The sequence below is a fragment of the Trichosurus vulpecula genome, chromosome 9 (assembly GCF_011100635.1).
Source record: "Trichosurus vulpecula isolate mTriVul1 chromosome 9, mTriVul1.pri, whole genome shotgun sequence".
Taxonomy (NCBI): Eukaryota; Metazoa; Chordata; class Mammalia; order Diprotodontia; family Phalangeridae; genus Trichosurus; species Trichosurus vulpecula.
Genome location: NC_050581.1, coordinates 16,473,339 through 16,545,427, shown reverse-complemented (window position 1 = coordinate 16,545,427; position 72,089 = coordinate 16,473,339).

Sequence of the window (72,089 nt, the reverse complement as noted above, 5' to 3'; positions counted from 1 at the left end):
TCAAATTATAAAGGTGGAAATGAAATGCTACAAAAGCATAAGAATGAACATGCTTTAATTAACAGATATTAATGAAGCCATCACCATATCAATTGACTAGTAGAGGGTCGTTCTGAGTGGGAGCCCCTCTAACTCTCAGCATTGACAACCTCAGGCACTGACAGCCCCACTAGACCAAAGGCAAGTTACAAACACAAATGGTGCTTTTAAATTGCTCAAAAACAACTTTTTCTTGTAAATGCCAGCTTTAGTGTTAATAATGTGCTGTCTTGGCCAGTCCCTGGTAGTGGATAGGAGAACACAAGTGAAATGGCACCCTAGAAGATGCTAGCTACATTCTATTAACAAACACCTCTGGAAGGGAAGAAAGGTAAGTAAAAAATACCAAGCAAAGAGCAGCCAGGGGTATAACTATTAGAAAAGCAAGGTCTTAGAGAGTTACTGGAATGAAGAACAATGCCATGGGACTGCCGGCGATAGGCTTCATGCTTTAGGGTGTTAGACTTGGAGTTGGAAAGATCTGGGTTCATTTTCTGCCTGAGAGACTTACTACCTCAAATACTATGAACGATAAGATTCCACAACCACCTGCTTAATTTGCACAGTTTTTCTGAGATAGTTAAACACATCCTTTCTGTTAGCATTGAACCAGGTATAGAACCATCTACCACTGTAGATGCCTAGTCATTTCTTTAAATATATTGGTTACAATCAAATTCTGTGAACAAAGATGTTCTGCCTACACAGTGTCACTATATCATGAAATACTTATTAATGATTTTCCCCCTAAATCTCATGATGGATGGATTTAAATAGTATTACGGTGGCCTCTATTTGTGAAACCTGAATCCTAGAACTGGTCCTTAACTGAAGTTCTGTTCTGATGTTTCATTGTGGCATAGAGATGGAAGGTTAGGGAAGCTAGGTGGCACAGTGTACAAGGCCTGGAATCAGGAAGACCTGAGTTCAAATCTGTCTTAAGACACTTATTAACCATGTGACCTTTGGCCTCAGTTTCTTCATCTGTAGAATGAACTGCAGAAGGCAATAGCAAAGCCACTCTAGTCCCTTTGTTTAAGAAAACCTCAAATGGAGCCATGGAGAGTCAGACATGACTGAACAACAATTATGACAGTGAATGAATAATACCTGGTATATCCCACCAAAATCAAGGACTTTGGATATGGGCCCAGGGATAGTCTTTATGTGGGTTATTTAAAGGAACAGTCTGACTAACTTTAGAGAAATCTACCACCACACTAAATGCATGATGATGAATTTAAAACTACTGTAGCTCTCTGTGATAAGCTGTTATGCAGTAGCATGATTGTAACTGGCACCAGTGGAGAGAGAATGCACATAATAAAGAAATTAAAGCTTCTTGAATTATTGAGGAAAAGCCCGGAACAATTACAATTGTGTATCTAGATTTTGATTGTGGCTACAAATTCATTGGATCTAAACCTAGAATCTTTAATTTTGAATACCAACCTTTAAATTAAGAACTTAATATGAAAATAAATTGTGTCATTTAAATGAAATATCAATTTAAACTAATGTAATATTTATCCTGCTTTTTTCATCTCAGTTATTCAGTTTCATCCATAAATGTTAATTATGTCTCCTAAATTAAGTTATACTAACAGCTAATATGCCTTTAATGACATTTTTTTAACCTGGAGTAAGAAGGGGGAGGAAGTTGCAGGCCATTTGGGAGCTATCTATTTTAACCAATTATTCTTGCTAATTAGTTGCTAAACTTACTGGCTCCTATTTTCAGAAAGAACACAAATGCTTTCAGAACCTTCCAAATTTTAAGATTCTGGAGGAAATTCCATTTTGCCCCAATCTAGTTACAGTTCTAGGCAGGGATAACTTAGAGACAGCCCTAATTAGCTCGTGAGGGTCTATTGTAAATTTTTCATTGTGAGCATTTACACCTCTGAAATCCAAAATCTCTACAGACCAAGGCTTGACTTATTGTTTTGTTGATTGCCTAGACATAAGAAATTGTTAGTAATACAGATTAAATTTAGAAGTGTATATAAATATATTTTCCGCCCAGAGAGCCTGGTTCTTTGGAGACCTTGTGACTGCAGGTTAATAATAATGACGATGATAACAACCATGACAATATAATAACAATAACAGGCATTAATACAGGGCTTCAAGTTTATAAAGTATTTTATATTCGTTGGCTCATTTAAGCCTCATGACACCCCTGTTTAGAATCCTCTCTATTTTAATATCCTGGGACAACTATGCACTTACTTTATGGGGTAGTCATGAGGGAACAGCTACACTTCAAAGCATCATAAGTTAATAGATAACTGGAAGGTCCCACAAAGGCCATTTGGCTCAACACCCTACATTTTACTGATTTGAACCACTGTCATCAGTCCTCACCTGTTCTCTGAGGTGCAGACCCTCATACTCAACTCACCTGAAGTTTTCACTGATAACTCAAGCTCGACATAACTCAATTTGAGCTCATTATCCTTCTCTTTAAATTTCCTCTTCCTGAATTTATTAATTCTGTCTGGGAATCACTCTTCAAATAGACAATAATGGTAAATAAACATTTATTAAGCATATATTATGTGCCAAGCAAGTGCTAAGTCTTGAGGATAAAAAGACAAAATGCATTCCCTACCCTCAAGAAAGTCACAATCTAATGGGAGAAACAATATATAAAAAGAACCTAAGAAATGGAAGAAAGGAACACTCAGTTTGAGGTGGGAGGTGGAGGAGAGGGAGGGACTTCACTGTATGAAGTCCAGAAGATCAAGCTGTGTGGGAAATTTTAACTGGGGCCGGGGCACGCTTTTTAAATGGAGGAACTAGAAGGAGCTTCATGCTTCCTACTCTTCATCTTCAAAAAGAGGCGAGGGGGTATGGATAAAGTGTGTTCTAGGGATGATGTGGTAATGCAGGAAGCTAAGGTTCTTTCCAGGGCACATGATGAAGTGGAGTGGAGTGCATCTGGTCTCTTGTATCTATAACAATGCACTTAATTAACTTTTCTTTTCCCTCACTAGCTAGGGGTGTAATGGAGCCAGTTTGAACCACTTTGGAAGAGCTAATTGTTAAATGTTCAGTGTAAGTATTCGCACTTTGAAAATAGGCAAATGCCTACTTGCTATTAGCTTGTTTTTGTTGTTTTGTTAATTGTCTAGTCTCAAGAAAGTGATTGAAAAAAATGTTAATGAAGAATAAACTTAAAAATGTGTCCTGAGTGAACTTTCTTATTTCAGAAAGCTGGCTAAACATGTACCAGCACAGCACTGCCTCAACCTCACCTCATACTTTCAATCAGTTATCAGATCCTGTTGCTCCTTGTTCCTGAGGCTAAACTTTCCTATTCCTTCAACTGATTTTTGCGTGCCATGCTTTCCTATTATCTTGCCATCATGTTCCCCTTTTCTAAATTTTTTTTAGCTTATTTGTGTCTTTCTTAAAATGTAGTACCTCAGATGGAAGACAGTGGAGCAAATGTAGCCTGATCAGGGCACAGTATACCGGAAATATTGACCCCTACTGCCCCTGCCTCACCCTGGACAATGTTGCTGTCTTCGTGTAGCCTGAGATAGCATTATATTTTTTACTGCCTCATCATACTAATTTATAATGGGTTTTCAGACTGCACATATATATATGTGTGTATATATATATATATATATATATATATATATATATATATATATATATATATTTCCCCGGTCCCCCAAAAAGAACTATTATGGTATAAGGAATAGAGTGCTGAATCTGGAATCAAGAAGATCTCAGTTTGAATCCTGGCACAAAAACTTTCTAGACTGTGACTCAGGGCATATCACTTTCACTGCTATCCATTCCATTTTCTCATCTATAAAATAATAATATTATCTACTTAATAGTGTTGTTGTGAGGGTAAAATGAGACACTATAGGAGAAAGTTTTTCAAATATTAAAAATAATATAAATGTTAGCTAGTATTAGTTATAGCTTTACCATTCTGTCTTTTGAAGTGGATTTTTTAAAGCATAAATATAGAATGTTACATTGGCCCATATTAAATATCCTTGAGTTCAAACTCAGCTCACAATTTGTCTATCTGAAATACAATACTTTAGATCTGAAAGTGCTGAGTAACCCTACAAGTTGTTTTTTTTTTCCCACAGATTTGAGAAGCATGTCATCTACACATTTGTCTAAGTTATCTATGCTTCCATCATCTATGAAACAATTATCTTCTTGTATCTTTTTAAAATCTTAGTCAGCAACCTTTCTGTGCAACCATTTCTATTTCTTTTTAAAATTCCTTGTTCTTGGATGACTTTCTGCTTATGTTCTCAGTATTACCTTATTTTAAAAAAATTATTCCTACTTTATGTCATGTCATACAAATCTTCCCTTATTTCTCTGAATTCTCAATATTCCTCATTTTATGTCACGGCAATATTCCATTACATTAATCTCCCATTTTTTAGTCATTCTTCAATCAATGGATATCTACTTTGCTTCCAGTTCTTCACTACCATATAAAGTGTAAGTGCTGCTATGAATATTTTGATACATCTGAGCCCTATCCAATGGTGTTTTAACAGCCTTGAAGTATATGCCAACAGTGAGAACTCTGGTTCAATGAGTATAAACATTTTATTCTCTTTTTTTACACAAATAGTAATTGTTTTCCAGATGATTGAACCAATTCACAACTTAACTTGCTGTGTTTAAATGTGCTTGTTTTCTATAGTCCATCAAGGTTTGAATGTATCGGACATTTATCATATTTGCCAAATTTGCCAAGGGTGAGGTGAAATTTTAGGGTTGCCTGGATTTGTATATCTCTTATTTTTAGTGATGTGGAACAGTCTTTCATAAGGTTGTTAATAATTTATAATTTTTCTTTTGAGACAAATACATATTTGTGTATATGTGTATATACGTGTGTACATATGTATATACATACATATATACACACACATATACATACATTCATTGTGTATATGTATATGTGCATGAAACATATACATACATACATACATATATGTATGTATAATTGGACCAAATGCTATTCATCATACATATTTATGTGATTTTGATGTCTTGATATCTGACCTTTATTAGAAATAGTCAATGCAAAGATAAGTTCCCCCAAACAAGTGTTTCTCTTTTTATCCTAGTTATAATGATTGTGATAGTTTAAGTGCTATTCAATTTCATGTAAATCAAATTGTTTATTTCATCTTCTAAGATCTCTATCTGATGTTTGGTTGAAAATTCTTTTCCTATCAACAGTTGTGAAATTTCTAGTTGTGAAATTCAAATAGAATCCTTGTATAAGGAGGTTTTTGAAATTTCTTTTTTTCTGAGAGTAAGTTATTTAAATTATTTCTTGTTTGGCTATTTTGAAAAAAAATATGTATTTTTATAAACCTTTATTTTATTCAAATTATCAAGTTTGTTGAGGTGTAATGGGATAAAACAGTTAATACAACTTACCTTCCTTTTCATCTATAATTCTTCCTTTCCATTGTTTTTATATTTGCATTGTGTTTTTCCTCTCTGTTTTGATAAATTAAATTAACCAATGGTTTCTCTTTATAAAACTCATTTTACTAATCAGCTTATTTATTTTCTTCACTTTTGTTATCTCGTCCATGATTTTTTTTAAATCTCTGTTCTTGGGTGTATTCGGGTCTTTTGAAGATTTTTGGTTTTGCTTTTCTAGGTTGTTGGTGTTATTTAATTTTAGTTTCATGCCCAATTCATTGATCTTTTGGGTCTCTTTGTTGATGAAAATTTTAAAGGAATTAATCTATCCCAAATTTAAAAAGACCATAAGCGAGTTTCTATATGATTAGTCTCATTCAACTTGTCTCTTATACATATAATAACAATGCCTCACAAGTATAGAGCATTTTAAAGTTTAAAAAGCACTTTGCTTGTAGACACCCTATGAAGTAGCTAGGACAAGTATTATCATCCTCATATTGCAGATGAGGAAACAGCAGATGAGGTTAACAGACTCATCTAAGTGACAGAGCTAGTATACATCAGAGCAGAGATGCAAGCCCAGGCCTTCTGATTCCTGGTCCAGTGATGATTAAGGCAGTAGCAGTAGGAAAAGTTATTTTTATTGGCAAGGACTTTTGACAACTATGATCCTTTAGTACCCGTAAGTAAATATTTTATGAGACCATTCTGCCGTGTTTCCAATGTGATTAAAGTTACATTTTAACTAGAGAGCTCCCTAAGTCTCCAAGTAAAAATGATTTTCAGTTCTTGGAATTGAAAAGGCTTATTCATAACTCTGTTTTCAATCCCACAGAAGAGTATTTCACCTCACTATGCACAGTGATTTTCTGTGGCATGATTTTTGACAGCATAAAAACTTCAAACCATATATGTAAACATCTAACTTAACTAAAAGTGTGACAGCATAGCAACACTATAAAACACTTATCCTCATGTTCTTTGCAGGTTTTACAGGAAGACTGAGATCTCATCTATATAAAGAGCTGTGGTACACAAACCATGATTTGAAAATTCAATGCCTGCTGAGAGGGGAAAGATTTCAAAGACCTGACATCTATCAATTTAGAATGCTAATTTTGTTTTTTTGCCCTCATTTTTTTATCAGATTAGTAATGGCTCATCTATTTCATTAGTCCTTTCAAAAATATACCAGTTCCAAGTCTTATCAATTTGTTTTATTTACATTTTGTCTATTTCTTCTTTGAGTTTCAGAAGTTCTATTTTTGTGTTTATTTGTTATTTTTCTAATCATTTTAGTCACATGCTAAATTACTTTAGGAATCCTTTTTTCAAAAATGGTAGTTGTCCTTTCTTTATTTTTCTTTTTTGCATATTTTATTATTTAATATTTTTAGTTTTCAACATTGATTTCCACAAGATTTTGAGTTACAAATTTTCTCCCCATTTCTAACCTCCTCCCAACTCCAAGATGGCATATATTCTGATTGCACCATTCCCCAGTCAGTCCTCCCTTCGGTCACCCCCCATGCCCTTTCCCCTTAGTTTCTTGTAGGTGAAGATAGATTTCTATACCCCATTGCCTGTATATATTATTTCCCAGCTGCATGCAAAAACTTTTTTTCAGAATCTGCTTTTAGAACTTTGAGTTCCAAATTCTGTCCCCTCTTCCATCTCCACCCACCCTCCCTAACAAGGCAAGCAATTCAACATAGGTCACACATGTATCAATATGCTCTTGTATATCAGGTCAGTTTTCCTTCATAATTTCTTGAAAGATGATGCCTAGGCTCTTTTTTTGATCATGGCCTTCAGATAGTCCAATAAGTTTTAAATTATCTCTCCTGGAGCTATTCTCCAGGTCAGTGGTTTTTCCAATGAGATATTTCACATTATCTTCCATTTTTTCATTCCTTTGGTTCTGTTTTATAATGTCTTGATTTCTCATAAAGTCACTAGGTTCCACTTGCTCTAATCTAATTTTTAAGGTCGTATTTTCTTCAGTAGTCTTTTGGACCTCCTTTTCCATTTGGCTAATTCTGCCTTTCAAGGCATTTTTCTCCTCATTGGCTTTCTGGAGCTCTTTTGACATTTGGGTTAATCTATTTTTAAGGTGTTATTTTCTTCAGTATTTTTGGGTCTCCTTTAGCAAGTCATTGCCTTGTTTTTCATGATTTTCTTGCATCACTCTCATTTCTCTTCCCAAGTTTTCCTCTACTTCTCTGACTTGCTTTTCCAAATCCTTTTTAAGCTCTTCCATGTCCTAAGACCAATTCATACTTTTCTTGGAGGCTTTTGATGTAGGCTCTTTGACTTTATTGACTTCTCACTGTATGTTTTGATCTTCTTTGTCACAAAAAAGATTCTATAGTCTAAGTCTGAGTCTGAGTCTTTTTGCACTGCCTGTTTGTGTTCCCAGACAACTACTTGACCTTTGAGCTTTTTGTCAGGGTATGACTACTTTTAGAGTAGAGAGTACTTTGTCCCAAGCTTTAGGGGCTGTACTGCTGTTTTCAGAGCTACTTCTACTCCATCGTCACCATAAGCTTTGCAACAGCAGCATCCTCCTCCCCCAAGAACCACCAACCAGGACCCCAACCTGTATCCAAGCTGCCATGGGAGACACCGCCCCCAGGGCTGGGGATGGACCACTCTCACCCCATCCAGAAGTTTTCCCACTAACCTGCTCCATGATCTTTGGTGTTTCTGGATTGAGAAGTGTGGTAACTGCTTCAGTTCAGTGATTCATGACCCTATGGCCTGCTCTGGCCAACTCCCAGTCTGGTCTGTCTTGACACAGCCCACGCTGGGCTATGCTTGGCTCCTAGCGCTGTCTGATAGACCCTTCCCAATGACCATCCAGGCAATCCTGAGCTGGAGATGTGCTTCCCTCTGCTATTTTGTGGGTTCTGCAGCACTAGAATTTGTTCAGAGCAATTTTTACAGGTGTTTGGGAGGATTTGGGGGAGAGCTTAGGCCAGTCCCTGCTTTCCAGCCACCATGTTGCCTCCACTCACCCATAGTTGTCAGATCTAGGGAAAATTACTGGAACAAAATGGGGCAGAGCCAAGACGGCACTGTGAAAGGAAGGAACTACTGGAGTTCTCTCACAAATTCTGTCAGATAAGTCTAAAAAAGTGAATCTGAGCAGATTTGAGAGAGTTAGAAGTTGCTAATAGATTGAGAGGGGCAGGAGCACCAGTTACGTGCAAGGACACTAGACCAAACCAAGATGGAACAGCAGGAGTCCAGTCAGTGAACCGGTCTGGGAGAGTGCTGGGCAAGCAAAACACCTGAGCAGGAACAGGCCCAGGGCAGAAGTAATGGTTAAGACTGTGATCAAGCCCCAGGCTTCTCAGCCCAGGACAGGAGTCTGTTGGAGCGGTGGGAGACACCAGTGTAGAGCCTGTGGCTGTGGGAGCAGCTACCCAGAGGCCTCCAACCCACTGTCTAAAGGTTTGAAACTCACCTTCTTGAACTTTCGGGAACAATGATGGCCAGGAGAAATTGGAATATGATATTCCAAAAGGCAAAGGTGCCTGGGCTGCACCCAAGGATCAACTACCCAGCAAAATTGAGCATAATTTTCCAGGCATGGAGATGGATATTCAATGAAATAAGGGAATTCTAGACCTTCCTGATGAAAAGGCAAGAGGTCAATGGAAAATTTGATCTTCAAATACAAAACTAAAGAGAAACATAGAAAGGTAAATGGGGGAAAAAACCCTAGTTAATCAATAAGGCAAATTAGTTATATTCCTACATAGGATTATTTTGTTTTATATATGTTTTATACATATGTCAATCTTGAGAATAGTTTAGTTATTATGACAATTGAAAGGGATATACATAGACTGTGGATGTCTGTATAAAATAACTGATATAATAATAAATAATATAATTAAGAGATATAAAGATATACTTCTGGGAGAAAGGGTAAGGAGGTAGTAGAAAAGGGTAAACTATATCACATGAAGAGGCACAAAAACGTATTATAGTAGAGGGTAAGAAGGGTGGGAGAAGAGCATTATTTAAGCTTACTCTCATCAGATTTGGTTCAAGAAGGGAATAACATACTCTGATAAGTACAGAAATCAAACTTGTCCTACACGCAGTAAGAGGGGAAAGAGGAAAGAAAAAGGAGGGGAGGTGGTCTAAAGGGAGGATAGAAGTAGCAAGGGGAAAAAGATAAGGTTAAGGGAAGGGAATCAAGAGGGAAGGTAAACTGAGGAAAGTGGTGGTCAAAGGCAAAACTCTGTTGAGGAGTGGAAGGGAGAAAGGAGAAATATAAGTATAAACAGGGGGGAAAGGATGGAGTAAAAGATACAGTTAGTAATTGTAACTGTGAATGTGAATGGGATAAACTCTCCCATAAAACAGAAGCAGTAGCAGAATGGATTAAAAACCATAATCCTACAATACGCTGTTTACAAGAAACACATTTGAAACAGGGGGATACACACAGAGTAAAAGGTTGCAGTAGAACATATAGTGGTTCAATTAAAGTGAAAAAAGGAGAGGTAGCAATCCTAATCTCAGACAAAGCACAAGCAAATACAGATCTAATTAAAAGAGATAAGAAAAAGACACTGCATCCTGCTAAAAGGCACCATAAACAATGAAGCAATATCATTACTTAATATATATGCACCAAGTGGTATAGCATGCAAATTCTTAGAGAGGTTAAGGGAGTTACAGGAAGAAATAGACAGCAAAACTGTAATATTGGGAGCCCTCAAACTTCCCCTCTCCAAACTTGACAAACATAACCTCAAAATAAATAAGAAAGAGGTTAAGGAGGTGAATATAATTTTAGAGAAGGCAGATATGATAGACCTCTGGAGAAAACTGAATGGGGATAAAAAGGAATATACTTTTTTTTCTCAGCATTACATGGCACATACTCAAAAACTGACCATGTACTAGGGCATAAAAACCTCACAATCTAATGCAGAAAGGCAGAAATAGTCAAAGCATACTTTTAAGATCATAATGCCAGAAAAAATTATTTGTAATAAAGAAACATGGAAAAATAAACTAACAATTAATTGGAAACTAAATAATCTAATTCTAAATAATGGATGAATCAAAGAACAAAACATAGAAGCAATTAATAACTTCATTAAAGAGAATGACAATAATGAGACAACTTACCAAAACTAATGGGATGCAGCAAAAGCAGTTCTTAGGGGAAATTTTATGTCTGTAAATGCTTATATGAATAAAATAGAGAAAAAGGAGATCAAGGAATTGGGAATGCAACTAAAAAGCTAGAAACAGAACAAATTGAAAATCCCAAATTAAATACCAAATTAGAAATGCTGAAAATCAAAGGAGAGATTAATAAAATTGAAATCAAGAAAACTATTAAATTAATAAATAAAACAAAGAGCTGGTTTATGAAAAAGAACAATAAAATTAATAAAACTTTGGTCAATTTGATTAAAAAAAGAAAGAAGAAAACCAAATTACCAGTATCAAAAATGAAAAGGGTGAATTCACCTCCAATGAAGAGGAAATTAAAACAATAATTAGAAATTATTCTGCCCAATTGTATGCCCATAAATTTGACAACCTGAGGGAAACAGATGAATATTTAGAAAGATATAAACTGCCCAGGTTAACAGAAAAGGAGGTTAAAAATAACCCCATCTCAGAAAAAGAAATTGAGCAAGCCATAAATGAACTCTCTATGGAAAAAGTCTCCAGGGTCAGATGGTTTTACATGTGAATTCTACCAAATATTTAAAGAATAATTAATTCCTATACTTTATAGACTATTTGAGAAAATAGGTGAAGAAAGAGTTCTACCAAATTCTTTTTATGACACAAATATGGTATTAATAACCAAACCAGGAAGAGTCAAAACAGAGAAAGAAAATTATAGACCAACTTCCTTAATGAATATTGATGCAAAAATTGTAAATAAAATATTAGAAAAAAGATTGCTGCAACTTATCACTATGACCAGGTAGGATTTATTCCAGGAATGCAAGGCTGCTTCAATATTAGGAAAACTATGAGCATAATTGGTCATATCAACAATAAAACTAGAAGAAACCATATTACCATCTCAATAGATGCACAAAAAAGCCTTTGACAAAATACAACACCCATTCCTAATAAAAGCACGAGAAAGTACAGGAATAAATGGAGCCTTCCTTAAAATTATAAATGGCATCTACACCTAAAACCTTTAATAAGCATTATTTGTAATGGGGATAAGGGGTGAAATAAGGATGTCCATTATCACCCCTATTGTTCAAGTTGGTACTAGAAACGTTAGCTGTAGCAAGAAAAGAAGAAAAAGAAATTAAACAATTAGAGTAGGCAAAGAAGAAACCAAATTATCAATTTTTTCAGATGACATGATGATTTTCTTAGAGGATCTTAGAGAATCAAGTAAAAAACTACTTGAAATACTAAACAACTTTAGCAAAGTTGCAGGATATAAAATAAACCCATATAAATCCTCAGCAATTCTGTACATTACTAACAAAGCCCAAGAGCAAGAGATAGAAAGAGAAATTCCATTCAAAGTTACTGTAGACACTAAAAATTATTTAGGAGTCTACCTGCCAAGACAAACCCAGGGCCTATACGAACATAATTATGAAACACTTTTCACACAAATAAAGCCAGATCTAAATAAATGGAAAAACAACAGTTGCTCATGGTTAGGTAGAGCTAATATAATAAAAATGACAATCTTACCTAAATTAATTTTCTTATTCAGTGCCATACCTGTTGAACTACCAAAGAATTATTTTACAGAGCTGGATAAAATAATAACAAAATTCATCTGGAAGAACAAGAGGTCTAGAATATTTAGGGAATTAATGAAAAGAAATGCTAGGGAAGGTGGCCTAGTCATACCAGATATTAAGCTGTACTATAAAGCAGCAGTCATGAAAACTACCTGGTACTTGCTAAGAAACAGACTCCTGGATCAGTGGAATAGGTTAGTTACACAAGACGCAGTAGTCAACGACTGTAGCAATCTACTCTTTGATAAACCCAAAGAATACAGCTTCTGGGCTAAGAATTCACTGTTTCACAGAAACTGCTGGGAAAATTGGAAAATGGTAGGGCAGAAACTGGGCATAGACCAATATCTAGCCTGTATACCAAAATGAAATCAAAATGTGGTCATGATTTAGGAATAAAGGCAGATACTATAAGCACATCAGGAGAGCAAGGAATAGTTTACCTATCAGCTTTATGGGAAAGGAAAGAATGCATGACACAACAAGAAATAGAGTGCATTACAGAATGCAAAATGGATAATTTTGATTGTGTTAAATTGAAAAGGTTTTGTATAAACAAAGCCAATGCAACAAAGATTAGGAAAGAAGTGGAATACTGGGAGAAAGTCTTTACAACTACTGTCTCTGATAAAGGCCTCATCTCTAAAATATCCAGGGAACTAAGGTAAATTTATAGGAATACAAGTAATTCCCCAAATGAGACATGGTCAAAAGATAGGAACAGGCAGTTTTCAGAGGATGGAATTAAAGATATCTATAAGCATATGAAAAAATGCTCTGAATCGCTACTCATTAGAGAAATTGAAATCAAAACAACTCTTAGGTACCATATCTCTCCTGTCAGATTGCTAACACGACAAAACAGGAAAATTATAAATGCTGGAGAAGATGTAGGAAAATTGGAACACTGTGGAAAAATTGGAACAATGTGGAAAAATTGGAACACCAGCTTCATTGCTGGTGGAGCTGTGAAGTGATCCAGCCATTCTGGAGAGCAATTTGGAACTATACCCAAAGGGCTATAAAAATGTGCATACCCTTTGACTCAGCATTATCACTTCTAGGGCTGTATCCTAAAGAGACCACACAAATGGGAAAGGGTTACATATGTACAAAAATATTTATAGCAGCTCTTTTTGTGGGAGCAAAGAATTGGAAATCACAGGGATGCCCATCAATTGGGGAATGACTAAACAAGTTGTGGGATATGAATATAATGTTATAATGTTTCCTATTGTGCTATAAGAAATAGGGAAGATATGGACTTCATAATAACCTGGAAAAACCTACATGATATAATGCTGAGTGAGCAGAGCAGAACCAGGAGAACATTATCCACAACCACAGATACGTTGATCCTGTGATGACTAACTTTGATAGACCTCGCTCATCTCAGAAATACAAGATTCAAAGACAACTCCAGAGGACTCATGATGGAGGGAGCTATCTATAGCCAGAAAAGGAACTATGAAGTCTGAATGCAGACTGAGGTACACTATTTGCTCTCCCTTTATTTTCTTCTTTTTTTTTCTCTTTTGTTTTCTTTTTTTTTGGTTTTGTTTCTTCTTTCTCATGATTCATTCATTTAGTCATAATTCTTCTTTACAACTTGACTATTGTGTAAATAAGTCTAATGCAAAGTTATATGTAGAAGATATATGGGATTCCATGCTGACTTGGGGAGGTGGGGGGTGCCATGGTTGGGGCAAATCTGGAACTCAAAAACATGTGGAACTCAGTGTTGTAAACTAAAAATAAAAAATCTTAATTAAAAAATAAAAAAAACAATTGTAACTAAACTGTCATTCCATAACAGGTTTTTAACACACCCAAATTAAACAATATTTTTCCAAACTGATCAGTCAAAAATAAATTCAATTCATCTATTTATCTACAGAACTTTTATTACACTGCCTTATTATGGCATGAAGGCTGCTTGGTTTCTTATAAACTGTACTACTGAGCACAAACTGGTAAGATATCTTGTACAGTCATAGTAACATACTCTAAGTATAAAAAGATTAAGTATAAAGATACTCATCATCAATAGGCAGTCATAAGATGATAAATTCTTTGACAATAGTGACCCATAATGAAGACACTGTGGATAATTACAACAAATCCAACTGGACCAAATGAACTACTGACACCCAAAATTAGGCAAATTTAAAAGAAAAGATACTATCACCATTTCTTATAGAACATTGTCCAATGGAAACAATTGCCATAACATAAAGCCCTTGGAGCTACCTGAGACAACAAACTTGATCTTCTTGCCAAGCAAAGAGTCATGGCAGTTAAATGCTACATCAATATAGAAGATAAATTCATCTGGAAAACATTACAGATGAGGAGGATGGAAGATAATGAGCATACTACTTCACAAAACAGTCAAGAGTAGCAGAGGAGAGAGAAAAAAAATGTTTGTTGAAAGCTTGACATGAAAACACAGATCATTCGAAAAGGACTTATACATGAGCCTGGAGCAAGGATAATGACTATTTGAAAATATACCAATCCTTTCAGGCTTTCTATAAAGGTATATTGTCATTATCAATGATAATGGAACCACCACATTTGTTGTCTAACACCTCAGTCCCTGATGTGATATATGAGGAAATAAAAATAACAATAAAGAAAATGAATGCAGGAAAGACAGAGGTTTATCCTGGGGTTGACATAATTTTGAAAACATTGAGGGATCCATTTTAAATTATCTGAAAGAAGGAGTAATACCAAGCAAATTGGAAATAAAAAGTACTGATATTATTATTTCCAAAAAAATAATCATTAAAAATAACTAACTGTTCCATATGCTTACTTTCTTACATCTATAAAAATCCTTATGTTAATTATCTACTAAGGGTATCAAGGGTTTCCTTAATTAAAATAGAAGGGAATAAAAGAATAAAGTCATTTTTAAATGTTTTATTGATATTTTTAAATGCTATCAATATTTTCAGATAGGCTTCCCACCCTAACCTTTTCCTTGCTACTTGAGTCTAAAAATTCTTTGACTATTTGATGATCTAGTCATTTCAGTAAAATAATCAAATTATATGAATGTGCATTTAAAAAAGAGGTTAGTTGTATAGCTAACTGGGATAAGCAAAATAGCATCATGTGAGAAACCCCTCTATGTTTTCAGTGTAGCTCCTTCTAACTACTTCAGAGGATGACTGAATTGTTATCAGCCCACAGACTATAACCCTGACTCCTTATGAACAGCTTCTCAGGAAATGTTCTGTCACTCCAAACATCCATTTTACTCATGGGCAATCAGACAAAATGGTGTTCCTTTCTGGTGTTTAAAGTGGCAGCTTCCAAACTCTGGCAAAACATCTCCCAAATAGTCTCACTCTCCAGGCAAAATTAAAATTACCACTAAAGCCCTGTAGCTGCAGTGCAGAAACATTTTTGGCAAGAACAGTTTACCCTGGGAAGTTCTGAGATCTCTCCATTTATTTATTTTTATTACTGCAGACTTCTATTCCATTCCCAGAAAGGGAGCAGTTGTAATATTAAAAATTGCTTTTCTTCTTCAATGCTGCCTAAACTATGAATAAAACAAAATGGCCCCAAGCAACAAACACCAATACCATACATAACAAATAGGGAGGCCTTCTTGTCAGCTTATTAAAGTTGTTTCCTAACTTTGAGCCTGTTCCTGTTGTAATTAAGGCCTCAGCACAGTCTAATGTTTGCCATCTGATGCTGTGCAATCTTGAGACACAGAAGTCTATGAGGCAGTCTTTCACTCAGAGTGCATAGTGTTTGGTCGGTTTACTGGGTCTAGAAGAAGAAAAAAAGAATATAGTGCAACCCAGACCTTCCACTAACTGTATATGATAAGGGCTTTGCATGGGCAAGATACAAGGAGGAAATAACAGAGTAATATGCCTAAAACAAAGAGGAAACTGAAAACAGGGACTTCTAACTTATTTATGATCTCTTTGGATTGTGTAAACTATCCAAGTAACTTTGATGTAGTATCCATAGTACAATTTCTGTTGCCCTAAAGATTCATATCCCAGGCTCTATTTCCTATTTTATTTCATTAGGATTCAAGGAGGAAATAGAGAACCTGTACATGGAGGAAAAGAGGAATATAGCTGGATGGAAGAACAGAAAGCGAACCAAGATGTCTAGAAACCATGGGGGGAGAGGGGCGGGGATAATAACAATAGCTTTAATAAGCAGAGGCTAGTAACAGAAATGTTTAATGTAGAGTTTTCACCTCATTTGATCTTTACAATAACCATGAGATGTAAGTGCTACTATGATTCCCATTTTACATTTGTGGAAACTGAGGCAAACAGAGAATAGGCTATTTGCCAAGGATCACAAAGATAGTAAGTATCTGAGGCCATATTTAAACTGGGGTCCTCCTGACTCCAGGCCTAGAGTTCCATCTAAGGTGCTACTTCAGTAGAGTAGTACTCGGTACATAATAGGTACTTAATATATGGTTTTTTTTCATTTTTTCATTCATTCAGTCAGTCAGTCATTCAGTCATATGTAACAATATTCAGACAAACTTTTCCTGCATACAGGGAAGAGCTCCTGGATTTGGCATTACTTCTTAATTAACAATGTGAGTTTTCTCCCTTCCTTCTCCCCCTTTCCCCACTCTTTCCCCGCTTCTTCCATCAAAGACTCCAGGAGGCTGATGCTGTACCAGGAAACCTAAGCATGAGATTCAGAAAAGAGGAAAGAGCCATGACAATGTACAAATGGGCTGCATTCTGAAGTTGGAGAAGATAGATATGTTGTAGTAGACACTATGACTGGAGTCTACAACTGGAGGTATGGATATGGCTACAGCTTTCTCCTGTTCACCACTTTTACTATTGAAAATCCTGAGAAGAGGTCTGTGACTAAAACAGGCTGAATCATCTGTCTTTTGTTATTCCTTGAGAGTAGCGAAAGGACGATAAAGGTTTAACTTTCCTTCCCTTTTCCCTGTGCTTGTAGTTAATTGGCCCTAATTCTTGCTAAACCTATTATCAGCCATAGCTAGCATATGGGTTATGCCTGCTATTAATTGTGTTGAGGGGATATTTGAATGGAGAGAGAGCCAGTGAATGGCTTGTGGTACACACTACTAAACAGAAAAGAGGTCTGAATCTCAGTCTAGAATACTAGGTTGTTTGTCGTTGCTTTTTCCTTACCTGGGGACTGAGCCACATGAGAAAGGATGTCAAGATTTTAATTTATTAATTAGCAGTGTCATAATTCCTTCATTGTTGTTTTATAAATTTATTTATTTATTTTTTGTCTTCAACATTCACTTCCATAAGATTATGAGTTCTACATCCCCCCCTCCAAGATAGAATACAATCTGATCTAGGATATACATATATATTCATATTAAATATATTTTCACATTGTAAAGAAGAATTAGAAACAATGGAAGGAACCATAAGTGAGAAGAGAGAGAGGGAGAGAGAGAGCACAAATAGTATGCTTCAATCTGCATTGACTCCATAGTTATTTTTAGGGATGTGAATAGTATTTTTCATCATGAATCTTTTGGAGTTATCTTAGATCTTTACATTGCTGAAAAGAGCTGAGTCTATCAAAGTTAGTCATAAATAAAAGTTCTCAAAAAATCTGACAGGTAAACTATTCTTCCTTCTTCTCCTAGTTTGCTTGCATTTATATCTAAATCATGTTCCCATTTTGACTTCACCTTGGTACATGTTGTAAGATTTTAGTCTATGCCTAGTTTCTGCCATACTATTTTCCAATTTTCCCAGCAGTTTTTGTTAAATAGTAGGTTCTTACCCCAGAAACTGAAGTCTTTGGGTTAATCAAAGAGTAGATTACTATAGTCATTGACTACTGTGTTTTATGTACCTAACCTATTCCACTTATTCTCCACTCTAATTTTTAGCCAGTAACATGTAGTTTTGATGTTTGCTGCTTTATAATATAGTTTTAGATCTGGTCTGGATGGGCCACCTTCCCTTCCATTTCTTTTCATTAATTCCCTTGATATTTTGTATATTTTGTTCTTTTATATGATGTTGGTTATTTTTTTTCTAGCTCTATAAAAATTTTTTGGTAGTTTGATTGGTATGGCATTGAATAAGTAAATTAGGTAGAATTTAGGTAGAATTTCCATTTTTATTATATTAGCTCAGCCTACCCATGAACTGATGTTTTTTCACCTATTTGGATCTGACTTTATTTGTGCGAAAAATGTTTTGTAATAGTGTTCATATAAGTCCTGGGTTTGTCTTGGCAGGTAGACTGCCAGAAATTTTATACTGTCTACAGTAACTTTAAATTGAATTTCTCTTTCTATCTCTTGCTATTGGATTTGTTAGTAATATATAGAAATGCCAATGATTTATGTGGGTTTATTTCATATCCTCTGCTAAAATTGTTTATTATTTCAAGTAGTTTTTTACTTGATTCTCTAGGATTCAAAAACTCCCATAAAAATGCCGAAAATACATGAAGTTATAGTGGCCTACAACTAAGCTATTGTGTTAGTAAACAAAATGGGCTCTTAGCACTCAGTTCAACCAAGTGCCCTTGAAGAGTTTGGCCTTTGTTTCCTTGATTAGATTTGGGAGTCCTTGGTGATGTCCTTGCCTCAGGGGAGGGCCCACTTTACACATGAGTTTGAGTGACATGTTTGGGACATCAGAGGCTTTTAGACCACGTGGGTTTAAGTCGCCTCTTTGCGATGATTTTAGGTCATGTGGGTGAGTCACATGTGTGACTCACCCTTGACCCTGAAAAAGATATAAAACCGGGGGGGTTGGCTTTCTCTTTTTTGGAGCTCTTACCCACAGCAGTGATGGCGTGAGTGACTCTGGGCCAGCCCTTGTTATGAGCTCCCAGGCTGAACCTAGATGTTGGTAACTATGAACTGTATTTGGTCTGTCTGTCGATGTTTGTAATTTGTTTGTATTTATTCCAAAATTCAGGGTGCTGATTTTTTTCCCCTGAACCAAGTGAATGGTATTTGTATGCTGAATTAAAGTCAGCTTGTCAACCCCTTAAAGTTGCTTTCCTTACTAAAGCAGATCAAAAGAACCTGGGCTTTTGCAGCATGCTGGTAGAATTCTTGCTGTTGGGCTTGTGTTGGTCTTTCACTCCCACAACAGCTGCTAGTCAGATTGTTGAAACACCTATACAATTCTCTACCCACTCCAATAATCTCAAATTTACACAGGAACACATACAATTCTCAATGTTTGGATTACTCTCAGAAAGGAAACAAAATTGAGGAATCTAAGTAATCATTCTTGTGAGTCCTACTTACCTTACACAAAAACACTCATATGTATTTCATTCTCTTGGAAGAGAATCATTTGGAGTTTTCCATACAGGAAGACACTGGGAATAGAAATCTTGACTGTACTATTTGTCAGGTTTATTAGCCTCCCCTCAGTGATCATGTGGTCAGATTTCATCAGGCCTCCCCTGTATGGAGCCACTTTGGCATTGCTGAAATAATGAAGATAAGAGTAAATTATATTATATAAATTATATTTTGGGTGAAATATGATATTCTCCTTATTGATATGGTGAGTTTGAGATAATGGCAAAATGCCTTAGTGGAGATATTCTATGAACAGAAAGAGGCCTAGGAACTTAGGTGAGACCTCTGAGGATACCAGAAATATTAGTATTGTAGGAATCCCAAGAGCTGGACTTATGAATTACTTGGACAGTACAGATTCAAAACAAATGTTAAATATCTACTTTTCAGCAGTCCCACAAAATATTGCATTTAAGTATTTATTAATGGATGCTTATGAATCTTCTGTTTTCTTAAACATTCTTTTTGTGATGGAGTAAATAAATATCTACATCATATCCAAAACTTATTCTGTACAGTAAGGATGATACAATAAATATTCATTAAGTCATTTAGTGCCTACTATGTGCCAAGCACTATGCTAAGTGCTGGAGACGCAAATGAGGGAAAAAAAAGCAGTCATCATTCTCAAGGAACTTACAATCTACTAGGAGAATATGATACACTAAAGGAAGCTAGAAAGCAAGGTGGGGGTTGTACCAGATGATACCCAGGTGGGGACATGATGGCAGCATCAAGCCAAACAGAGCAACTAGTAGCAAATAAAGTACCTCTTTCTGCAAGAGACTTAATTAGCAAATTTGGTGGGGGGGAGCACTTTCCTGTGGACATGAGCCATACTTAGACTCTGTAAAGAAATTTTCCCTGGCAGCATAGTGAGCCAAGGAATTCAAGAAACATCTGATTCTCTGTCTCTGTCTCTGTCTCTGTCTCTCTCTCTCCCTCTCTCTCTCTCTCTCTCTCTCTCTCTCTCTCTCTCTCTCTCCCCCTGCTTCTCTGTGTGTGTGTGTGTGTGTGTATGTGTGTGTGTGTGTGTGTGTGTGTAGTCACATTACTTCAGGATTGAACTCATATATAAGAGGGATGCCTGCTGAAATATGACAATTCAGATCACATCACCATCTAGATATGGCTGTTGCTTTAGTTTTTAGTTATAGAATCTTTCCAGTAATGGTTCTCTTCTCCTACTGTGAGAAGCTGTGTAGTTGTAGACATCATCTTCCACTGGGCAACCATCACCCAACTTTGGAAAATTCAAGCTCAATCATTGTTTGGTCATCTATGCTCAGATCAAGAAACAAAGCTGAAAGGGCTTTCAAAGACTTAAGATCTGGGCTCAGGTTTACCTAGGCAAGCATACATGTTCAGGTTGTTATGTATTTGAGGCTATCGTAATTGTCAGGAGTTGGGGAAAGGTAGAGAAAATTTCACCTAACCCTTTCTAGAAGTCCAAGGAAGACTTGCCATTGTCTGTGTCCTAACAAAGAGTTTGCTTTTGAAAGATTCCAGAAGTCATCTCCCCTTGCTCCTTAAAACCCACAGAGTGGCTTCTCCTGGCTTAGTCACCAATCCTCTTTGACACAATGCCCCATCTTCCACTATGATGGAGAGCTTCTAGTGGCACACATCCTTTAAAAAGGCCAGGCCCATCCCTAAGAATGGTGATGAAATCAACCCCACTCCACTGATTTTGGAATCATTTTCATAGAGGTTGTATAGTGGGAAGATCACAGGAACAGTAGTTAGGAGGACAGGCTTTTAATTGCAACTTGTTACCTAACCAGCAGTGAGATTTGGGCAATTCACTTTGCTTCTGAAGATCCTTTGGTTTTATTAGATCATTTGTAGATTCTAACAGCCTATGAATTTATGAACCTGTGAATCCATAGCTGAAGCTAGGAAAGTGAATCCTTTTGTGGATGGAAAGACTATTAAGGGAAAAGACAGAGCAAGCAGCCAAGGACTGAATTTTCTGGAATGTGGTCAATAGCCTTCAACTTAATAACTTTTTTCCTACATGTAGGACCTAACACAAACATTTATAACACCTGCTATTTTTTGTTTAATGTACTAATATCCATCAAAATATCTGCAATAAGAGAGAACGGCTAATGATTCCAAGTTTCACGCTGAATTAGAAATTGGGGCAGGAGATGGGAAGAGCTTCCCCAGAAAAAATGGACAGGCTGAGAACAGAGGCATGTTGTTATTCTTATTTAGTCATTTCAGCTGTGTATGAATCTTCATGACCCCATCTGGGGTTTTCTTGGCAAAGATATGGGAGTGGTTTGTCATTTTCTTCTCCAGCTTATTTTAGAGGTGGGGAAACTGAGGCAAACAGGGTTAAATGACTTGCCTAGGGGTCACACAGTTAGCAAGTGTCTGAGGCTGGATTTGAACTCACGTCTTCCTCATTCCAGCCTTGGCACTCTCTATCCACTGTGCTAGCTAGTTTCCCATGAGAGCAAAGGCATAGAAGTGGGGGAAAAAAGGAATGTGATGAACAACCAAACCAAGTGACTTTGTGTCTCTATTAATGGTTCATGGTTGTTACTAGAGATTATCTATGAACATGAAAGAAATCTTCTGTCCACTGGCAACAGTATTTGAGATATAAGACCACATGGTGAATAGAATCATGTTTACTTACTTTTTCAACGGCAGGGATAGGGTGGGGTCTATCATGAAAATCCCCCAGAATAAATAATATCTTGTTTCAAGGCTCTTTTCATTTACTACTTGTTATTCATGAACCTTGAGTTCAGGTAATTCCTTCAGGTGATCTCCAAGTGACCTTATATATCAGCAGGAATAAAGCTGAGGTGAATATAAATAATTTACTCTGTCTTTTGAATGTGTTTATAAATCCATTATGGATGGTAAATCATGTGAAGTTTTAGGAAAATAATGTTAATGTCATGTAAAGTGAGGTTCATCTTAATAGATGAATTGGAATTAAATTTGAGTGTGCAGGGAAATGATTTTTCATAATGTTTCTGACAGGTCAATCACTTATCCAAGCTCAGTCATTTAGTTATTACCTATGTCATCACTCTATTACCATATTGTACTATCTTTCTGTACAATTACAGGGCTATGGTATTTCTGCTGATATTTCATTTGTGTAATTTGCAATGATTAACTACCAGATTTATTTTGAAATAACTCAGCCCTTTCTCTACAATTTCTTGGACCATTAAAGTACCAGAAAGAGGTGATGGGATCTGGGAAGGGCTCTGGACAATTAATGTAAACAAAGTGCCTGATTCTAGCATCACATAGTGCAGGAATGTTTGTAAGAGAAACGTTATATTTTATAAGGAAGATACCAATCAGGCAATAAGCTATTATTAAGAACACAGGACAGCTAGAAGGACCACAACAGCATGGACCCACATACAGGTGCCCCTTCCTAGAGTCCTACTCAGAGAATTACTGTAAACAACTAAGTTTGTTCAGACCTCTAGGGAGAAGATTGTTCATGTATATATATATGTGTGTGTGTGTGTGTGTGTGTGTGTGTGTGTGTATGTATATATATGTATGTGTGTGTACATATATATTATTGTTTTCTATGAGTACATGAGAATGCTACTGCATTAACTCCTAAATAAATCTGTTCATTTTGGGGGGGGGGGCAATTATTAAGTATTCACTAACTGTCGTTAGAGAGATACTAGATACAAAAGCAGGAATACAGAAATGGATACTCTTTTGGTTTGAAAGGGGACCATTCCCCTGAGTCCAACAGGAACATCAAAAGACTGTAGGAACACAGGAAGCTTACAGGAGAAGAATGAAGGACATACATTCTATCGTGCTGAGCTGGGGCTAAAGGCTAATAATGGGGGACATGTTGGAGACCTATGGGAGAAAGCATGAAAAAAGCAGCTGACCTCAAAACCAAAAGTGCCTAGCCAACTTGAGTATCAGACCATAGATTTTGCCTGGTAAGGAGCCAAGGAAGTGAATGCTGGCCCTATAGGGGTTGATGGGGGTGACAGTCACCAGCAATAGAGTGAGATGGGGTAAATGAGAAATATGATATTTGTTAGATAACAGCCTCTTCCTTTCTCAGTTTGACCTGAAACTAAGCGTTCTTATAATTTTCTCTCTCTCTCTCTCTCTCTCTCTCTCTCTCTCTCTCTCTCTTCATCCTTTCCTACTTCCCTCTCCCTCTATACCTCCTCCTTGTTGCCCCTCCTCCTTATCTCCTTCCTATGATACAGAAGAGGGTGGGAAACTTAGATTTAAAACATCATTAGTAATGGTGGGATGTCTACTAATCAGAAGATTCAAACTTGGCATTGTTATTTTCATTTCTGAAATAAAAAGTCCATTTCACCTATGTGTAAATATGTAATATTTTAAGATAATGAAAATTTGGGAAAGTTGGGAATCTATAGTTAGAAGGGCCTCTAGAGGTCATCTAGTCTAAACCCCTCATTTGCAATACGGTTTTCATGGCTTGTTCAAGGTCACATGGGTAGCTAGCATCAGAAATAGTATTTGAACTCAGGCCAGTCTCTTTACTCCAGGGCCAGTGCTCTTTGCCATGTAACATCTGGCTTCAATATTAAAATTCTCCAAGAATGAAGACTAGAGCCATTATATAGGTTATTAATTACTGTCAGAAATATAAATACTCTATACATAAATGTGAGTAAGACAATGTAATGGTAATCAGGGTCAGACTTTTTTATTGTTTTCTTTTTTGGAATGCTAAGGCAATCAAGTGTCTTTAATGAGTATTGCCTTTGTTTGAATTGGACAGGTAAAGTGGGAGCTTTTGTTGTCTTTTGTTTTGGAGTGTTTCTTAGCACTGAGGTAATCAAATATCTTTGAAGAGTCTTGCCTTTCAAATGTAATGGCAAGCAAAGTGGGACATTTTTGCTGTTTGTTGTTCGAGTGCTTCTGCTTAAGTCACAGGAAGGTCTTAGGTCACATGGGTTTGAATCACATGGTTGTGATGCCCTCTGACCCTGAACAGGGTATATGAGCTCTGAGGCTGGCATTTTGTTTTTGGGGCTCTCACTCACTGAACTAACTAGGTAGAATAGGCAGAGGAAGTATAACATTTATTTAGACACCAGAGAATCCAATCCTAGAACCAGTAATTCCAACTCAATATAGCAGTAATTATATTCCAAAACCAGTAAGCCCACCTCAATGTAGCAACAAGGAAATTATAACACAGCATTATAGCAAAGAACCAGTCCATGCTGTAACCTTCCCCCCTGCTAGGATCTTCCCTGTAAACACTCATGAATCCTGTCTGCTTGCCAACATTCTCTCCCTCCCACAATGCTCTGGTCTCTGCAGTTCCCTGATTTTCTCTCTCTGCTCTGTGCTCTCTCTGCAGCTCTGTTGACTCTGAATTCCTACTCCTTCTCTTCAGACCGAATTCCAACCTCTGCAGCTCTCTGCAGATTATGAGTTCTATGACTACCTTCTGGGTATTTACTCTCTTTTTAGGACCCAAGGGCTTCATGCCCAATCATCAAAAGTGTTTGGGCTTGAGGTTTAATGCCTAGTAAGTAAAGGGAGTAGGCATGCTTCTAATCAAGTCTCCCTTTGTTGGCCCCACCTGAGGTCTATTGAGTGGGTGGAAAAGGTCTTTAATCACTTATTGGCATCACAAAAGTGTGGGCCTTCCTCTAATCGAGCCTCCCTTTGTTGGACCCACCTGAGGCCTATTGAATGGGCAGGAAAGATCTTTCACTTACCGACTGGCCTCACATAGGAACAACTGGGTTAGAGGAAATGGTCCAAGCATGAAAATTTGGAAGTGAATGAATTGCTCAAGGCTAGAATATAGGATCTATTCCTAGAGGAGTAGAAGGAGCAACCTAATCCAATTCCAGCCCAGAGTACCACACACTGACTTACGCAGATACTACACTTGTCCTTTCTGGCCAGAAGGAGGCACATGAAACACTGATTGCCCTGGAGGATGGGTAATGTGCTTTGCATGCCATTTAAACATGTTATGCTCTTCCTTTCTCATCCTTATCCGACTGTGAAAATTGTTTTGTAAAAAATAAACTGTCCCCTTTATATCTGTATTAAGGGTGTTGATCAAGCAATCACTCACTAAATGAGCTCTCCCCAACCTACTAGATAAAATTATAGTATAAAATGGATAAATAACTGAGACAACAAAGTGTTAAGGTCTAATGAAGTGTTTTTCCCTTTAGGAGATGTGAAGAAGTTTTTCAGTCAAACCAGATGGGATCATCGGGTAGCTAACCATTTACAGGCTAAGTGTGTTGGTAAGCAAAATACCCTTTGTTTTCTTTGAGTAACTCAGAGTATTTCATTGAGCCTTGCTAGGTGCTGGGCCCCAGGCCCAGAGCCCTATTAGGTGTGGAACCTATGTGGGTGTGGATTGGTGACTGGGGTGGGGTCCAAGATGGGGCTGGCTGAGGGGAGGTGTTAACTCCAGAGCCATGCCCTATTAGGTGTCAACCTAATCTATGTGGATGTGAGCCTCCCAGGGTCTTAAGGGGAGGGGCCAACTCAAGAACCAATCACCAGAGCCTGGGCTCTGGTTATTCAGACGAGGCTTGATGATGTCAAAAACTCTATAAGAGGAGAGAAGACAGCTTGAAGATCTCTTTTCTGTTGGAGCTCTTTGCGGCAGCAATGGTGGCGCATGACTCTGGGCCAGTTCCTGTTCTGAGCCCCCGGGCTGAACCTAGATGTTGGTAACTATGAATTGTATTGGGTCTGTCTGTTGATATTTGTAATTTGTTTGTATTTTGTTCTGAAGTTCAGGGTGCTGGCTTTTTCCCCTGAACTAAGTGAATGATATTTGTATGCTGAATTAAAGTAAGCTTGTCAGACCCTTCACCTTGCTTTCTTTATTAAAGCAGATCAAAAGAACCTGTGCTTTCCCAGCATGCCGGCAGCTTTCTGGGTGCTGGCTGTGGGTGGATCTTACACCCCCACAGAAACTGCTAGCTGGATTGTGGAAACACTAAGTCATACACCTAGTGACCTTTTCAAATCAAGGTACTCTCTGAGGAATCAGTCAAGAAAGGGGCAGCTTTGTTAGTAGAAGGATTCATCCCTGTCAGTTGGAAAGGAAGAGCTATGGAAGAAGAACCCAGCTCTTCAGAGGGAATCATTCTGCATTTTCTCTTATTGCATTGTCAGAGGCATTAAGAGTCGGGGTCTGAATGGGGTGCATGAGATGGTTTCTATCCCTTTGTTGTTTATGAAGAAGAGTTTGGCTGCATAAGGGAAGTGCTAAGGAGAACATTATCTAGTGAGACTGAAAAGACAGGTTGTCAGGGTCTTTAAAAGCTAAACACAAGCTCTTATTTTTTTTTATTCCAGAGGCAATAGGGAGCCACCAGAGTTATTTAAGTAGAGGATCAACATAGTTACACTTGTGGTTTAGGAAAAAATCACTTTGGCTATAGTGTGTACAACAGTTTTTGGTGGAGATAGGTAAGACAGGTAGGCTGATTAGGAGGCCATTTGCCTAATTTGTGTAAGAACTGATAAAGTCCTGAACTTAGGTGATGGCTGAATGAGTAGGGAGAAGGGGTTAGATTCAATATGTTGTAGAGGTAAGAATGGCAAGTTTTGGTCACTGATTGTATATGTGGAGTGAAGGAGATTGAGGAATTGAAAATAATTACAAGGTTATGAACTGGGATGACTGGAAGGATAGTGTTGCCTTTAAGAGAAACAGGGAAGTTTAGAAGAAAGGTTTCTAGGAACAGAAAATGAATTCAGCATAGGACATGTTCAGTTTGAGGTGTCTCTGAAACATTCAGTTGAAATGTCCAATGGGCAATCACAGATATAGGACTGAAGTCAGATGAAAGGCCAAAGGCTGTATATGTAGATCTCAGAGTTATCTGTCTAGAAATGAACACTAAATCCATGGAAACGGATGAGATTTCCTAAAGAAAAAGTATAGAGAGAGAAGAAAAGAGGGCCCAGGTCAAAACGTTCAAGAATGCTCAGTGTCAGGTGGCATGGTATGGATGATGAACTAACAAAAAAGATGGAGGACTGATCAAACAAATAGGAAGAGAGCTATGATAAAATAGTGTCACAAAATCACATCAAGTTGAGAGAGTATTCAGGTGGAAAGGGTTAGTTAGCAGTGTCAAACAGGCTGAGATGGTCCAGTATGGAGAAAAGACCATAAGAACTGGCAGGATTACAGGATTAATGGTAACCTTGGAGAAAGCAATGGCAGTTGTGTGCTAATGTTGGAAATCAAATAGATTAAGGAATGATGGTACAGAAAGTAGAGACAGTAAATGGTCATAACCACTACTCAACTGAATTAAACTTCTGTCTCTAGGGTATCATAGGGTAGGAGGAGAGGGTGATAACAGCTTAACAAATGAATACAAATCAATGTCATTTGTAAATAGAAAGTTTGGGGAATAATGGGATGAAAGAAAATTCAGTACTAATACTGTTGATAATAATAATAATAATAATGATAATGATAATAATACTTATATAACACTTTATGGTTTACAATGCCCTTTACAAATATTATCTCATTTTATAATCATAACAACCCTGAGAGGCAGGTGATATTATTTTCTCTATTTTACAGATGAAGAAACTGAAGTAAATAGATGTCAAGTGACTTGCCCAGGACCACACAGATAACAAGTATCTGAGATCAGACTTGAAACCAGGGCTTCCTGACTCCAGTTCTAGCAGTCTATTGTGCCACCTAGCTGCCTCAAGGGGGATAGAATGGTAATGTTCTGGAACATTGACCACTGCTGGGAGGCCCACTATAATATTGGGCATTGAATTGCCAGAGATGTAACAAGAGGATCATGGGGCAGGAAAATATCAAAGATTAGCTTACCTCCTTTAGAATTGTTCCCAAGCCCAGCCTTGGTAAGAGAATTCTTAGTGACTAAAAAGTAGAATACATATGGTATCATCTTTGTTATCTCAAATGCCTAGATTAACATGTTGAAGAGAGATGAAAAATGAGACAGTACAGGAAAAATGTTCAGTACAGGTGTCCTATGACTATCTCTTTTGAAAATTTTAGCTAGTTTTGTTGAAGTACCTTGTTCCTGAGGGATTGTCCACATTTTATTTTGGGTTGACCACCATTTATCTACCAGCTGGTTACCAGCTGAGATCCTGTGATACAAATTCTGATAGTTTATATGTGTAATAGGCCAATGACGTCCCCATCCTCAGACGTATTAATAGCATGCTCAGCTTGATGCCATATCTATGTGGGTGTTTGAGGAGCCTTTCTTGAGGTTTTTAGGTATATACTTTCCACTTCAGAATATGGGAAGGTACTTTTTTAACTGCTTCTGGTATAATTACTGTATAAGTATGGAGAGAAATGATTATTAATAATCAATTATTAGTATCAGGAGGCAAAGGTACTAAGTTTATTTTTCCCTTTCTATTTCCTCATTCAAAGCCCAATTTTTGTGAAGAGCAAGGCTAACAATTAGGCATCCTCTTCAATCTTAAGATCACACCCAAGTGGCAACTTATTTCTGATTAAAGGGTAAAGAGAAAGAGTAAAAGAGAAAAGGGTAGGTGAATTCCAACCCATTGTGTTCAACCTAAGTAGTCTGGGTAGAGATACATCCTTTAGATTGCCCCAAGGTGGGAGTGGTCTGGCTTGAGAGGAGTATCTTTGTCCAAGAATAATATGACTAGAGTCATGTTCCCCACCCCCTCATTAGAATAAGTTTACCTCCTCCTTATAATATTCATTTTCTCATTAATTGTTAATCAATCAGAATTGATTTCCACCTATAAAGGACAACCCTTTTTCCAAATCTTTTGTTGAATCAGAAGTCTTTGATGACCTGCTTAAGTCATGGGAAGGCCTAGGTCACAAGGGTTTGAGTCCCACGGTTGTGATGTCCTCTGACACTGAAGAAATGTATATTATACTCTGAGGTTAGCATTTTGCTGGGGGCTCACTCACTGGAAGAGTTCCATGTGATTTGACGCATCAAGACTCTAGGTAGCTGTTGGAGCCCCTTGGCTTTGAAAAACCCAGATGTTGGTGCTTCTCTCTCTGATAACTATGTATGTAATGTCTTGGGCAGACAGCTAGAAGCATATCTGCTGATTTGTGTTATTTTTCTCTGTTTATATAATTTTTGCTTGTAATTTCTGTTTGTGTTTTCTCTGAAGTTTAGGGTGTGGGCTTTTCCCCCTGAACTAAGAGAATGATATATGTATGTTTAATTAAAGTAAGAATGAAAAACCTTTAAAGTTGCTTTCCTTAGAAAAGCAGATCAAAGAACCTGTGCTAGCAGCCTTCCTGCATGCTGGTGTTGTTGGTCTTACATGGCCACAGTAGTGGCAAGTAGCATTTTTGTTACACTGGTGTGTGTGTGTGTGTGTGTGTGTGTGTGTGTGTGCATATGAGAGAGACAGACAGACAGCGACAGAGAGACACAGAGAGACAGAGAGAGAGAGAGAGAAACAGAGAGAAACAGAAAGAGACAGAGAGACGGGGGGGGAGGGAGAGAGAGAGAGAGAGAGAGAGAGAGAGAGAGAAGAGACAGAGAAAGAAAGAAATTGGATAAAGATCCCCAAAATTCTTATAAAAGCTACAGAGCTAATAGATGTAATCAGAGAAACCATTCCTCCTTAAATTATACATATATATATATATATATATATATATATAATATGTACACACGCACATACACACACACTCACACACTCACACACACACACACACACACACACACATATATATATATATATATATATATATATATCCCTTTAGGTAACCTTCCCCATAAAAGAAAATTCTTCAGAAAAAGATATTTTTGTATAGCTTATGAGAGATATGGTGTGGTATCGTGGAAAGAAGCCCTGACTTTGATGTCAGAGAAATTTCATTCAAATCCTGCCTTTCTCATTACCAGTGCTACCTTGGTCAAATCATTAAGCTTTCCCAGGATTCAGTTTTTTCATCTGTCAAATGAAGATGTTGGACTAGATGACCTCTACAATCCCTTCTATCTCTAATCTAAATCTAAATCCCATCATCTCAAATGGATTCATCTAACACTATAATAAAGAGGGCTTTACACTCTGAGTGTTTGATGTCACTGTCACAGTTCATGTCATCTGCCTCATTATCTACCCTGTCATATCAAAATTTCAACTAAACAAAGCAAATTAATATTTTCTATAGTTTAATTTACACATGTGAAATATGTAAACGTAAAGTTCCTGACTAAAAGACACTACTTCAATTTCACTCACATTTGGCAATAAGTATTATGAACTCTGGAGTTGAAACCAGCTACAATCCAAGATTGAATTACAGTGATTGAGGATCAGAATTTTGGGGTGAGTTCCCCAGGAAAGTGTAAAGAAAAATCAAAGAAAAAATTGAAATATTGAACCTTGATATACAAAATGTTCCTGTAAACCCTTTGTTAGTCAATAAGCATATAAATGCTTACTATATGAAAGGCATTATGCATACAAATAAACGCAAAACATGATCCTTCTTTCAAGGAATTCACATTCAAATGGGTGATACAAAATACAAACAACAAAGTCCAATCGATTTCACTAAAATGTTTGTTTTGAAATCTCTAATTTGATCCAGCAACTGACATTTTGTTGTTCAGTCCAAATTTGTTGTGTCTGAATCTTTGTAATATCATTTTGGGTTTTCTTGTCAAAACCACTGCAGTGGTTTCTCATTTATTCTCTAGCTCATTTTATAGGTGAGGAAAGTAAGGCAAACAGGGTTAAGTGACTTGCCCAGGATTACACAGCTATATCAGAAGCTAGATTTGGGGGGCCAAGCCAAGATGGTGCTGTGAAAGCAGGGACCTACCGGAGCTCTCCTACAAATTCTGTCAGATACCTCTAAAAGTGAATCTGAGGAGATTTGAGAGTTAGAAGTAACTAGTAGACTGAGTGTGGCAAATTTCCAAACCAGGAGAGACCACAGGATTGACAGAACAGATCTGTGGGCTGGGAGAGCACCCAGTGTGCAGAACTGCACCAGACCACACCAGAATGGGAGCAGCAGTGGAACCCAGCCAGCAAACCAGGCTGTGAGACTGCTGTGCATGCAAAACTGGTGACAATCCTCAGGCTTCTCAACCCAGGATGGGAGTCTGTCCAAGCTAGAGGAGAAAGCAATGTAGCCTCTGTGGCAAGAGCAACTACTCCTGAGGCTCCCAGCCCACAGTCTAAACTTTTGAAATTCCCCTTCTTGAACATCTGGGAGCCACAATGACCGGGTAAAATAGCTCTCATCCTTCCCTTGCTCACCCAGATAACAGTCCCTTGGGAAAAATCCTGAAATAGAGAAGTCAGAAGTGGGGTTTCAGTAGCCAAGCAAGGACAGTTCCTGAGCATCAGGAGGGTGAAGCCAGCAAGCTTCAACACCAGGACCCCAGATGTGCATTTGCACAGCCAGGGGAAGTGGCACAAACGCACGTAGACAACTACTGAGACCTCTGTATTAGGAGGGCAGAGTTTATAATCTCAAAGAGGATCATAAACATGTCTGAAAGGTTCGGAACCGCCGGATATAAGAAACTCTCAAAGTAGAAGGCAGAAGAATCAAAACATATATTTAGGCTCCACAGTAACCAACCCATGAACCAGCATCCCCATTTTGACATATTAATGAAAAGTTTCCAGGCCCAATAAGTACGCCTTACAAGAGTAACCAGGAGGCTACAGAGAAGCATGATTGCGTAAAGCAAAATCATGCTTCCCCCTCTATGGTAAAAAGATTACCCACTGGCCTGAAGTCTTTGTTCAGCTTCCTCCCGTAGGTCAGCTCTGCTACTGGCAGCTCCTGCTTCAGCTGTGGCTGTGGCTGCGGCAGCCTCTGGCTCCAACGGGAGCTGCTTTTAACCATCCAGCTTCTGCGGGGGTGTAAGGTACGCTGGGGAAAGCACAGGTTCTTTCAATCTGCTTAAGCAAGGTGAAGGGGTTGACTGGGAAAGCACAGGTTCTTTCCATCAGCTTAAGCAAGGGAAGCAAGGTGAAGGGGCCGACAAGCTTACTCCAGTCCAACATACAAACAGCATTCAGTTCAGGGGAAAAAACCATACTAGTCAAGGGCACTTGTTGACTAAGTGCTAAGGAGCCCATTTTTGGTTGCCAATACACTTCTCCACCCCTTGTTATAGGATACATAATCTAATCAGCCATGTATCCTAGAACATACATTGTGATCCAATTACAAAGGAAACTAAAACATATCATTCATAATAAAGCAAAACATATCATTTGGTGACATTCCTAAATATTGGTTTATGATTCAAATGTGATCCACCCCTAGGTCCCAGCAAGATAATCTCTTCAATCAATCATCCCAAAAATAATTATTAATAATTCAAATGTCCACCCCTAGATCCTTGTATCCATTACATAGGATCAATAATATCATAACAATAAAACAACACAGCAAGGATAACACAAAATAAGTAAACATAGAACACTATCATCATTCCCACCCCCCCTTGAACGATTGGGGCTCAAAATCTTGGGGTGAGGGGTGAAGGTCTCATTTTCTATAGCTTCTTCTTGCTGAAATTGGATGTAGAGATGGCCCTGTCCCCAAAAAGTCCCATTCCAGAGGTCAGTTCTTTAACGAGCTGGCAGGAATTCCAAGAATGCTATGTGCTTAGGCAGTCACCAGAAAGTGCAGGGTGCTTAAGCCTAAAGGAAACAAAACTAGCAACAACATTAGCCAAAACAAAGGACAAAAAGAGTAGACAAGTATGGACTATTATTCTTCAAATAAAATCATCTCAAGTTTGGTTGAGATTTCAGTTATGCAAAGATCCAACATCAGAGCCAAACTCAGGTGGGAAATGTTTCTTTTCAAAAGAAACATAATGAGGAAGCCAAGAGGATCCCACCCTAGATAGAGACTAAGATTGTCCTCTCAGCCTTTCCCCAGATGTACAAGGAAACACAATGGCAAAACTAAACTAAGAGGATCCCATCCTAGATAGAGACTAGGATTGTCCTCCCAGCCTTTCCCCAAATGTACAAGTTTTCATCCGTTAATCACACAAGGTCACCTTCCCTCTGAGTGGCTTGTGGGCTTGCAGGAGCAGTTCTTATTTCCCTATTTCTCCTGTTATCAAGTCCTTTATCTCTATACATTCTATATAATTCATTGGTTGGAATTCCATCTATCATTTCAAAACCTACCCCTGCTCTCAATAGAGCAGTAAACATTTCTTTCCTTGTTACTCTCCTTTGGCGCCAAGTTTGCTGGTTATTCACCCTTCTCTCTCGAGGAGATCTATCCCTTCCCCAGTCACCTAAGTCATGTAACTGTAAAATCTTATTTATCACTGTTGTAAGACGGCTCCCTACTTCTCCAAGTAATAAATTCAAAATTAGTTGTTTATAAGCAGGGGGAGCTGTCCTAATTATTAAATTCCTATGAGGCAGTCCCATTGGATCATTGTAATATTTGTCTGCGGTTCCTATCATAATGGCAGTCTTCATTACCTCCTCCTTTAGTCTCATGATACAATCTCTAAGTGAATACCAGGGTCTGTGCTCAGTGGGCCACATAGAATCAGTAGCATATCTCTTATTGCATCCCACAGCAGCTAACGCCAACAGAGTAGTCTTGCTATCACCATCTCCTTGCTGATGATGTTCCCTAAAAGCTTGTTGAACTAGAGGATCATGGCTGATACCTATGAATCTCATACAGTCTGTCCTATCTACTGATATTCCACTGGCCCCTTGATCACTGAGTCTTACCATCCAAGATATTAATGGTTCTCCTATTCTTTGGCTGAATCTACTCAAAATATCTGTGACCTCTTGCGGTGAGAAATCTTCCTGAATTTCCCTTGTAACTGAATCTTCACCTCGGGTTTCTGTCTTCCTCCTTTGTATGGGTCGAGCCCTTGTCTGATCATTTAACCATCTCCTATTCTCTGTGTGAGGGACATCCTGAACCCCAGTAGTGTTTTGTGCCTCAGCCCCTAACATTGTCTCATTTTCCTCCCACTCACTTCCTCTGCCACCATGGCTAGGACGAAGCAGGCAGTCAGGCTCTTTCTGGGCTGGGTTGAAATGCACTCTGGGCTTTTTTGGTCTCCTGTTGCTCTTAGCCACATTAATAGGAAAGTTCTCATTTGAGTCAGTTTGGTCTCCTGCTATCTGAGATTCCCCTTCTTGCTGTGGGGTAGGAGTGCCCCCATGTCTTTCACTTAATCTCAATCTTTCGTATACTAGCCGGTAGGCTGATAACACTATCCAGCTTTGCCTAGATAGTGATGCCCCTGACTGAATCCCAACTTCTTGTAAACACTTTTCCAAATCCCTAGGATCTCCTCTCCGTAGCCTTGGTTCCCAGTTTTCACAGGGTCCAGCTTTTTTAGCCAATTCTTTTGCTAGGGAGGAATAAAATGGATCCTCCCATCCTGGGATATTCATCTCTTCCTCTGAAATTGTTCTGCTTCTAAATAGAGATCTTATACCTAGCGATCCCATCCTCGTCACCAAATGTATTAGGAGGGCAGAGTTTATAATCTCAAAGAGGATCATAAACATGTCTGAAAGGTTCGGAACCGCCGGATATAAGAAACTCTCAAAGTAGAAGGCAGAAGAATCAAAACATATATTTAGGCTCCACAGTAACCAACCCATGAACCAGCATCCCCATTTTGACATATTAATGAAAAGTTTCCAGGCCCAATAAGTACGCCTTACAAGAGTAACCAGGAGGCTACAGAGAAGCATGATTGCGTAAAGCAAAATCATGCTTCCCCCTCTATGGTAAAAAGATTACCCACTGGCCTGAAGTCTTTGTTCAGCTTCCTCCCGTAGGTCAGCTCTGCTACTGGCAGCTCCTGCTTCAGCTGTGGCTGTGGCTGCGGCAGCCTCTGGCTCCAACGGGAGCTGCTTTTAACCATCCGGCTTCTGCGGGGGTGTAAGGTACGCCGGGGAAAGCACAGGTTCTTTCAATCTGCTTAAGCAAGGTGAAGGGGTTGACTGGGAAAGCACAGGTTCTTTCCATCAGCTTAAGCAAGGGAAGCAAGGTGAAGGGGCCGACAAGCTTACTCCAGTCCAACATACAAACAGCATTCAGTTCAGGGGAAAAAACCAAACTAGTCAAGGGCACTTGTTGACTAAGTGCTAAGGAGCCCATTTTTGGTTGCCAATACAACCTCCCACGCTGTAGTGCAGCCCTAGGGGAAGAGGAGACTTCCAGCATCCAGACCACCCCTTCCCAACATCTCACAAAACCAGAGGCCCCAGCAAACAAAGCCAGTAACCAGGCCAACGGTTCCCAGCACAAGAAGCTTGGGACAGAGCTCCCTGGGTCCCAGAAGGAGAGATCCACTTTAAAAGCCAGGAAAAAGACAAATACCACAAAGAAACAATCCCAAATACCAAGGACCATTGATTCTTTTCATGAAGAAGGGAAGATCAAAATACCAGTTGAGAAGAGGACAACATTGACACTATACCCACCTCTGAAACTTCCAAAAGGAATATGATTTGGTCTCAGTCCCAAAAAGCATTCCTGGAAGAGCTCAAGGAGGATTTTTGAAAACCAAATTAGAGAGGTAAAAGAAAAAATGGAAAAAAAATTCATTGATGAGAACAAATATTTAAAAAGTAAAACTGGCTAAATGGTTAAGGAGGTCTGGAATCTAATCAGAGAGAATGATTTGTTGAAAAATAAAATTAACCAAATGGAAAAGGAGGTTCAGAAGCAAATGAAGAAAACAATTCATTAAAAATTAGAATGGGCAAGTAGAAACTAATGACTGTATAAGGCACCAAGAATCAATCAATCAAAATCTAAAGAATGAAAAAATAGAAGAAAACAAATATCTCATTGGAAAAAAAAAAAAAACAACCGACCTGGAAAATAGATCCAGGAGAGATAATCTAAGAATTATTGGTCTACCTGAAAGCCATGATAAAAAAAGGAACCTGAACAGTATCTTCCAAGAAATCATTGCAGATAATTACCCCGAAGTCCTAGAACCAGACAGTAAAATAGTGATCAAAAGAATCCAATGATCACCCCTGAAAGAGATCCCAAATTGAAAACTCCAAGGAACATAGTAGCCAAATTCCATAATCGTCAGGTCGAGGAGAAAATATTGGAAGCAGCCAGAAAGAAATAATTCAAATATCATGGAACTACTGTCAAGATCACACAGAATCTTCCACCTTCTGCATTAAAAAGCAGAAGGAATTGGACTATGATATTGTGAAAGGTAAAGGAGCTTGGACCAAGGATCAAATACCCAGCAAAACTGAGCATAATTTTTCAGGCAAGGAGATGGACATTCAATGAAATAAGGAAATTTGAAAACTTCCTGATGAAAAGACTGGAGCTCAATGGAAAATTTGATTTTCAAATACAAAACTCAAGAAAGACATAAAAAGGTAAACAGGGGGAAAAACCTTGATATTCAATACGGGCAAATTGTTTACATCCTTATATGTGATTACATTTTTTTATGTGTGGTGTATATATATATATATATATATATATATATATATATATATATATATACACACATATATACATATATATATACACATATATACATATATGTATGTATATGTAGGTATAGGTATATGTATATATATATGTCAATCTTGACAATGGTACAGTTATTAAGACAATTTAAAACAGATATACATAGATTAATGGTGTCAGTATAAAGTAACTGATATGATAATAAACAAAAACATAATTAAGGGGTGTAAATGGGTTGTTCCAGGAGAAGAGGTAAAGAGGAGGTAGAAAAGGGTAAACTGCATCATGTGAAGAGGCACAAAAACATAGCATAGCAGAGGGAAAGAAAGGAGGGAGAAGAGCAGTGTTTGAGTGTTACTCTCATCAGATTTGGTTAAAGGAGGGAATAACATACTCTGAAAAGCATAGAAGTCAAACTTGTCCTACAGGCAGTAGTAGGGGAAAGGGGAAAGAAAAGGGGAGTGTTTAGAAGGGAGGAAAGAGGTAGCAAGAGGAAAAGAGTAAAATAAGGGAGGTCTGTCAATAGTGAGGGAAAACTGAGGAAAATGGTGGTCAAAAGCAAAACTCTTTTGAGAAGCAGAAGGGAGAAGGGAAAATAAAAGCATAAATTGAGGGGCAATAGGATAGAGAAAAAGGTATAAATAATAATCATAACTCTGAATGTGAATGGGATGAACTCTCCAATAAAACAAGGTGGATTGCAAGATGGATTAAAAATCATAATCCTACGATACGTTATTTACAAGAAACACATTTGATTCAGGGAGATACACATAAGGTAACGGTAAAAGGCTGGAGTAGAATATATTATGCTTCAGCTGAATTACAAAAAAAAAGGCAGGGGTAGCAATCCTAATTTCAGACAAAGCAAAAGCAAAGACTGATCTAATTAAAAGAGATAGGGAAGGAAACTATACCCTGCTAAAAGGCACCAGAGACAAAAAACCAGGGTGGAGCCAAGATGGTGCTGAAAAGCAGAGACTTGTGTGAGCTCCCTGCCAGGTCCCTCCAAAAACCTATTAAGAAATGGCTCTGAACAAATTCTGGAACTACAGAACCCACAAAATAGCAGAGCGAAGCAGAGATCCAGCCCAGGACAGTTTGGATGGTCACTGGCTGAGGTCTATCGCACACAGAGTGGAAGGGAGAAGAGCTCAGCATGGGGGGCAGCAGGACCAACCAGACCAGAAACTGGGCGAAACAGGCCCTAGCACCCTGAATCAGTGAGCTGTGGCAGTTACCAGACTTCTCAACCCAAAAACACCAAAGACAACACAGAAGATTAGTGGGAAAAGCTGCGGGTGACAGAGTTCTGCCACTGCCACAGGGGAAGCGGGGGTGGTGCAGCTACAGAACTACAGATCCAGTTACTTCCGGCCCTAGGCCCACCTGGTCGGAGGAATTAAGTGGCAGATTAGAGCAGGAGTGCAGAGCCTGCTTAAGATTTGCCTCAGGTCCAGGCTGGTGGTTCTTGGGGAAGGAGGAGTGCTGGTGCGGCAGAGCTGGCTGTATAGAAATAGCTCTGAAATCAACAGCACATCCCCTCAAGCTTGGAACAAAGTACTCTTTACTCTACAAGCAGTCATACCGCGACGAAAAACTCAAGGGTCAAGTAAGTTTTCTGGGAACATGGCCAGGCAGCGAAAACACACTCAGATTCAGTCTCAGACTTTGGAATGTTTCTTTGGTGACAAAGAAGACCAAAACATACAGCCAGAAGAAGTCAACAAAGTCCAAGAGCCTACATCAAAAGCCTCCAAGAAAAACATGAACTGGTCACAGGCCATGGAAGAGCTCAAAAAGGAGTTGGAAAAGCAAGTTGGAGAAGTAGAGGAAAAATTGGGATGAGAAATGAGAACGATGCAACAAAACCATGAAAAACAAGTCAATGACTTGCTAAAGGAGACCCAAAAAAATATTGAAGAAAACAACACCTTAAAAAATAGACTAAGTCAAATGGCAAAAGAGCTCCAAAAAACCAATGAGGAGAAGAATGCCTTGAAAGGCAGAATTACCCAAATGTAAAAGGAGGTCCAAAAGACCAATGAAGAAACTACTACCTTAAAAATGAGATAGGAGCAAGTGGAAGCTAGTGACTTTATGAGAAATCAAGATAATATCAAACAGAACCAAAGGAATGAAAAAAAATGGAAGACAATGTAAAATATCTCATTGTAAAACCCACTGACCTGGAAAATAGATCCAAGAGAGATAATTTAAAAATTATTGGACTGCCTAAAAGCCATGATCAAAAAAGGAGCCTAGATATCATCTTTCAAGAAATTATCAAGGAGAACTGCCCTGATATTTTAGAGCCAGAGGGTAAAATAGAAATTGAAAGAATCCACAGATCGCCTCCTCAAATAGATCCCAAAAAGAAAACTCCTAGGAACATTGTCACCAAATTCCAGAGCTCCCAAATCAAGTAGAAAATACTGTAAGCAGCCAGAAAGAAACAATTTGAGTATTGTGGAAAAACAATCAGGTAACACAGGATCTGGCAGCTTCCACATTAAGGGACCAAAAGGACTTGGCATATGATATTCTGGAGGTCAATGGAGCTAGGATTAAAAGCAAGAATCACCTACCCAGCAAAACTGAGTATCATGCTCCAAGGCAAAATATGGGTTTTCAATAAAATAGTTGACTTTAAAGCTTTCTCAGTGAAAATACCAGAGCTGAATAGAAAATTTAACTTTCAAACACAAGAATCAAGAGAAGTATGAAAAAATAAACAAGAAAGAGAAATCATAAGGGACTTACTAAAGTTGAACTGTTTTGTTTACATTACTACATGGAAAGATGACGTGTATGATTTATGAGACCTCAGTGTCATAGTAGCTGAAAGGAATATGCGCATATATATATAATATCTATATGTGTGTGTATGTGTGTATGCATATATATATATATATATATACATATATACACACATATGTGTGTCTAGGTATATAAACAGAGGGCACAGGGTGAGTTGAATATGAAGGGATGATATCTAAAAAAATAAAATCAAATTAAGGGATAAGAGAGGAATATATTGAGAGAGGGAGAAAGGGAGAGATAGAATGGGGTAAATTATCTTGCTTAAAAGTGGCAAGGAAAAGTGGTTCTGTAGGAAGGGAAGAGGGGACAGGTGAGGAGGAATGAATAAATCTTGCTCTCATCAGATCTGACCTGAAGAGGGAATACCATACACACTCAATTGGGTACCTTACCCCACAGGAAAGAAGGAGGAAGAAGATTAAAAAGGGGGGACAATAGAAGGGAGGGCAGACAGGGGGAGGAGGTAATCAAAAACAAGCACTTTCGAAAAGGGACAGGGTCAAGGGAGAAAATTCAATAAAGGGGGATAGGTTAGGAAGTAGCAAAACATAGTTAATCTTCCACAATATGAGTATTGTGGAAGGGTTTTACATAATGATACGCATGTGGCCTGTGTTGAATTGCTTGCCTTCTTCGGGAGGGTGGGCAGGGAGGGAAGAGGGGAGAGAATTTGGAACTCAAAGTTTTAAAAACAGATGTTCAAAAATGACAAAAATGTTTTTGCATGCAACTAGGAAATAAAATACATAGTCAATGGGGCATAGAAATTTATCTTCCCCTACAAGAGAAGAAGGGAAAGGGGGATGGAAGGGGAGTGAGGTGACAGATGGGAGGGCTGACTGGGGAATGGGGCAACCAGAATACACACCGTCTTGGAGTGGGTGGGAGGGTAGAAATGGGGAGAAAATTTGTAATTCAATCTCTTGTGAAAATCAATGCTGAAAACTAAATATATTAAACAAATTAAATATAAATTAAAAAAATACAATGAAGCAATATCATTACTTAACATATATGCACCAAGTGGTATAGCATACAAGGATGTCTATTATGACCTTTATTATTCAATTTGGTACTACAAATGTTAGGTTTAGCAATAAGAGAAGAAAAAAATTGAATTATTTAAAATAAGCAAAGAAGAAATTATGCTATCACTTTCTGTGGATGATATGATGATTTACTTAGAGAATCATGGAGAATCAAGTAAAAAAACTACCTGAAATAATAAATAACTTTAGCAAAGTTGCAGGATGTGAAATAAACCCACATAAATCCTCAGCATTCCTATATATTACTAATAAAGACCAATGGCAAGAGACAGAAAGAGAAATTCCATTTAAAGTTAGTGTAGACACTACAAAATATTCGAGAGTCTACCTGCCAAGACAAACCTAGGACTTGTATGAACACAATTACAAAACACTTTTTACACAAATAAAGTCATATCTAAATAAATGGAAAAACATCAGTTGCTTGTCATTAGACCAAGCTCATACAATAAAAATGGCTATTTTCCCCAAATTAATTTATTCAGTGCCATACTGTAATAGTAATTAAGGTGGGACTTTTTGCTCTTGACATTTAATGATTCTGGCCTTTGTTTGAAAGGGAGAGATAAAGTGGGTTGTTTTTGTATTTCTCAGCACCGAGACAATTGGGAGTCATTGATTTGTATCTGATGTGATTTTGAGTGTGGGGAATTTTCCATGCCCAGCCTGGGTGAGGTCAGGGCCCTCAGGGTCATGAACAGGATATATAAGCTCAGAAGTTGGCATTCTCTCTCGGAGCACTTAGCCACAGCAAGAGTGGCCTCGTGACTCTGGGCCAGCTGTTGTAATGAGCTTCCCGGCTGAAGATTCAGATGTTGATAACTATGCACTGTATTTGGTCTGTAACTCAGGGTTCTGCAATTTTCCCCTGAACTAGGTGGATATTATTTGTATTCTGGATTGAAGTAAGATTGTTAACCCCTTAATTTTGCTTTCCTTAATCAAGCAGATGAAAAGGACCTGGGCTTGCAGCATTCTGTGAGCTAGTTGTCCTTGGCTTTACACCCTCACAGCAGCTGCTAGATTGTTGAAACATATACCAATCAAACCACCAAAAAATTATTTTACAGAGATGGATAAAATAATAACAAAATTCATGTGGAAGAAGATAAGGTCCAAAATATCAAGGGAAATAATAAAAAGAAATGATAGGGAAGGTGGCTTAGCCACACCAGATATTAAACTGTATTATAAAGCAACAGTCATCAGAACTACTTAGTACTGGCTAAGAAACAGAGTGCTGGATCAATGGAATATATTAGGTACAGAAGACACAGTAGTCAACAACTATAACAATCTCCTCTTTGATAAATCCAAAAAATCCAGCTTCTCCATTAAGAATTCACTATTTCCCAAAAAGTGCTGGGAAAACTAGAAAACAGTGTATTAGAAACTAGGCATAGACCTTACATCATACACCAAAATAAAGTCAAAATGGGTTCACAACTTAGATATCAAGGGTGATACTATGAGCAGTTTGGGAGAGCAAGGAATACTTTACCTGTCATATTTATGGGAAAGGGAAGAATTCATGACCCACGAAGATATAGAGAACACGACAAAATGCAAAATGGATAACTTTGATTAAATTAAATTGAAAAGGTTTTGTACAAAAAAAGCCAATGCAGCAAAAATTAAGAGAGCAGCAAAAAATTGGGAAAGAATATTTACAACCGGTGTCTCTGATAAAAGCCTCATATCTAAAATATACATGGAACTGGGCCAAATTTGTAGGAATAGAAGTAATTCTCCAAGTGAGAAATGGTCAAAGGATATGAACAGGCAGTTTGCAGAGGAAGAAATTAAAGATATCTATAGTCATATGAAAAATGCTCTAAATCACTATTGGTTAGAGAAATGCAAATCAAAACAACTTCTGGTATGATGTCTCTCCTGTCAGATTGACTAACATGACAAAACAGGAAAATAATAAATGCTGGAGAGGATGTGTGAAAATTTGAACTTTGTCACATTGTTGGTAGAGTTGTGAGCTGATCCACCCATTCTGAAGAACAATTGCAAACTACATCCAAAGGGCTATAAAAATGTACATACCCTTTGACCCAGAAATATCACATTTGGTCTGTGTCACAAAGAGATCACACAAGTGGGAAATGGGCCAGTATGTACAAAAATATTTATAACAGCATTTTTTGTGGTGGCAATGAATTGTAAATCAAGGGGATGCCTATCAATTGGGGAATGGCTAAACAAATTGTGGTATGTGAATGTAATGGAATACTATTGTGCTATAAGAAATGAAGAGAAGATGGACTTCATTATAACCTGGAAAGACTTACGTGAACTGAAGCTAAGTGAGGGGAGCAGAACCAGGAGATCATTATGCACTATTATGGACACATGGTATCTGTAAGAACTAACTTTGATAGACTTGGCTCCTCTCATCAATGCAAGGCTTAAAGACAGCTCCAAAAGACTTGGTGGAAAAAGCTGTGCACATCCAGAGAAAGAATTATGGAGTCTGAACACAAATTGAGGCAAACTATTTGCTCTCTCTTTTTCCCTTCTTTTTTGGTGTTTCTTCTTTCTCATGATTCATTCCTTTGGTTATAATTCTTCTTTACAACTATTACGTAAGTAAGTTCAATATGAAGGTACATGTAGAACCTACATTGGATTACATGCTGTCTTGTGGTGGAGGGGGGTGAAGAGGGAGGGAGAGAAAATTTGTAACCCAAAAACTTGTAGAACTGAGTGTTGTAAACTAAAAATAAAAAATAAATTTATAATTTTTTTTAAAAAATCTAGATTTGAACTCAGGATAGTGAGTTTTACTGACTCCAGGCCCAGCACTCTATCTACTATGCCATCTATGTCCTTGAACAATTGATGTATTAGGAAACAATGTGGGCATAAGGAGAATTTCATGTTTGCCTATGTGTAATTCTATTTATGAGAACAAAAAGAATGCTGAAAATTACACCACTTCATAATAACCCCAAAGCTACAACCCTGTGAAGCCTACTTCCACAAAGCAAACTTCAGATTATGTAGAACAGTAACTGTAGGTGAAGAAGGACTGATCTACACCCCAGAATCATAGAGTTGCTGCTTCTTAAGGTTACCCTCTCTCCAGTAGCCCTTGACTTTGCTAGCCTGTCTGGTGGAGAACCCTGGGAAATCTAAACTCATGAGCTTAAGGTAGCTCCAAACCCTCACTGAAGTTTCAGTATGTATCAGTTAATCTGTCATTGCCTCCTTCTGAGAAGACTGCCACTTGCATGAGGTCTCCATGTAAATCCCAGTTTCATATCATCTAAAAATTTGACAAAAAAGGTCTTCCACAATTTCATTGGAGACATTGAGAAAAATGTTGAAAGGTACAAGGATAAGGACAAGCCTGGTTTTCCACTACAGACTCCCATCCTAGGTGATAGCAATATCTTAATGATTACTCTTTGGAAATGATTAGTCAACAAATTCCCAAATCCATCTAGCTTTTTTCTTGCCATCTTGTCTATTAAACAAGGAGAAGTAATTTTTTTTCAAAGTTTTTATAGAAACCAAAAAAGTAGAAGCATCAGTGTGATCAGAAATGGATCATGAGAAACAGAAAACCATTTTGTATTTTTCTACATTTCAAGGGCACAACATGGTCAAAGAGGTAACGATAAAGATTTACGAATACAACAATGGAAATAACTTTAATCAACAACCTACTAAGTGCTGACATCAGTCAGAATATAAAAAATGAGATATTTTGTTACTAAAGTATTTGCCAATGTCATGAAAGATTATCTGACGTAGAGTCCAAACAGAAGAATTCCCTTTCAGGGGTGAAGTTCCCTAAATGTTCCTATTTGCAGATGGCATTGTACAAAAATCAAGGAATCATAGATTTGGAGTCCCACACCTCAATGACCTTAGGGGTCACTGAGTACTACCTCCTCATTTTACAGATGAAGAAATTGAGACTGGAAGAGGTTAAATGACCTGACCAGGACTAGATAGCTAGTAAATGTCTGCAGATTTGAACCCAAGTCTTTCTAATTCCAAAGACTCTCTTCATTATACCATGCAGGGCACCTAGTTTTATACCACCTAGTTCTAGGGCATAACAAAACTTTTTCAGTACAAGGGAAGAGGGGTCCAGGATATAGCACTATCACCCAAGAAACAAAGATATACTATCTCTGGAGAGGCAGTATATACCCTTAACTTTGTCACTGAGTTTGGGCCTTGGATGAGATGACATTGAGGTCAAAACAATAAGAAGGAGACAGTCTATGATCCTGTAAGATGCTCTATATACACCTAAGCTACACCAATGTGGAAAAAATGATTTATTATATTATTTGGAAAAATATCATAATATATAAATACAATTTTTTGTGACCTACACATAGAATGTCACCTGACCCTAGTAGCTCTTTGGGAATGCTGGAGACATCTACAAGGGATTTTCGGTTCCCCCAGGTCCTGTATACACCCAAAGCATTCTTGTTTTGGTATACCACCACCAGGACTTGTTTAGTTCCACCTAAATTTGTGTTTTGGGTTCCCTTCATGTGATTTATGTGTGAATTGTGTATGTACCTTTCTGAGATGCTTTGTGTGTGACTTGTGCCAGTACTACTCTTAAATGATTCATGTGTGCATGCCACAGGTACAGATAATTTTGTCAAAATCCAATATAATGCAAATCTTCCGAAACTTGCAGAGTCACTCCTTATTTCTACTTCTCTCTCTCTCTCTCTCTCTCTCTCTCTCTCTCTCTCTCTCTCTCTCTCTCTCTCTCTCTCTCTCTCTTTCTCTCTCTCTCTCTCTCTCTCTCTCTCTCTCTCTCTCTCTCTCTCTCTCTCAAATGACCTAATAGATTTCTTTCTAAAACTATTTCAGATTTTGTAATTTGTTCTCACAAAAACTGAACTTTCACTTGTCCTCCAGGTTTGGTCTAGGCACAGTGGGTTGTCCCACATAATAGAGACACATGAAATTATGGTAGAGGTGAAATACAAGGTGTTTCATTTTCCTGAGGTACAATTGATTGGTTTTCTATCTCTGATGGCATAGGCAGGTAGGAAACAATTAGCTAGGAATCTGGAAATTTCCAGCAAGGTGACTACAAATATAAGAGATTTATGAGTAAAAGCAGAATGGAGATACTACATAGGAACAGGAGGTAGTGTTTAGAGCAGAGACAGTCTGTCACAAGAATGGTTAGTGCCCCCTTACCCCTCCAAAAACATCAAGGTTCTTTGGATTACGTCAACATGATTCACTATGCCAGTGAAGAGAATAGGCCCTCCCAAGTTCCCTGTTGTGTTGATGAATCAATCTACAAACCAGTATTTATTAGGAGTGGCCTATGTTCCAGTGTAGCAACAATTGGACTAGCAGCTGTTGTGGGGTGTAAGACCCAACAAGAACAGCAACAGGAGCTGCCAGCATAGGTTCTTTTGATCTTCTTTACTAATAAAAGTAACTGTAAGGGATTAACAATCTTACTTTAATCACACATACAAATATAACTCAGTTCAGGAGAAAAAGTCAGCAACCTGAACTTCAGAGCAAATACAAACAAATTACAAATGTACATTAAAAACAGACCAAATGGGGGGCGGAGCCAAGATGGCCGCATGAAGGCAGCGTCTTACCGGAGCTCTCTCACAAGGTCTGTCAGATTCCCATAAAAAAGTGAATTTGAGCAGATTTGAGAGAGTCAGAAACCGCGAGCAGTGTGTGGGGGGCAAATTTCCGAGCCGGGAGAGTTTGAAAGGCCGGAGGAACGATCCTGTAGGCTCAGAGAGTGCTCAGCTGCGGAGCTGCTCCAGACCAAGGCAGAAGCGGCCGGCCGGGAAATCCATGTGGGAGACGGGCTGGGAGAAAGCTGGGCGCCCGAAACCGGCAGAGATCCCCAGGCCTCCCAACACAGGACGGCAGTCTGTGGGAGCGACGAGAGGCAGCGCAACGCCACCAGCCGTGAAAACACCCAGTCCTGACGCTTGCAAAACCCAGGAACTCGGCTTCTTGAACTTCCAGAAGACTCAATGGCCAGGTAAAAGGCTCTAATCCCTCCCCCCCTCACCCAGAGAATTTCTCGGGAAAAAAAAAAAGAGAACTGAAACAGAGGAGAAAGTAGCGGGGCCTCACAGGACAAATACTAGAACCTCATTAGTCCCAGAGGGGAAGAGTCGGTAGGGGCCAACGCCAGGAGCCCAGACGTAATCTTGCTCCCCCAGGGGAAGCGCCAGTCATCAGCTCAAACAACAAACAGCTGAGACCATTGCTGAAAAGCAAGTGCTGGAGAGCACCCACAGGGAGTGAGACGCCAGGGAGCCAGACCCCTCCCCCACACCTCAGGAAACTGAAGGTTATAATTATAGACTCACAACCCCCAGAATAAGTAAGCTGGGACAGAAAGCCCTGAGACCCACAGACAGAAATTCGTTCTAACACCAGGAAAAGGGAAAACAACAAACATGAAGAAGAATACAAAAAAACCGAGGACAATAGATTCTTTTTATGGAGACAGGCAGGATCAAAATATCGATATAGAGGACGGCAATGACACAGTAGATACATCAGATACCTCAAAAGCTAATATGAACTGGTCTCCAGCCCAAAAAGCACTGCTGGAAGAGCTAAAGGAGGATTTTAAAAACCAAATTAGGGAGCTAAAAGAAAATATGGAAAAAATGGAGAAAAAATCCACTGATGAAATCAAATCCCTAAAGAATAAGATTGGCGAAATGGCTACGGAGATTCAGAATCTAGAGAGAGAAAAGGACACCCTGAGAGGTGAAATCAACCAATTGAAAATGGAGGCTCAAAAGCAAAATGTAAACACTAACGCATTTAAAATTAGACTTGAGCAAGTGGAAGCTAATGAATCTATGAGGCATCAAGAAGTAATAAAACAAAACGTAAAGAATGAAAAAATAGAAAAAAATGTGAAATATCTGATTGGCAAAACAACTGACCTGGAAAATAGATCCAGGAGAGATAATTTAAGAGTTATTGGTCTACCGGAAATCCACGATGAAAAAAGGAGCCTTGACAGTATCTTCGAAGAAATTATCAAAGACAACTGCCCAGAGGTCCTAGAACCAGAGGGCAAAATAGTCATTGAAAGAATTCACCGATCACCCCCTGAAAGAGATCCCAAACTGAAAACACCAAGAAATATTATAGCCAAATTTCAGAGCTATAAACTTAAGGAGAAAATACTGCAAGCAGCCAAAAAGAAGCAATTCAAATATCGTGGAACTACAGTCAGGATCACGCAGGATCTCTCAGCTTCCACATTAAAAGACAGGATAAATTGGAATATGATATTCCGAAGGGCAAAGGAGCTGGGACTACAACCAAGGATCAACTACCCAGCAAAACTAAGCATAATTTTCCAGGCAAGGCGATGGACATTCAATGAAATAAGGGAATTCCAGACCTTCCTGATGAAAAGGCCAGAACTCAATGGAAAATTTGATCTCCAAATACAAACCTCAAGAGAGACATAAAAAGGTAACCGGGGGAAAAACCCCACAAACTTCATTAACCAATAAGCTTAGGTTGTTTACATCTTTATGTGGGATTATATCATCTTATGTATGTTTGTTATGTATATATATACATATATATACATATACATATATAAGTCATTCTTGTGAATGGTACAACTATTATGACAAATGAAAGGGATATACATAGGTTGTGAATGCCTGTATAAATTAACTGATGTAAAGATATAAAATATAAATAAGAGATATAAAGGGAGGGCTATGAGGGAAGTGGTAAGGAGGTAGTAGAAAAGGGTAAATTACACCAAAGGAAGTGGCAAAAAAAACATATTATAGTAGAGGGAAAGAAGGGAGGGAGAAGAGCAGTATTTGAGCTTTACTGTCATCTGATCTAGTTCAAGAAGGGAATAACATACTCTGATAAGTTTAGAAATCTAACTTGTCCTACGGGAAGTGGGAGGGAAAGGGGGGAAAAAGGGAGGGGGGAGGGCAGAAGGAAGAGGAGAAGTAGCAAGTGGGTAATGGTAAGATAAGGGAGGGGAATAAAGAGGGAGGGTTAACTGAGGAAAGCGGCTGTCAAAAGCAAAACTTTGTTGGGGAGGAGAAGGGGAAAGGGAGAAATAAAAGCATAAACAGGGGGAATTAGGATGGAGAAAAAGACACAGATAGAAATCATAACCCTGAACGTGCAGGGGATGAACATTCCCACAAAACAGAAGCAGATAGCAGAATGGATTAAAAACCATAATCCTACAATATGCTGTTTACAAGAAACGCATCTGAAACAGGGGGATACACATAGGGTTAAGGTAAAAGGCTGGAGTAAAATATATTGTGCCTCAGCTAAAGTAAAAAAAGCAGGTGTAGCAATCCTAATCTCAGACAAAGCAAAAGTAAAGATAGATCTAATTAAAAGAGATAAGGAAGGACATTATATCCTGCTAAAAGGCACCATAAACAATAAAGCAATATCATTGCTTAACATGTATGCACCAAGTGGTAAGGCATACAAATTCTTAGAGGAGAGGTTAAGGGAGTTACAGGAAGAAATAGACAGCAAAACTATAATATTGGGAGACCTCAACCTCCCCCTTTCTGAACTTGATAAATCTAACCTCAAAATAAATAAGAAAAAAGTTAAGGAGGTAAACAGAATTTTAGAAAAGGCACATATGATAGACCTCTGGAGAAAACTGAATGGGGATAAAAAGGAATATACTTTCTTCTCAAAAGTACATGGCACATACTCAAAAACTGACCATGTACTAGGGCATAAAAACCTCACAATCCAGTGCAGAAAAGCAGAAGTAGTCAATGCACCCTTTTCAGATCATGATGCAATAAGAATCATTTTTAATAAAGTACCATGGAAAAATAAGCTAAAAACTAATTGGAAACTAAATAATTTAATTCTAAAGAGTGAGTGGGCCAAAGAACAAATCAGAGAAACAATTAATAATTTCATTCAAGAGAATGACAATAATGAAACAACATAGCAAAACTTATGGGATGCAGGAAAAGCAGTTCTTAGGGGAAGTTTTATATCTCTAAATGCCTACATGAATAAAATAGGGAAAGAGGAGATCAATGATCTGGGCATACAGCTGAAAAAGCTAGAAAAAGAGCAAATTGAAAACCCCCAATTAAATACCAAATTAGAAATAATGAAAATCAAAGGAGAGATTAATAAAATTGAAACCAAGAAAACTATTGAATTAATAAATAAAACAAAGAGCTGGTTTTATGAAAAAACCAATGAAATTGACAAACCTTTGGCCAATTTGATTAGAAAAAAAGAAAGAAGAAAATCAAATTGCCAGTATAAAAAATGAAAAGGGTGAGGTCACCTCTAATGAAGAGGAAATCAAAACAATAATTAGGAATTATTTTGCCCAACTGTATGCCCATAAATTTGACAACCTTAGAGATATGGATGAATATCTACAAAAACATAAACTGCCCAGACTAACAGAGAAGGAAGTGAAATTTCTTAATGACCCCATATCAGAAAAAGAAATTGAGCAGGCCATCAACAAACTCCCTAGGAAAAAATCTCCAGGGCCAGATGGTTTTACATGTGAATTCTATCAAACATTTAAAGAACAACTAATTCCAATACTTTGTAGACTATTTGGGAAAATAGGGGAAGAAGGAGTCCCACCAAATTCTTTTTATGACACAAATATGGTACTAATACCCAAACCAGGTAGAGTTAAAACAGAGAAAGAAAATTATAGACCAATTTCTCTAATGAATATTGATGCAAAAATTTTAAATAAAATATTAGCAAAAAGATTGCAGCAACTCATTACGAGAATAATACACTATGACCAGGTAGGATTTATTCCAGGAATGCAAGGCTGGTTCAATATTAGGAAAACTATTGGCATAATTGACCATATCAACAACAAAACTAGCAGAAACCATATGATCATCTCAATAGACGCAGAAAAAGCCTTTGACAAAGTACAACACCCATTCCTATTAAAAACACTAGAAAGCATAGGAATAAGGGGAACCTTCCTCAAAATTATAAGTAGCATCTACCTAAAACCATCAACAAGCATTATTTGTAATGGGGATAAACTAGATGCATTCCCAATAAGATCAGGGGTGAAACAAGGATGTCCCTTATCACCCCTATTATTCAATTTGGTACTAGAAACACTAGCTGTAGCAATAAGAGAAGAAAAAGAAATTGAAGGAATTAGAATAGGAAAAGAAGAAACTAAATTATCACTTTTTGCAGATGATATGATGATTTATCTAGAGAATCCTAGAGAATCAAGTAAAAAACTACTTGAAATAATAAACAACTTTAGCAAAGTTGCAGGATATAAAATAAACCCACATAAATCCTCAGCATTCCTATACATTACTGACAAAGCTCAACAGCAAGAGATAGAAAGAGAAATTCCATTCAAAGTTACTGAAGGCACTATAAAATATTTGGGAGTCTATTTGCCAAGACAAACCCAGGGCCTATATGAACATAACTATGAAACACTTTTCACGCGAATAAAATCAGATCTAAATAAATGGAGAAATATCAGTTGCTCATGGTTAGGCAGAGCAAATATAATAAAAATGACAATTCTACCTAAATTAATCTATCTATTCAGTGCCATACCAATCGAACTACCAAAAAATTTTTTTGCTGAGCTGGACAAAATAATAACAATATTCATTTGGAAAAACAAGAGGTCTAGAGTATCTAGGATATTAATGAAAAGACATGCTAGAGATGGTGGTTTAGCCACACCAGATATTAAACTGTACTACACAGCAGCAGTCATCAAAACTGCCTGGTACTGGTTAAGAAACAGGGGTGTGGATCAGTGGAATAGGATAGGTACACAAGTAGGTGAAATCAACAAGTTTAGCAATCTACTCTTTGATAAACCCAAAGAGGCCAGTTTCTGGGCTAATAATTCACTATTTCACAAAAACTGTTGGGAAAATTGGAAAATGGTAGGGCAAAAACTGGGCATAGACCAATATCTTACACCATATACCAAAATAAAGTCAAAATGGGTTCATGATTTAGGAGTAAAAGTTGATACTCTAAGTAATTTGGGAAAGCAAGGAATAGTTTACTTATCAGATTTGTGGAAAAGTAAAGAATTCATGACCCAACAAGAGATAGAGAGCATTACAAAATGCAAAATGGATAATTTTGATTATGTCAAATTGAAATGTTTTTGTACAAAAAAAAGCCAATGCAACAAGAATTAGGAGGGAAGCAGAAAATTGGGAGAAAATCTTTGCAACTAGTATCTCTGATAAAGGCCTCACCTCTAAAATATACAGGGAGCTGAGCCAAATATATAGGAATACAAGCCATTCCCCAATTGAGAAATGGTCAAAGGATATGAACAGGCAGTTTTCAGAGGAAGAAATTAAAGCTATCTACAGGCATATGGAAAAATGCTCTGGATCGCTGCTGATTAGAGAAATGCAAATCAAAACAACTCTTAGATACCACATCTCTCCTGTCAGATTGGCTAAAATAACAAATCAGGAGAATGATAAATGCTGGAAAGGATGTGGGGAAATTGGAACATTGTTGCATTGCTGGTGGAGTTGTGAGCTGATCCAGCCATTTTGGAGGGCGGTGTGGAACTATGCCCAAAGGGCTATAGAAATGTTCATACCCTTTGACCCAGCAATACCACTTCTAGGGTTGTATCCCAAAGAAATCACACAAGCGGGAAAAGGACCCATATGTACAAGAATATTTATAGCAGCTCTCTTTGTGGTAGCCAAGAATTGGAAAGCAAAGGGATGCCCATCAATTGGGGAATGGCTGAACAAGCTGTGGTATATGAAGGTGATGGAATACTATTGTGCCATAAGAAATGGGGATGATGCAGACTTCATAACAACCTGGAAAAACCTACACGACATAATGCTGAGTGAGCGGAGCAGAGCCAGGAGAACGTTGTGCACAGCCACAGATATGTGGATTCCGTGAGGACCAACCCTGACATACTGCGCTTTTCTCAGCAACCTAAGGGGCAAGGACAACTCCAGGGGACTCACGATGGAGAATGCTATCTTCATTCAGAGAAAGAACTGCGAAGTTTGAATACAGACTGAGGCACACTACATGCTCGCCTTTTCTGCTTCTCTTTTGTTTTTGTTTTTGGGGTTTTTTTTTTTTTGGTTCTGTTTCTTCTTTCTCATGATTCATTCCATTGGTCAAAATTCTTCTCCACGACTTGACTAGTGCATAAATTAATTCAATGCAAAGTCATTCATGACAGTTATATGAGACTCCATGCCGTCTTGGGGAGGGAGGGGGAGGGAGGGAGAAAATCTGGAACTCAAAACTATGTAGAACCGTGTGTTGTAAACCAAAAATAAATAAAGAAATTTATTAAAAAAAAAAAACAGACCAAATACAAAGCTTCTCCTTTTCCTGCTGCTATGTCTGCTTCTCCAAGCTCTGTTCTCTTTTTATACAGTTCTTAGACGTCATCTAATCTACTAGAATGTCATCTGATTGACCAGAACTTAGGCACATACTGTTGCCTCTGGTTTTAGCAACTCCCTTTAGGGCCCTGAGGGCTTCACACCCACATTGCCTTAGCACCTAGTAAGTAGGGGCTTCAGCCTACCTAGGAGCAAAATCTAATCAGATCCCCCTTTGTTGGCCTCACATGGAGCCCCACCTGAAGCCTATACAATGGGAGGGAAAGATCTTTTCAGTTACTGATTGGCTTTACATGTGGCCACCATATCTTTCACTCCATTACATAGGCACCTTGTGTCTAAATAGGTACAAACTTTTTTCAAGTACAATAGAATCCCCTCAAAATGAACACATGGTATTTGCAAAATACTTAACATAATATCTCATCATCAGAGTGGTCACATGGCTCACTTGTGAGCCCCTAGATCTTTGTATTCATTACATAGGTCAATGGGAAACTGATATCAATAATACAATAACAATATAACAATACAACAAGGATGATGCAAAATAAGTACAAAAAACAATATCATCATTCCCCACCTCGAACAAATGGGGCTCAAAATCTTGGGATAAGGGGGGAAGGCTTCATCATCCATAGCTTCTTCTTGCTGAAATTGGATGTAGAGCTGTCCCTGCCCCAAGAGGTCAAGACTCCCACTCAAGAGGTCAGTTCTTTAGTGAGCTGCCACTGAGGAACTCCAGGATGCCAGATACTTAGGCAGTCATCTGAAAGTCTAGGGTACTTAAGCCTAAAGGAGACAAAACTAGCAGCAAAGCTAACCAAAACAAAGAACAAAACAGTAGGCAAGTATGGGTTATTATCCTTCAAATAAAATCATCTCCATTTTGGTTGAGATTCCAATTATGCAAAGATTGAATCTCATCGCCAAACTCAGATGAGAAATGTTTTCTCTTCAAAAGGAGCACAATGAGGAAACCAAGCCAGGACGATCCCAGACTAGATAAAGACTAAGATTGTCCTCTCAACCTTTCCCCAGATGTACAAGAGAACACAATGGGAAAACTAAGGCAGGAGGATCCCATCCTAAATAATGACTAGGATTGTCCTCAAGTCCTTTTCCCCCCAGATACAAACTTTTATCCATTAATCATACAAGATAACATTACACAAGTTCAGAATCTGTAGTGTCTATAGGGACAGTTCTTACTTCTCTATTTCATCTCTTATCAATTCCCTTATCTCAGTACATTCTGTACAGTTCATTGGTTGGAATGCCATTTATCATTTCAAAACCTACCCCTGCTCTCAATAGAGCAGTGAACATTTCTTTTCTTTTCACTTTATTTTGATGCCGAATGTGCTGGCTATTCACTCTCCTCTCGTGAGGATATCTATCTCTTCCACAGTCTCCTAAGCCATTTAACTGAAATCTTATTCATCACCTCTGAAAGTGGGTTCCCTATTTCTCCAAGTAGCAGAGCCAAAATCAGGTGTTTATAAGCAGGAGGAGCTGTCTTAACTATTAAACTACTATGAGAGACTCCCATGACAGCAGTTTTCATTACCTCCTCATTTAATTTTATGATACAATCTCAAAGTGAACACTGAAGTTTATTCCCAGTGGGCCACATAGAATCAGCAGGTTATTTTTATTGCATCCCTCAGTGGCTAAAGCTAACAGATTATTCCTGCTATTACAATCTTCTTGCTGATGCTAATCCTTAAATGCTTGCTGAACTACAAGATCCTCTCTGATAACTATGAATATCGTACAATCTACCCTATCTACTGATATTCCACTGGCCCCTTGATCACTGATTTTTACCATCCAAGATATTAATGATTCTCCCATTCTTTGGGTGAATCTACTCAAAATTTCTGTGATCTCTTGCTGTGAAAAATCTTCCAGAACTTCCCTTGTAACTGAATTATCATCTTGGGTTTCTGTCCTCCTCCCATGTATGGGACGAACTTCTGTCTGAGTATTTAACAATCTCTCATTCTCTATGTGAGGGACATCCTGAACCCTAGTAGCATTTAGTGCCTCAGCCCCTGACATTGTCTGATTTTATCTTGACTCCCTTCCCCGTCACCATGGATAGCTTTGACCTGGGCTGAGTTGAAATGCACTCTTGGCCTATTTGGTTCCCTGTTGCTCCTAGCCACATTAACAGAAAAATTCTCATTTGAGTCAGTAGACTCTTGACCAACAACTTTTTCTCCTGCTGTCTGAAATTCCCCACCTTACTGTGTCATAGGAGTACCCCCATTTCTTTCACGTAATCTCAATCTTTCATACACTAGGCAGTAAGCTAATAACACCATCCAGCTTTGCGTAGATTGTGATGCCCCTGACTCAATTCTATCCTTTTGTAAACATTTTTCCAAATCCCTAGGACATCCTCTCTGTACCCTTGGTTCCCAGCTTTCACAGAGTCCAGCTCCTCTAGCCCATTCCTTTGCTAGGAATAAAATGGATCCTCCCACCCTGGGATATTCGTCTCTTCCTCTGAAGGCTTTATGCTTCTAAATAGAGATCTTATACCTCATGATCCCATCCTCTCCACCAGATATATCATTAAGGAAAAATTCATGACCTAGAAGAGGACCATAAGCATGCCTGAATGGTTCAGAATCACAGGTTATAAGGAATTCTCTAAGTAGAAGGCAGAGGAATGTGTTGGTAAGTAAAATGGGCTCTTAGCACTTAGTTCAACCAAGTGCCCTTGAAGAGTTTGGCTTTTGTTTCCTTTGAGTAACGCAGTGTATTTCATTGAGTCTTACTAAGTGCTGAGCCCCAGGCACTAACTCCTATTAGGTGTTAACCTAACCTATGTGGATGTGAACCTCCCAGGGTCCGAAGGGGAGGTGCTAACTCAAGAGCCAATCATAGGAGCCTAAGTTCTGGTCATTCAGGTGACATTTGATGACATCTGAAATGCTTTAAGAAGACAAGACAGAGCCATTTGCCCAGGGCTCTCACTCTTGGTGGCATGTGGAGACTGGGCAGCTGTAGCTAAGAAGCCCTCCAGCACGTAAACCTGGATGCTGAGACTTTGTTAAACTCTGGTAACTATGTATTGGGATTTGAATCAAACAAGGTCTGTCTATGAATGTTTGTACTTTGTGTTTTGCTCTGAAGTTCAGGGTGGTGGTTTTTTCCCCTGAACTGGGTGAATGATATTTGTATGCTGAATTAAGGTGGGCTTGTCAACCCCTTAACGTTGTTTTCCTTGCTAGAGCAGATCAAAAGAACCTATGCTTTTGCAGCATGCTGGTAGCGTTGTTGTTGTTGGGTTTGTGTTGGTCCTTCACCCCCACAACAGCTGCTGGCCCGATTGTTGAAACAAGGAATTAAAGCATTTGTTCAATTTCCAAAGGACTAGACCCAAGGACCAATGCCCCCAATTCAATATTGTGGCAAAAACCTTCCAGAACCAATAAGCCCACCTCACAATAGTATCCAGAAGGTTTCAGAAAAATACTATGGCAGCAAGCCAAACTATACTTGTGCTTCCCCCCAATGCTAGGTCCCTCCTGTGAGAAGATCACTCATGGGTCCCAAACCTCTGCTTAGCACTCTCCGGTCTGTAGGCTCCTGGGACTGGCTCTTGGCTGCTTTCAGTCCTCAGTCCTCAGTTTCCGCTTCTACTATCACCATTCCCCACCTCGAAGGAATGGGGCTCAAAATCTTGGGGTAAGCGCTGACGGTCTCATCCTCCATAACTTCTTCTCGCTGAAGTTGGACCTAGAGCTGTCCAGTTTCTCCATTCTCTGTTGCTACTTCATCTTCTACAGCTCCAGCTTCTGCTTCTGCTAGTTCTCTTTCTCCTGCTTCTCTTTTTCCTGCTCCTGCCACATCTATCTCTGCATTGGGATTCCAGTTAAATGGCAAAGTCATGAAGGATCTGCAGATTAAAAGGAAAGTATGGGGTTTGGGGGTACTGAGATAGTGGTTGGATGTGTCCCAGTTATTGGGTTGCTCTTTGTACTTATAGTGCCTGTGGTGTGGAATCCCAGGAGCAACAGAGGAGCAACAGAGGCCTAAAGGAGAACAGGCAAGTGGCAGTGATGACAGTGGTTTTCCAGGAGCCCAGAGCAGAGGCCCTGGGAGATGGTCTCTACCTTCCCCTCCCTACCTCACCAGAACTCTGGAGGAGACAGGTGGTGCAGAGGTTGAGGGAGGAAAATGGGCAGAGGCTCGGGTGGGGGGGAAGGAATGTGTGGCAGGAGGGAGGGCTTGAGTTGATAAGCTTGGCTACAGATTGTGCTTAAAGGGTGAATGTTTTGAGACTGGAGCTGGATGACCAGGAGCCCAGGAGCTTGGAGTTCAGCCCTGAGGCAAGATAGAAACTTTACAGCAAGGCACTGAGTATGCCTTTTTGCTGCCTTCCCCTGGGGCTGTTTGGGACCTAGGAGGGAGGGGTGGAGTTGTCTATGGTGGGGGGTGGGGAAGTGCCTTGGACCCCATCCCATTGGCTTTATTGCCCAGCCACCCCTCAGGACTGGGAAGTGGAGGGCTGGAACAGTGTGGGGAGAAGGAGACATCCCCAAGAGACCTTTGTTTGGACGTTTTTGTTTTCATTGGGATTTTGCTAATTAAAGCATGCCCATGCCTAAGCATACTGGGAGGAAGCCTGCAATAGCAGTGTGGGGAGAAGGACACAACCTCAAGAAGGACTTTACTTGGACACTCTGTATTGACTAAAGAGATTGATTAGTGTTGACATAGGGGTGGATGGTGTATTATAAACAAGTATTTTGGGGATGACACTGGATGATATGTTTTATTTTGGTGTGAATTATATGTTCTAGTTCCCTGATTGATTGGATCACAATGTACAAAGCTTCTATTTTGTTCCAGGATCCATAGACATCTAATTTATATTTTGTTATGCCAAGGATCCTGGAGGGGTAGAGTATAATATTAATTAAGGTGAGACTTTTTCACTCTTTTAGAAATGCTGAAGTAATCAAATGCCTTTGATTAAGCCTTACTAGGTAAAAAAACCCAGGCCTACACACTTTTGCTAACTAGTGTGTTGGTAAGCACAATGGGCTCTTAGCACTTAATTGGCTTTTGTTTCCTTTGAGTAATTCAGTGTATTTCATTGAGCCTTACTAGGTGCTAAGCTCTAGGCCCAAACCCCTATTAGGTGTAAAACCTATGTGAATGTGACTTGGTAACCAAGGTGGGGCCCCAGGTGGGGCTAACTAAGGGAGGGCCTAGTTCACACATGAGTTGGAGTGATAGGTTTGGGACATCAGAGGCTCTTAGACCATGTGGGTTTCAGTCACCTCTTTGTGATGATTTTAGGTCACGTGGGTGAGTCACATGTGTGACTCACCCCTGACCCTGAAAAAGATATAAAACCAGGGGCTGGTTTCCTCTTCTTTGGAGCTGTTACCCACAGCAGTGGTGGCTTACGTGACTCTGGACCAACCCTTGTTCTGAGCTGCTGGGCTGAACCTAGATGTTGGTAACTATGAATTATATTGGGTCTGTCTGTTGATGTTTGCAATTTGTTTGTATTTTGCTCTGAAGTTCAGGGTGCTGGTCTTTTCCCCTGAACTAAGTGAATGATATTTGTATGCTGAATTAAAGTAAGGTTGTCAACCCCTTAACGTTGCTTTCCTTAGTTAAGCAGATCAAAAGAACCAGTGCTTTTGCAACATGCTGGTAGCATTCTTGTTGTTGGGCTTGTGTTGGTCTTTTACCCCCAAAATAGCTGCTAGCCAGATTGTTAAAACAACTAGGTACTAAGCCCCAGGCTCACACCCTTTTGCTGATCAGGTATGAATCCTTCATGAATCCTTCGGGCCCTAAACAGAATATAAAAACCCAAAGGTTAGTATTTTGTCTGAGGCTCTCACTCACTGGAGGAGTATTGATGTGGAGACTCTGGGCAGCTCTTGTTAAGAGCCCCCTGGCATTAAAGAAACTCAGATATTTTGTTTGGGGCTCTCACTCACTGGAAGAGTGGCATGTGACTATGGGCAAGCCCTGACTTTGCTAACCCAGATGTTGGTTTCTGTTTGGTCTGTTTATAATGAATATCTGTGATTTGTTTGTATTTGTTCTGAAGTTCAGGTTGCTAGCTTTTCCTCCTGAAGTAAGTGAATGATGTTTGTATGTTGAACTAAAGTGAGATTGTTAACCCCTTAAAGTTTCTTTCCTTAGTAAAGCAGATCAAAAGAACCTATGTTAATGGCCTTCTGTGTGCTGGTTGTTGTTGGTTTTACACAGCCACAGTAGCTGCTAGCTGAATTGTTGTTACAGCCAGGTACTATGCTAAGCACAGTACAAGTACAAAGAATTAAATTATCCCTACTTACAATGAGCTTTTATCGATTATAGGATCATAGACCTTAAAGGACATATAGTCCAAAAAGAGTTACTAGGACCCAAAGAGTTACTAGGGTCAGGTGAAATTCTCAGTGTAGGTCACTGATTTTACAGATTAGGAAACTGATGTTTAGTGAAGTTAAATAATTTATCCGTGGTCCCACAGCTAGGAAATGTCATAGGTGGAATTTGAGCCCAGGTCTTCCTGACTTTGAATCCATTACCACATTTACTACATAATGCTGTCTCCGTTACCCTCTGGCACTCCCCACAGACTGAATCCTTTGCTCTTATCTCCACCTACTCAGGGTGTTTTGCCTTTTCTTGTTCTGGCTCCAAATCTATTCCACTCCCCCTTTAAACCTCCCATGTGTCCCTCTCCTTTTGAATATCTGTGGTTGTACTGGGCAACACAAGAAAAGTCCTGACAAGAAGAGCAAAATACCTCCGAACCTCCAGAGGCAAAGCCTTTATCTTTCTGTACTAGTTATGGCCTGAACTAAAGCATATTTCCAATGATAATTTTTTTTAATTTAAATTTATTTATTTATCATATTTGGTTTTCAGCGTTGAATTGCTCGGCTTCTTAGGGAGGGTGGGTGGGAAGGGAAGAGGGGAGAGAATTTGGAACTCAAAGTTTTAAAATCAGATGTTCAAAAACAAAAAAAGTTTTTGTATGCAACTAAAAAATAAGATACACAGGCAATGGGGCGTAGAAATTTCCAATGATAATTTGCACTTTAAAAGTGACTTTTAAATATGATACAGTTCATTTGTGAATAGAAAAAAATGTTCCCTGCTTATGCAATAAAACTGAAAGACAAGTAGTGTGGTGCTCCAAGTATTATATTGATATTTTCAAGATCTCCAAAGAATGTCAAGAAAGGCATCAGTGAGGTGGACCCTTTGGCTGATTTACAGACACAGACAAAAAATATACAGGATGAGAAGGTGAAGAGAGGCTGCAATCTCTGCTGGGGAAGATGTACTGGCTGCACTAGATCCTGGCTTCATCAAAAATGTTTTAGATGGAATTTGAATTAAGCCTTGATTGTAATTATGGAAGTGTCAGAGGTAGGATTTCTTTTTCCTTCCCCCTTTTCAAAATATCATATTTCTTTCTGAATATGCATCTCTGTCCTCTACTGTTAAGTGTTGTTGAAGGCTCACAGCTGGTCCTGTGGGAAAAGAGAGCTGCCTCCATTCCCAATCAAGGCCGAACAGGCTGGGTCGGGTCTCTACACTCTCAGCAACACCTGAGCATGAGACCGTGTGCAGGGGATCCACGAGGGCATACACACCACTAAACCTTTTACTTAATCGGCAGTAAGCCTCCTTGCAGGTGCTGAGCGAGCATCTAAAACTCCTATAAAAGCCTTGCTGCCTGCCTGAATAAATGAGACTTCTCCACCTCAGTCTCCCTGTCTCTTCATTGTTCCTGATCGGGGTCCCCGCTGGCTGGAGACCCCTCCCCAAGGAGTCGAGCACTCTACCTAGCAAAACTTTCCTTAAAACAAAGATTTTTAACAAAAATAATTCAGCAAAACCACATAAAACATCAGCCATGTCTCATATCTAATGGTGTGTAGAAATATCTACCCCATGTAAGCTAAGCTAATTTTTCCATTAAAGACATTGAAAAGATCCTTGAGATTTAATTGCTGCAGATTACTAAGGTTCTAACCTTTGACAAACTTCCAGGTAGCCTAAGAATAAAAACCAGCTGAGAAGTAATTGAGGTGGGGGGAGAGGCTCTTCCCTCAGGTTTGAATATATGCTGCATCTTTGCTAAATGGCCTTTCTATGCTATTATTGATTAGTTTCATTAATAATAACAACAAAAATAACTAACATTTACAGAGCACTTACTATGTGCCAAAAATTATGCTAAGTGCATTTCAATTAATATTTTATTTGATCCTCACAACAACCCTGGGAGATGGGTGCTATTATCCCCATTTTACAATGAGGAAACTGAAGCAGAGGTTAAATGACAAGCCTAGGGTCACACAACTTATAAGTGTCTGAACCTGGATTTGAATTAAGGTCTTTCTGAGACAATCTATACACACTTACCTGGCCCTTTTATTCCATGAGCCTCTTTTCATTTATTGTTGTATAGTCAGTGAATATCTCATTTCATTCCAATCTTAAACCCTAGCCACCAGAATGAGTGGTCTGAGCCAGGCCTGACTTAGGACAACATACATGGCCACTTACCTATTCAACTAAGAACACATTTTCTCATCTCTTCCCTGGGACCAAGTTTGTTCATTATAATTTGTTCAGTCTCATGATATTGTTCATTTCATTTATAGTTTTGTAGTCATCAATAGTTTTCTGGTTCTATGGTTCTATTTACTTGATTATTCCTCAGTTAATATTTCTTCCCATGTTTCTCTGAATTCTTTGTATTCCTCATTTCTTACCTTTACATTGTTTTTTGTTCATTCATTTAAGTTGTGTACAACTCTCCATGACCCCACTCAGGGATTTCTTGGCAAAGATAGTAGAATGGTTTGCCATTTCCTTCATCAGCTCATTTAACAGATGAGGAAACTGAGGCAAACAGGGTTAAATGACTTGCCCAGGTTCACACTGCCAGGAAGCATCTGAGGCCAGATTCAAATTCAAGAAGATGAGTCTTCCAGATTCTAAGCCCAGCGCTCTGTCCACTGTTCCACCTACCTTTGTTTAACTATTCCCAATTGATGGACACCCATTTTGATTCTGGTCCAAACTAATACTTAAGATTTTGGGACATACAAGACTTTTTTTCTGTTTTTGACTTCCTTGAACCCAGGTCTTTCTTACTGTAAGTCTAATAGTCAAGCCACTATGACTATACAAATATCAATATGCAACAGGTCTAGTTTCTGTTCTGGCCAGAAACTCTTGAGGGTCTTCCTCTCCCAGACTGACTCTTTTATGAAGACAAACTAGGCTATCTTTTGCCTCAATTTCCTCAATTCTTGCCTAGTCTTTCGTCACTGAATGAGTGTTGACTCAGACAACCTGAGACCTTGGAAAGACCTTAGCTTAAAAAAGCCAAGGTCACCCACTGGATCTGGGGCCATCTCCAGTCATCCTGACCTATGTCTTGCCACTGGACTCCAAATGGCTCTGAAGGAGACAGTGAAGCTGATCATTCTGTACAGCCCCACCTGACTTAAATCTAATTCATGTGAAAGTCGAGACATCAACCTTTTGTTTCCAATGGTCCTCTTTGAGAACAAAGGAGGAACAACAGCATACAATTTGTGTTCTCCCCAGACACAGCAATGCCACAGAATTGAGCCCTGATATTACCAGGTTCAGCTAAAATGTACTTCGTGTCTTACCATACCATATTCTCTATGACATTATCGAGCGGTTTTGCATTAATATACTGCCTGAAGAATCTGGAACTCATTTAGTTGACATCAGTTCTTTCAGGAAATGTCAAATCCACAATGTTTAATTAACACACATTGATTGACTTGTTCAATCTCAAGCCACAGCTTCATTAGTTTGCATTGGCCGTATAAACTAATGCTTCTTGCAGTCTGCATTGTGAGTTTGCTCATTTTGTGGAATGATACTTTTCTGCATACCACAGTCATGCCTCAGGAAAAAGACCACCGACCCAGACCTCTTCTGATTTTGGCATTTCCATGAGGTAGAAAAGATGAATCACAAAACTAGCATAAAATGTGGGTCCGAGGGCAAATCAGCTGTTTGTTGCTGTATTATAAGCTTCCTATAAAACTATTTGCACCTCTACTACCCTTCCTCTCAGTAAATTTAATGAGATATTAATGCTTGAATTACAGCAGTTTTAATTTTTCTCCAATTTTCAAAGCTTCAAAATGCATTAGACTGGATCAAGCTGCCTTCCAGGGAACTTTATAGCACCTGTAGGATTTTTGAATTTGAAGTAACTTCTATCACTTCCCCAAGTCTAATTATGGAAATTTCAATAACTTGCCAAATGATTCTGGGTTCTTGTTTGCCTAAATATTCTTAAATGCCTAATTTTCTAGTCACTTCAAATGATAAGCTGGACCCAATATAAGGGGAAAATATTTTGCCTTTTTTCTTCTGTTAAGGCCTTTGCATATGACACACTCAGGACACTGAGCTTCAAACAGTGAGTGCTACCGTTAAGACCCGTCTAACCTGCCTTCATTTCTCTACCTCCTAAATGTGGTCCCCAAATAATTCTGGACTTCTCATAGTCAGCCCTTCATGCTACCATCCTCTGGAAAATATGGATTCATAAATTCTTCTCATTATTAAAGATTTGAAAGTAATTAATGTGGGAATCTTCAAAAATAGTGAGATGTGATTAAGAAAATATGGATTAAAGAGAGTGGCAATGATTCATCCTTTCGTACCGAATGACAAAGCAGTGCAACTTGATAAATGTTAGCTTCCTATTCTCTGGGGTTGTTTCTGCACCCAACATAATGGATATTAAAATTCAAATGCAAATTTAACAGATAATGCAGCTTAGATAAAATACTTTTTCATTCATTGCTGAAGGCATAATCCTTCAAGTTAATAAAATAGAAATCACAAGGCTTTTGCATATTTTTTAATCCAAGTTTGGATGACTATTGAATTACTTTCATATAGCAATGTGACTTCTAGGGCACCATGCTCTATGGACAGGACAGGATGGAGATGACTATGAGGTGCTTTATGTCAATATGCATGTTACTATAAACAGAGTACTTGCAAAAAAGATAAATTTTAAGTTATATTTTTAAGACTAGGTATTCACTATGTTGCAAACTCAGATTTTGATAATGGGTCGATACAAAATTTAGGATGACTAACCTGGGTTACAATAATAATACAATTAACATTTATATAGCACTTTACAAATATTTTATCATTTCATTCTCACAACAACACTGAGAGGTAGATGTTATTATTATCCCCATTTTACAGATGAAGAAATTGAAGCTGACAGAAGTTGAATAACTTGCCCAAGGTCACACAGCTAGAAAGGGTCTAATGCTGGATTTGAATTTTTAACCCCCTTATTCCAGAGCCAGATCTCTAAACCACTCAATAACTAGTTGCCTTTATTATGTAGGCCTTTCAAAGAGCCAGTCATCTGGTCAATTACCAAGGCAAGATAATTGACCCATGGAGCAGAAAGGTGGTACCTTTTATAACTAACTCTAATCTCTCTTGGGTTCTGGAACTGGTGTTACTAAACTGGGTCCTATATGGCATTGCAACATATATTTACAGGAAGAGAGCAGGTTAGTCAAGCAAGACCTCTTTGTAGAAGAGCAGTACACCTCTAGAGAATCAGGTTATCTGGTTGGTTTTCCTTGTATGTCTGTGCTTGTGCTGTTATGTTATAAATGTCTGTGGAAAAATGTACTGCCCAGTAACATGACTTGAGGCACAAAATACTAGGCAGTGATGATACCTTGTTGGCAAGGTAAGAAACAGCCATATCACTTATATTAGCCCTTCTTTAGCCCTTCCCTATTTTCTTCATTATGTCTGTCAATGAGTTTGTAGGATCCTTGCAGTCAGAGGGTGTGGGACTCTGGCAGGAACATTGGCATACAGTGGAAGTTTCTTCCTTTTTCCTCTCTCACTCTGAGATCAGGGATTATTTGTGATGTGTGGGTCAGACTAGATTGGGGTTGAGGTCTTTCATACTTCTGAAATTCTGTGATTTTTTGAAACCCAGCCAAAAGAAGGGACTGTACATAGAAGATAAGGATATATGAAGCAGTTCATAAAAAACATTATACGTTCAAATCCAGGAGAAGGCAAGAGACAGACCAGTGCTGGTCAGCAGACCTTAACAGATTCTATCTGATTCCCCACCAAGGGAAATGATGAGTCAGGGTCATGTCCCTTTATAAAAAAAAAAGTAAGGCCAAAAGGTGGACCTTCTAGAGGGAATGCCATTGTCATAGTCTACAATCTAGGGTTGTAGGGCAGGAAGGTAGTCACTATAGTAAATAACCCTGATGATGGCAGAAACTTCTTTCTCAAAATGACCCTTTTATTGTATTAGTGAGCATTGAGAAATGACTGGTAGTAGAGCAAGAACACCTCATGAGACCTCTGTGTGGCAAAGCAATACTTCTCTGGGAACTATGATTATCTGGGTGCCTTTCCTGGTATATCTATTTTTGCTTCCATGTATAGATTTCTGGGGAGCAGCTTTGCTGTTGTTCAGTTGTTTTAGTCATGTCTGACTCTTCATTTGAAGTTTTCTTGCTGAAGATACTGGAGTAGTTTGCCATTTCTCTTCTGTTTCAACAATCCGGCTAGCAGATGTTGTGAGGATTAAAGACCAACACAAGCCCAATAACAAGCATACTATCAGTACACTGCAAAAGCCCAGGTTCTTTTGATCTGCTTTACTAAGGAAAGCAATGTTAAGGGGTTAACAAGCTTACTTTAATTCAGCATGCAAATACCATTCACTTAGTTCAGGGGGGAAAGCCAGCACCCTCAACTTTGGAGCAAATACAAGCAAATTACAAACATACAGACAGACCAAATACAATTCAAAGCTACCAACATCTAGGTTCAGCCCAGGAGCTCATAACAAGGGCTGGCCCAGAGTCACCTGAGCCACCATGGCTGTGAGCAAGAGCTCCAAAAAATAGAAAGCCAACCCCTGGCTTTATATCTTTTTCAGGGTCAAGGGTGAGTCACACATGTGACTCACCCACCGAAATTGTCACAAAGAGGAGACTTAAGCCCATGTGGTCTAAAAGCCTCGGATGCCCCAAACATTCCACTCAAACCCAAGTAAACTAGGCCCTCCCCTGAGGCAAGAAGGACCCCAAGGACTCCCAATCTAATCACAGAAACAAAGGCCAAACTCTTCAAGGGCACTTGGTTGAATTGAGTGCTAAGAACCCATTTGGATTGCCAACACACCTTCTCCAGTCCGTTTTGCAGATGAGGAAACTGAGGGTTAAGTGCCTTGCCCAGGGATACACAGAAAGTAAGTGTTTAAGGCCAGATTTGAACTCAGGTCTTCCTGAGGCCTGTGTTCTATCCACTGTGCCACCTAGCTGGATTTCTAAAAGCACAGCATACAGCAAAGCTTTTGCAATGATGTGTTTTAATAATCTGGCTAGCAGCTACTGTAGGGGCATAAGATCCCCCCACAGCCCGGACCAAGGAGGCTGCTGGCATGCTGGGAAAGCACAGGTTCTTTTTATCTGCTTAAACAAGGATAGCATGGTGAAGGGGTTGACCAGCTTACTTTAATCCAGCATTCAGTTAGCATACAGACAACATTCATTTAGTTCAGTTAGTTCAGGGGAGCATACAGACAAGCATAAAGAGACAGATCAAATACAGATTCATTCACTTACTTCAGGGGAAAGAGCCAGCACCTTGAGGTTCAGAACATTCATTTAGTTCTGGGGAAATGAACCAGCACCCCGAACTTCAAAACAAAATACAAACAAATTACAAATATCAACAGACAGACCCAATACAATTCATAGTTACCAACATCTAGGCTCAGCTCGAGAGCAAGGGCTGGCCCACAGTCATGCTTGCTACTGCTCCCACGCCAACCGGAAAAGGAAAGATGAATCTTCAAGCTGTCTTCTCCCCTCTTATAGAGTTTTTGACATCATCAAGCGCAGCCTGAATGACTAGGGCCGATTGGTTCTTGAGTTGGCCCCTTCCCCTAGGTTAACACCCAATAGGGCATGGCTCTGGAGTCAACACCTCCCCTCAGCCAGCCCCATGACTCATCACACAGGAAGTTCTCTGCTCACAGGCATGGGTCTCTGGGCTTCCTGCCCTGGAAGAGGAGCACCAGGCCCAGCACCCAATAAGATAAACTGAGCCACCCAAAGAAAACAAAGGCCATTCTGGTCACATGATGATGCTGTGTCACAAGGTCAGGGACAGCTGTATCCTGAACAACACCTAAGATCTATGCTCCTCTCTTAGCAGAGGTCATGGAATCCCAGAAATCCAAAATGTAGGCCCCTTATTCTAAGTCTGCATCTAAAAACACAAATGAGTTGTGTCATTTTGGCTGAATTGACCAATCACTAGCTATTTGTTGATCAAGTCAAGATTTTGATCAAAATGATTAAATTAGTATATATATGGCCAAAGACCAAAGTGAATGGGGATGCTGTGGAATTAACTTTTTTTTTCAAACTTTTGTGAAACTTTTTGCAAAAGTAATTACATTGCCTTTACACTTTGCGATGATTTTCATTAGTTTCCTTCTATGCCTATGATCCCTGCTACTGGGAAAGCTAAGACTGGCAAGTTAATTGAGCTCTGAAGTCAAGTTGAAGTAGGTAGGGCTACATCCAATTAGGTGCCAGAAAAAAATCTGTCCCCAATATGGTGAGTTCTCCAGAACTCCCCCACCCTCACCCCCAGAAACCCATCAGGTCAAAGGTTCCTTGTTGATTAGCAATGAGATTAGGTCCATGGATAGATGCTGCATTTCTAACCCCAGCAAGATAGAAAGACTAATTCTGAAAAGAAAAAGAAGGAAAAGAATGGAAAAGAAATAAAGCCAAAACTTCTATTGTATTATTATTACTTTTTCTTATTTGTCTCATTGTGACAATGTGAGAATGTGAATAAGAGAAGCCCGTTTTTCTTCAGAAGGAACTAAGAAATGAATTCCTAAAAAAAATATCAATGAGAATTATTAGTTTAGAATTTCTGTCATTTACAATCAATAGACAAAGTATATAAACATACACTCAGATGGTCCCTTGGTATCCGTAACTAGTAATTTTAAAAAGAATAAGAAAATGAACATGAGAAATCTCTCAGGCCCAAATCAGGTAGGTTCATTCAAGTCATTCATTTAGTAAAAAATTATTAATCATATGTCTTCTATGTGCCAGAAATGATACTACATAATAGAGATACAAAGAAAGGCAAAATTAGTCCCCCCCTCAAAGAGTTCACATTGGTGATACAACATGAAAACAACCATGTACAAAACACATATAAAGAATAAATTGAAGGTAATCTCAGAGGGAAGATGCTAGCATTAAGAAGGACTAGGAAAGACTTCTTGCAGAAAGTGGAATTTTAGCTAAAGAAATCCAGAAAAACTAGGAAGCAGAGACAAGGAGGGGAAATAATCAATCCTTGGGGAAGCCAGTGAAAAATTGCTAAGTCAAGAGACGGAGCATCTTCGGTGGGATGAAAATCAAAGAGGCTAGTGTCCCAGGATCATAGAATATATGGATAGGAGTGAAGAATGAGAAGAGTAGAAACACAGGAAAGGACCAGGTTATGAAGGACTTTAAAAGCAAAACAGAGAATTTTATATTTGATTCTAGAGGTGATAGGTAGATTAAGCTGAAGTTTATTGAATGGAGTTGGGGTGAGAGAGGGACAGAACTGCTACTTCAGGAAAATCACTTTGATAGTTGATTGAAGGACAAACTGGAGTGAGAAGATACTTGACTCAGGGAAACAAGCCAGAATATTACTGTAATAACACAGGCATGAGGTGAGGAGAGTTTTTAAGTTTGAGTTTGTAAAATGGTGGTGGAAGCATCAGAGGAGAGAATGTCTGTATGAGTGATGTTGCAAAGGTAGAATCAATAGGATTTGACAATAGATTTTACATGGAAGTGATGGTGATAGACAGGGAGGATTCAAGGGTGACACCTAAATTTTGAGCCTCAGTGATGGGGTGATGGTGGTGCCATCAACTGTAATAGGGACACTAGGAAGAAATAAGGGTTTGGGAAAAGATAATAAGTTCAATTTTTGACATGTTAGTCTTAAGAAGTACAAAATATCCAAAAGACAGTCAGAGATGTGAGGGGGTCAGGAGAAAGATTAGGGTTGAATAAATGAATCATCACCATAGAGATGATAATCGAATCTATGGAAGCCAATGAGATCACCAAGTAAAATGGAATTGATAGAGACAAGAAGAGGGTCCAGGATAGATCCTTGGGGAACTTTCATAAAAGGAAGAAGAGGATCCAACAAAAGGGACTGACAAGGATCAATCTGAAAGAACAATCAGACCCAGGAGAAAAAAAGAAAGAAAGACAGACAGACCGACAGATCTAAAGAAAGTAAGAGAAAGAAAGAAAGAAGGAAGGAAGGAAGGGAAGAAGGAAGGAAAGAACAGAGGGAGGGAAGGAGAGAGGGAGGAAAGAAGGCACTAAAGATTAGATCAAGAAGTATTAGAATTTTGAGAACATTCTCAGTTAAAAGAACATTGATTAACTTTGGAGAGAGTGGTTTCAGTAGAATGATGATGTAGGAAGCCAGACTGCAAAGAATTAAAAAAGAGAGTGTGAAGCTTTCTCAAGGGTTTACCCACAAATAGAGAGGAGAGATGTAGGATGATAGCTGGCAGGGATGGATAGATCAAATAAGAATTTTTAAGTATGATGGGGACATGGTAAGCACTAGGGAAACAGCAAGTAGATGTGAAAGACTGAACATTAGTGAGGGGCTGCTGCATTGTATTTGACTGTTTATGACCCCATTGGGGGCTTTTTGGCAAAGATACTGCAATTTGCCATTTTCTTCTCCAGATCATTTTACAGATGAGGAAACTGAGGCAAAAAGGGTTAAGTGCTTTGCCTAGCATCACATAGCTAGTAAGTTCCTGAAGACAGATTTGAACTCAGGAAGATTACTCTTCCTGACTTTAGGCCGGGCATTCTATCCACTGCACCAGGTAGCTACCCAATAAAAGGGTATGGAGAGGCAATTTCCTGGAGAAGATGAGATCGAATAAGAACAGACCTAGTCAGATACATAAATAGCAATTTTTGCAGGAAGATCAAGTAATAGAAAATGCCCCCCAATCACTTTTTTAAGTACTAATTTATTTGGGCATCAGGGAGAGAGGAGGAGGAAGAAGAAGAGGAAGAGGAGGAGGAGGAGAGAGAGAGAAGCAGCAAAGAAACAGAGTGGAAAAGGGAGAGAGAGGAAGAGGGAGGGGCATTTTAATTGCTGACCAATGAAAATGATTTACAGCTTTGCCAGTGGGGAGACAGATAGTAATGCATGAGTATTTGAGAGGAAAATTTTAATAGAAGTTGTAACAACAATTGGGCTAGCAGCAGCTGTTGAGGTGTAAGACCCAACAAAACCAGCAATAAGAGCTGCCAGGACAGGTTCTTTGACCTGTTTTACTAAGGAAAGTAACTTTAAGGGGTTAACAATCTCACTTTAATCAAACATATGTATGTAAACTCACTTAGTTCAGGAGGAAAAGCCAGAAACTGGAACTTCAAAGCAAATACAAACAAATTACAAACATACATTATAAACAGACCAATTACAAACCAAATTCTGGGTTAGCAAAGCCAGAAGGCAGTTATAACAGCATGCCCAGAGTTACACACCAGTGAGAGCCCCAAACAAAGCATTTGGGTTTCTTTAAAGCCCAGGGGCTCTTAACAACAGCTGCCCAGAGTCTCCACACCAACACTCTTCCAGTGATTGAGAGCCCCAAAAGTCAAACACCAATCTTGGATCTTATATAACTGCCTCAGGGCCCTGGGGCACTTGATTACCTCAGTGCTGAAAAGCACTCAAACAAGGAACAGTGAAAAATCCCATTTAGGATATGGAAAAGGTAATCCCTGCCATATACAAGTCAATGACTCCTGATTGTCTTAGTGCTGAGAAATATTCCAAGACAAAAAGATCCCATTTTACATGCCCCGTTCAAAGGCAGGCCAGATTCATTAAAGGCACTTAAGAAAAGAACAGCAAAAAGTCCCACTTTAATTACTGATACAGTAGTCAGGTCACTGTTACAGCATAAGGAGGAGAGAGCCAGTTTTACTTCTGACAGATTGTTCAAAACTTATCCTTTGCCAGAAGTGTGTCTAGGAGGGGAGTTTGCTTCTACTAGAGCAGGTAAGAGCAAATGAGGAGGTAGGTAAGTTTCTTAGAGATTATAGAGGAACTTACTTAACAATAATATTTAAGCTTTTCATACTAGCATGAATGTTGGCTCAAATATCTATACACTATTCACACTTCTTTTTTTTTTTTAATGCAATTTATTTATTTAACATATTTGGTTTTCAGCATTGATTTTCACAACATTTTGAATTACAAATTTTCTCCCCATTTCTACCCTCCCCCCCACTCCAAGATGGCTTATATTCTGGTTGCCCTGTTCCCCAGTCAGCCCTCCCCTCTATCACCCCCCTCCCCTCTCATCCCCTTTTCCCTTCCTTTCTAATAGGGCAAGATAAATTTCTACGCCCCATTGCCTGTGTATCTTATTTTTTAGTTGCATACAAAAACTTTTTTTGTTTTTGAACATCTGATTTTAAAACTTTGAGTTCCAAATTCTCTTCCCTCTTCCCTTCCCACCCACCCTCCCTAAGAAGTTGA